This window comes from Dinoponera quadriceps, unplaced genomic scaffold (genome assembly GCF_001313825.1).
Source record: "Dinoponera quadriceps isolate SergipeBrazil2010 unplaced genomic scaffold, ASM131382v1 scaffold2723, whole genome shotgun sequence".
NCBI lineage: Eukaryota > Metazoa > Arthropoda > Insecta > Hymenoptera > Formicidae > Dinoponera > Dinoponera quadriceps.
Window position 1 is genome coordinate 670,511 of NW_014556868.1, and position 70,063 is coordinate 740,573.

General features: G+C 40.1%; 8 protein-coding genes across 30 annotated transcripts in view; 6 read left to right on the plus strand and 2 right to left on the minus strand.

Moving 5' to 3' along the window:
• The first annotated feature begins 2,005 nt into the window (after positions 1-2,005).
• LOC106748349 (hemolymph lipopolysaccharide-binding protein-like) lies at positions 2,006-4,141 on the plus strand. Of its 2 annotated transcripts, none has more exons than XM_014626777.1 (3): positions 2,006-2,141; positions 2,583-2,882; positions 3,222-4,141. In XM_014626777.1, the coding sequence occupies exons 1-3, from the start codon at positions 2,051-2,053 to the stop codon at positions 3,518-3,520; spliced, it is 690 nt and encodes a 229-aa protein (XP_014482263.1). In that variant the 5' UTR covers positions 2,006-2,050; the 3' UTR covers positions 3,521-4,141. The 2 variants fall into 2 exon arrangements, with proteins under 2 accessions (XP_014482263.1, XP_014482264.1); XM_014626778.1 differs by having other exon boundaries at positions 2,616-2,882.
• Positions 4,142-4,448: 307 nt separating this feature from the next.
• On the plus strand, positions 4,449-8,910 carry LOC106748350 (protein NPC2 homolog). 3 transcript variants are annotated; one of them, XR_001374746.1, is made up of 5 exons: positions 4,449-5,147; positions 7,012-7,125; positions 7,239-7,420; positions 8,084-8,310; positions 8,609-8,910. XR_001374746.1 is itself a non-coding variant. In XM_014626779.1 (4 exons), exons 1-4 carry the CDS (start codon positions 5,072-5,074, stop codon positions 8,165-8,167), a joined length of 456 nt encoding a protein of 151 aa, XP_014482265.1. In that variant the 5' UTR covers positions 4,449-5,071; the 3' UTR covers positions 8,168-8,377. The 3 variants fall into 3 exon arrangements, 1 of the variants encoding a protein (XP_014482265.1); XR_001374747.1 differs by having other exon boundaries at positions 8,084-8,247; XM_014626779.1 differs by lacking the exon at positions 8,609-8,910 and having other exon boundaries at positions 8,084-8,377.
• A 2,967-nt stretch (positions 8,911-11,877) lies between these two features.
• Positions 11,878-15,903, plus strand: LOC106748352 (protein NPC2 homolog). The gene is made up of 4 exons (XM_014626780.1): positions 11,878-12,074; positions 15,095-15,208; positions 15,446-15,624; positions 15,704-15,903. The coding sequence occupies exons 1-4, from the start codon at positions 11,990-11,992 to the stop codon at positions 15,800-15,802; spliced, it is 477 nt and encodes a 158-aa protein (XP_014482266.1). The 5' UTR covers positions 11,878-11,989; the 3' UTR covers positions 15,803-15,903.
• A 1,608-nt stretch (positions 15,904-17,511) lies between these two features.
• LOC106748308 (protein NPC2 homolog) lies at positions 17,512-18,384 on the plus strand. The gene is made up of 4 exons (XM_014626697.1): positions 17,512-17,560; positions 17,665-17,787; positions 18,033-18,211; positions 18,286-18,384. The coding sequence occupies exons 1-4, from the start codon at positions 17,512-17,514 to the stop codon at positions 18,382-18,384; spliced, it is 450 nt and encodes a 149-aa protein (XP_014482183.1).
• A 713-nt stretch (positions 18,385-19,097) lies between these two features.
• Positions 19,098-23,231, plus strand: LOC106748340 (protein NPC2 homolog). The gene is made up of 4 exons (XM_014626761.1): positions 19,098-19,291; positions 22,310-22,423; positions 22,692-22,873; positions 22,971-23,231. Exons 1-4 carry the CDS (start codon positions 19,204-19,206, stop codon positions 23,055-23,057), a joined length of 471 nt encoding a protein of 156 aa, XP_014482247.1. The 5' UTR covers positions 19,098-19,203; the 3' UTR covers positions 23,058-23,231.
• A 132-nt stretch (positions 23,232-23,363) lies between these two features.
• Positions 23,364-29,583, minus strand: LOC106748339 (serine/threonine/tyrosine-interacting protein-like). Of its 2 annotated transcripts, none has more exons than XM_014626759.1 (5): positions 29,264-29,583; positions 26,300-26,404; positions 26,051-26,202; positions 25,226-25,414; positions 23,364-25,150 (listed from the first exon to the last, which is right to left on the minus strand). In XM_014626759.1, exons 1-5 carry the CDS (start codon positions 29,306-29,308, stop codon positions 24,961-24,963), a joined length of 681 nt encoding a protein of 226 aa, XP_014482245.1. In that variant the 5' UTR covers positions 29,309-29,583; the 3' UTR covers positions 23,364-24,960. The 2 variants fall into 2 exon arrangements, with proteins under 2 accessions (XP_014482245.1, XP_014482246.1); XM_014626760.1 differs by having other exon boundaries at positions 24,961-25,150; positions 29,270-29,583.
• A 586-nt stretch (positions 29,584-30,169) lies between these two features.
• Positions 30,170-59,818, plus strand: LOC106748323 (kinesin light chain). Of its 9 annotated transcripts, none has more exons than XM_014626723.1 (8): positions 30,170-30,729; positions 42,851-43,217; positions 44,359-44,524; positions 44,899-45,614; positions 46,798-47,001; positions 47,125-47,136; positions 47,397-47,516; positions 47,880-53,368. In XM_014626723.1, exons 2-8 carry the CDS (start codon positions 42,876-42,878, stop codon positions 48,027-48,029), a joined length of 1,710 nt encoding a protein of 569 aa, XP_014482209.1. In that variant the 5' UTR covers positions 30,170-30,729; positions 42,851-42,875; the 3' UTR covers positions 48,030-53,368. The 9 variants fall into 9 exon arrangements, with proteins under 9 accessions (XP_014482209.1, XP_014482210.1, XP_014482212.1 ...); XM_014626724.1 differs by lacking the exon at positions 30,170-30,729 and adding an exon at positions 35,299-35,542; XM_014626726.1 differs by lacking the exon at positions 30,170-30,729 and adding an exon at positions 35,299-35,525.
• A 3,614-nt stretch (positions 59,819-63,432) lies between these two features.
• Positions 63,433-70,063, minus strand: part of LOC106748325 (protein sprint) — a 165,551-nt gene continuing 158,920 nt past the window's right edge. For 9 of the 11 annotated variants that reach the window (XM_014626729.1, XM_014626731.1, XM_014626739.1 and 6 more), the window contains 5 exons: positions 66,404-66,861; positions 65,945-66,076; positions 65,301-65,543; positions 64,929-65,121; positions 63,433-64,716 (listed from right to left, as the gene is read on the minus strand). In XM_014626729.1, the coding sequence (XP_014482215.1) occupies positions 64,598-64,716; positions 64,929-65,121; positions 65,301-65,543; positions 65,945-66,076; positions 66,404-66,861 (1,145 nt within the window). In that variant the 3' untranslated portion in view covers positions 63,433-64,597. The remainder of the gene's footprint in view (positions 64,717-64,928; positions 65,122-65,300; positions 65,544-65,944; positions 66,077-66,403; positions 66,862-70,063) is intronic. The other 2 variants (XM_014626730.1, XM_014626740.1) reach the window with 1 other exon arrangement.

Consider the following 70,063-nt stretch of genomic DNA (forward strand, 5'->3'; position numbering starts at 1 on the left):
ATACAGAATCGAGCGATATGCTGATTAGCTCGACAGACTCTGACACCCTTAATACTAATTCCACGATCTCGAAGTCGAATCACGACTCCTCCGATTGTGCTACAAATTCTATGAGTTGGGATCGCTTCAAGAATTCGGTGACAAACTCGTCGACGTTAAACAACAAGCGTATCACTGGCGTACAATTTGCAATTGAATATTCCTCTCGACTGTTCTCTCCTGTATCGGACGTCCGTGATTGGAGGGAGGAGTACACTTTCTTATCAGGATCCGATTTGAATTCTGACTCGAATCCTCGCGATTCACTTGAAGAGACTGAGAAGACTGGATTGCCGGATGAACAATCCGTCCAGAGGACACGAAAACAACGGGTCGTTCATTATTTGAGGAAAAAGTTTCAGCGTGGGCAACTGATCGAATGTTTATCTTGCAAGGAAACCATGTAGACGAGAAGGTGGTATTAATGAGGAATTAATTCATCCGTATGAGTCAATGAGCAAACAGCAGGAAGCGGTAGACCGGATTTTGTCGAAAGAAAAATAACTGAATTTTGCAGATCTCCCGACAATAAACATCAACTGATTTCTGAAGGCCGGCGTAACGAAGCGAGCAGCGATCGACATGTGACACAGGATTGCATGCTGAAAAAAAACACGCCTCTTACTATCACATTATATGTTACGGATACAATGAAAGTTTTCAGACACTCTGTATAACAATGTAATAATAAAAATGCAACATAAATAAATAAATAAGTATGATAAATAAGTATGATATTTAGATTGTAATAAAAAAGTACAGTAAAGGACAATCTGAACGTTACCGAAAAATCTTAGCTCCTACGTAAGAAAAGCCAACTCTGTGAATTTTAGTCGCTTCTTGTTTAAAAGTTATTGTAACCCGGAAATTTTTATATTAAGATTATCATTTCTTAATATTTCTAAAGTCTATTTGATTAAAGGGCTCCACATTTCTAACCCATTCTTTGTGCGTGTATTCTGCGTCCTCTCGTGATTTCGATCCTGAAATGGTCCATCCATGCTCCTCCTTTACGGAAATAATTAAGTATCGGCCAAATAATTACTGAAATACCGTCAGTATTCAATCACTGTAAATTTCCTTGTAATTCTGAATATGAAATTTCTGTAAAGGCACGATGCGTCACTAATCGTACATGATAATGACACGCGTTACAGGGAGTCCCGTTTGTCGTGATAAAACTTGAATTCCTCATTGGGGTTCTCCAAATTGATAAGTAACATTGTACTTCCTGCGTTAATTATCGTTGTACTTTCCGTATTAAGTAATACGATAAGAAATTCATGCTGGTTAAGGGAAATTTATCGTTGGAATAATTTGAAGATATTTTATTTTACACAACGTGCGCCTCCCTTCTCCGAGTTTGCCTTTTAAAAACAGCTTCGCCTTTTAAAAACAGATTATTGGCAAATTTGGTTTCGTCAATGAACTTTTCTGTTCGGCAAGAATTTTGCGAGATGATTACACGTGTCATGATTTTCTCATTTTTAACGCGAATTACTCCGATCGCATTTTTTTTCTTTACTTTCCGTATTACGTAATGTCGTAACAATAAACGTTTACGTTTGAAGAAAACGCCATTTCCTTGACAATTTAACGCTCGTGACGGGGAATGAAATAAACCCGATAGATTTACGATATTTCTAATCACGATGTTTCTCTCGTGTAGATCTCTTAGGTGAAACGAGACACGCGAATACACATATGTCGATTTATTAGTTATAGAATATACGAAGCGTTTCCGAGATTTTCAAGGGAGAGGAATAACATTATCGTCTACTTTGCGTCATTTACGTTTTTTTCATTTTACACATACATGTATACGCGTTCTTATTAAATGTAGCGATTAAACGTAGTGATAGAACATCCTGTCGAGAAGATAAATCGTACTTCCTCGCTCACGTCTGCCGTATGTGATGATACAACTTATTTTATCGTAATATATATAAAGCGTACCGCTCATTCGTGGTATTCACTCTTGGGAATTCGTAGTTAGCACAACGTAATAATTATGTTGCGATATCTGCGATATCTGTTGGTGCTTTTGTGCGTAACATCATATTGCGTGGCAGATCAGTCTGACACTACGAACAGTTTGCAAGGTAAATTAACGAATATTATTGCGTCTCGAAGCTCATTTTCGAGAACATATTTATCGCATTTGGATATTAGCGTTATTAGCTGAAAACGTTTAGAAAGTAAGAGTGCAATTTAAGCATTTTATAATTGCACTAACAATTATATAATCGACAATTAAATATAATTCTAGATTAAATATATCTTTAACACATTCGCTGTTTCGTCTGTCGTTTTCACGTTGAAATTCTATTCAAAATCGCCGTATATAAGATGTTTTATACGAACGGTTTGCTTGAGGCTAGCTTAGGTGTGGTTAAGTTAGATTTTGACAGAGAGCAGTAGTGATAGGGACAGTCAAGTTGATTGATATGTATCGGAAACGCGCGCATGGATGTGCCTTCCGCTAATTATAACCAATATACAACGTACTTTCTTCACAATTCCGACTTTTCACTTCCTGCCAGACCTTGACGCCGTTGTAAGCCAATCTTTTGCAGCCGTAGGCAAGTCATTATGCGACAGTGATCCGAATATGGGCGCGTTACAGCAACTGCTGTGCTCGTCCCAGAACGGTCAGCGTATGGATTTCGGGCAGCAAATCATTTACATCAACAGGCCGCCGCAGTGGAGAACGCACAAAGCTGTCAATCTCCTGGACAAAGTAGGAAGCGATTACCTCGTCACACCCGGCATAGGCGCTCATAAACTTCACATTCGCAAGCTACCGTGGAACCGCGCCCGTAGAACTTGCATCCAAGAAGGGGGTGAGTTTTCTTCACAACAGAGATCAACGAACCGTCGGATATCGCATTCACACTACGGAATCTTTACGGTATCTTCACGGTATTCCGGTCGCTCATTTTGCCGATCAGATTCACCTTATTAACTAAAGTACAAAAGTAACAAGTCGGCCGGATATTCAGTGAGAAATTCGGATGCGTGATGGTTGAACTTAAATTAGACAAATCTCGCTCGGCTTCTCGGAGAGTAATTACCGGTCGAACGGAATGGTTTTATTCACAAATAAATCAATAAGTCAATAATAAAAGTATAAAGACCGACGATTTTTCACAACGGGTTAATGAGACGGATGGTCGTCACAGGTCACCTGGCTATTATCAATTCTAACTCGGAGGAGAAGCTGCTGCTGCGCGTTATGGAGGAGAACAAGATGACCCAGGCGTGGCTCGGTGTGCACGATCTGTACGAAGAGGGCGACTGGAACACGATCTTGGACGAACCCATGGAGTCGTCGGGTTACGCGAAATGGACCACGAAAATCGCTAATTTACCCGATAACGCTGGAGGGAAGCAGCACTGCGGACTCCTTCTGAAGGACGGCGGCATGGACGATTTAGATTGCGCCGCGGGGCAACCCTTCTTCTGTGAGATCAATTTCTGAATCTCAGCGGAAATTCGCGATCGCGCGTCCGATCGCAATATAATGCCGTAATGACGCCGTAACGACACGCGATTCGCCGAAGATTACGATTTATAACGACGATTACACGGACTGTGCAATTAAGGTCGGATTAACAGCGCCGATAACGCAAAGCATATATGCGGATTGCGTGATTATGATCAGAGGTAGTGCGGGTGTTACGGGATGGCCTAAGATTTTTTCAAGATCGAATCGAAAACTGTTAAAAAGAACCGAATTCGTTTTCACTTGTAATGCCAAGTGTGTCGGAATATCTTGTTTGTCTTGCGAAGAAAGAATTTTTCGCGTATTTCGGTGAATATTAATGATCGAACAGTTGATAATAATTATTATATTATCGTCTATTATAAATTTATATTTATATATCTTCTGTTATAATAATACAATGTCATATTCCGTAATACCCGGCATCGCCATTTACCTTTTTATATAATGAATTATGTATTATATTGTAATGAAAATGTACACCATATCCCACACGGCAGAAATGTCCGGAATACATCATAGGGATATCTCTGTTGTGTGCGATATCTCTGCTGTGTGGTGAGTGACACTAGTAGAATACATTAAAGTTATATCTTAGTTTTACTGGTTACGTGAGGAAAGGCGACTAAGAATCTGTGAAGCAGATTGATTGTTAAGTAAAAGTTGCGAAACTTACCCCATGAAAATAGCGAGACTAACTGAATTTGATCGCCGTCGTAACGAATATGCAGTAATAACGATGGTTTCGCTATAACAAAATTATTTTTCTCCATGCAAACTGAAACTAAAATTTGTCTCTTATTAACTGCCGTTTTAAGTTTCTTGATATTCATTATTTTTGTTTTCAGTGCATAATAACGAACGTAGTAATTGTTCAGCTAGAGGGAGAAAAATTCTTTGACGGCACAGCAAATTGTTTGTTATCATAATCATAACAGAAATATTTGTTACGTGGAAAAAAATAATTTTGCCGTTGCAGCAAAACGTCGTTGCGACAGCAATGAAATTCCGTTGGCATAATTAGTGATTAACACTCTTAACCAATTTTTTCCTGTCCAAACGAATCTTTTTAAATAACAAACAATTGGTTGCCCCAGCAACAAATTTTCCTCCATGAACGATCGGTGGCCATCGACTTTAGTCGACGATCTTTAGTCGACCGAAGGAAATTATTTCAATTCACGTCCGAAGTGCGCGCCCGTGATTACTCATCTTCGCGGAGATTGTTTTCCAATCGAAGTGAAATAAAGAGGAACTTGAGACTCGATAACGGGATAAATATTGTTATTTCTGCAGGACACGTACAATTCGAGCATTATATCGGCGAGACCGTTCGATCGTGTTTCGTGGTAAAAGAATGGATGCGTAAGACGAGGTTGCGCCGAGGAGTCAGTCATTCATGAAACTACGCGAAGATATTATCATTAACATAATGAGAGTCACGTCTGCATTAGATAAGCGCGACGCTTATAAGTTCGGCATAGCACGCAACGGTATTAATAATTGCGCGATAGTCGAGGTGACAACATGAACCGAATCGCTGTTGCTGTCGCGCTATTGTGCGCCCTGTCGTCCACCTTTGCCTTCAGTTTCGAAGACTGCGGTGAGTACACGTACAGCGACAAGAGAAATGTCCATTTTCTATTTTGGCTATCACTCGAAGTTGGCGACGTTGAATTATTAAAGGAAGGTATGCATTTCAAGCGATTTTCAAGTACGGAGGAATTGTTTACTTCTTATCACTCAATTTCACTTGTTTTAAATCCGAAAATAATCAAGATGATTTTGGCATTTGGCGAACATTTTGCAAGCATATTTTAAAAATAGAAAAGCAACGGTTTAATCTACCGTTATTTATTTACGTTGATTTTATCCGGATACTAAGATTATTTTGATTGTGACTTTCGGAGTCAGCAAATGAAATTAAATGTAAAAAGGTGTACATAATAATCTGTGCGTACTCCCAAAATCGCTTGAAATGCATACCCTACTTCAGTTACTAAATTAAAACTGAAAATCAGACGTTAAATCGCAATTTAACAAAGAGAAAATAGATGACCGTTATATTTTTTGACTCGATCTCGAGAGAATTGTACTCTATAAATTAAAAAAAAATTGTATTTACAAATTTTTAACTTAAATTAAAGATTTTAATCACAATTTTGACAGATATTTATATTTATAAATTTTTAACTGAATTTTGATCCTCCATTCGAATTTTACTTCGAAATGGCGTTGCCCTTGAAATTAAGAAATGTAATTTTGTCGAAAAATGTTTTCTCTTTTTGCTTGTCGATCGAAACTTTAATTCTAATTTTAATTTTAATTTCAGTTAAAATTTTAGTTAAACTTTAATTTAAATTCTAAGCTTTGATGTTTAATTTCAAACTGGACCATGGAAGTATACAAGTTGCGTTAATAAAATGAGAGATTCTTCGCAGACGAATTTTTCGGTTGAAGAATGTGCAGGCAATCTGTGTCCGCTGAAAATACATTTTCTGACGATTGGGAATTCTCGTGTCTCGATTATGATAGCTTATTATTAATTATCTGTTGCTATTGGAGCTTTCAGTGTTAATTGCACGTTGCAGAAGCGGCGTTCGTATCAAGGACACTTAATTAAAGATTACGTGTTTTAATGGCGTTGCGAATTATTAACAGCGTTACACAGGAACACTGTACTCGCAGCCCTTTAATTACGCGCATGCTTAGAGATGTTTGTCTTCGGAATTGCACGTAATTAATTCGCAGTCTGTGTCGCGTGTAACTCTGCATCATCGCGATATGTAATTAGGTCTCATTAAGAACCCGAGCGTCTTCGTGATTAACTCGCACTATTAATTGAACGTTCGCGATTTCCGTTGGGTTCGAGAATTAGACTGTCCCAACGCTTGAGTTCGCATACTATTATTATTACTGCCTCCCTCTGCCGCCGGGAAATCATTCCTTTGGTTGCATAATTTATCTCGCAAAAACGGACGAGACAACCAGATAAATCAAAAAGAGAGAAAAAAAGAAGAAGAAGAGCACCCAGAAGGAAAGTGAGAAAAATACAAAAGGACATTTATCGTTATTAAGGCTCCTTCTGATTCCCGTAGTCCTGTTTATTGACATCAGAAGGGAGAAAATACTTGCCTAAAGTTAAAACAAAAAGATATGTTCATAAAATGACACTCGATCCTTGACACTTGATTGAACACATTCGCAAAATATTATGAAGACTTTCCTTTTGCACTGTCAGCAATTAACAAACAACCGTAAAATTAACATGACGTGTATGCAACTAACTAACTTAACTATTTTTCGCTAAAGCTTATAACATTTTTGAGAAGAGAATAAATTCTTCTCTTGAATATTGTTTGTTCCAGATTAATCATTATTAAAGAAAAAAAATACCGAGTAATTATTTTTCTTCGCGGTGCAATAATATTCTTCCCTATGTACTGATTAACTTTATTCCGTTGCAGGCTCGGAGGTAGGCAAGTTCGGCGATATATCTATCTCGAGTTGCACCACGACGGACGAAAAATGCATTTTCACACGCGGCAACGATATACAAGTGTCCCTTAAATTCACGCCAAGTTAGTAGTTCACGCTCCAGCGTCGCTCTATCGCTTAATTCGAATTATCTAATTCAATTAGCCGTTGGCGCCCGATAAAAAGCTATTTATGATTGCCATTTCCTTTTTGTAAGGTAAAGACACCTCGACGGTAGAAGCGCGCGCTTTCGGTGTGATGCTCGACGTGCCGGTACCGTTTCCTCTGGAAAAGCCCGATGTGTGCAAGGATGGCGGTCCCGGAGTCAAGTGTCCTCTGACTAAGGACCAAGAATATGAGTACACAACCACGTTCGCTGTAGACAAGGCCGTGCCTGCGGTAATATTTCGTTTGCGATTTTGCCTTGATTAAGACAGCTCAAAAATGTCTTCGGATAAAATTCCGCTCGAAAAGTACAGTCACATCCGAGTCTTTTAAATTTGCGAGTGATTTTGTACTCGTAGAGAGTGCACGGTGAAAAATGTAGTCTCACAAACGGTCCACCTAAACTTATTTAAGTTACTTTAACAATGTGAATATGTGAAAAAATAAAGTGTTGACAAAGATAAATTTGTTAACATATTTGTTTACTTATTCTGTATATTCACCTCATGTTAAAATAACATAGATTTAAGTGGACTGTTTGCAGAAACAAAATTCTTTATTATGCATATTCTTTTATCGTCGAGTAAGTATTTCCATTTGAAATTGAAGAACAAATTATATATTCTATCTTCTGAAACAAATTCCTTCTAGTTGAATGAAACCCTCACTTGTCGATCGATTAAAAATTTACTCTACATTCGGGTCAACGATCTAGTCTTGCAATTCTAAGTAGCAGTATTTTCACTGCTATTTCGAATTTGCGCACGTTTTGAATGGAATTTCACTTCAAGAAATCGAGAGAATATTCTTGAAATTATTCAGCGTACAATTCCTGCGAATTCTGTGTTCTCACTTCGTCACTCTCTTTTTAATGCTTATTTTTACTTTGCTTTTTAGTTGAGCATCGACGTTTTGTTGCAATTTATAAACGACAACGATGAGAAGCTGATGTGCGTGAAATTCCCGGTGAAGATCACGTAAAGGACTTGCGGCACTTCCGTGGCTCGCATTATGAAGAATAATCATAGCAATTTGGTGGCGAGAGATGAATACATGCACAGGTGCAACTATGAAATGTAGATGACGGATTTCATTATCCACATTTCTCCGCAACGCATATCGAAGTATTAACTCAATGCAAATTCTATTGAACAAAATTGTGGAATAAATAAACAGACAGAGATAGTTCCACTGATACGCACGGAGTTGTGTATATTTTTATATTTTGCATCTTTAGTTCTATGTATGTTGTGAGAGAGATCTCTAGATTTATGTACATACTTCAATATATTGGTGACCATCATTATTACTGCGTCTCATAGAGTTTCTTATAAAACACAATTAATTATATTTGATAAATCGATTGTGAAAAATAGTCTAATAGAGAATTAATGAAACGAGGTAAAATACAGGGTGTTTCAGGATCCATGGGGCAAACTTCAGAGGATAGTAGTTTCTCACGAAGAGAACTAATTTTTGTCAAGGAATCCATATATCCTTCGACGTGTCCTTGTTTGGACCGCCTGTGAGATAGGCAACCAGTCGATTATTATCTGTTTTAATGGACACGACTCCGATAAATTACTTTTACCTTGACATATGTTGTCGGAAACATCCTCTCCTGATTAACCTCCGAGAGGTTTTAGTCGGCGGTCTTTGTTTATTAAAATGTGATTAACTAAAAGATTTTTCAGACAAAGTTCAAATAAAGTTGGCAATTTAAATCATTTGTCTTCTCACGCGCCCTTTTCACTTTTATCGTTTATTTTATAATAAACTGTTTAATAAACAATAAACGACGGTTATAATATTTAGAAAGATGTTTAGAAAACCTTAATTAGCAGACAACCGAACACACAAATGTGGTAATTCACAATTGTGGTAATTAGAAAAATTAAGAACGGGTTGGCTTAAAAACTGTTTTTTTTTTTCATTTTTTAACGTATTTCTCCGACTTACTTAACTTTTATTATTTTGACACAATGTAGGACAAACCTACTGTAATTTAGCACACTGGCATTATCCTAAAAGTGGGAGATTAACGTTTAATAGACGGTATGCTTCGAGCAAGCGACAGTAACGACGACATAGAATTTGTGAAAACATCGTCGATAATGTATCTAACAATTTCGTCCGCATATTTTTGCGCCGTGATGTGCTCTTATTACGTATCATGCGTCGCTTATTTTTACAAGGACTGTGGTGAGTACGCCGTGTCATTCTCGTCAGTAATAAACACGCGATCCTCTTGTAAGTGGATTGTAATTTATTAGGGCTGTCTTCGTAAACACGCTTTTGCTCCGAAAAAGAAATTTCTCCATGATAAAAGAGGAAGAAACGAAGATATCTTTGTGCTGATACGCGATTTTTTTGTACAACAGGCGTCAATTATGTTTCAATATTTATTTCACTTATTAAGGCACGTTATTATGAAACGGTCCGAAATGGATTTCGATCAGAATAATTTCGTTTTCTCTAAAAGACGCGATAGAAATTCAGAGAATAACTGAACAATTCGAATAGGAATCTATTCCTAATAATTCCACCATACGTGCCTCCATAATATGTGCTTAGGTTAGGGAAAGTTAATCTGAAGTTTTTAAGTTAATTTATTAATATCGTTTTTTTTTCAAAGTAACTCGTTAATGTGGCTCATTAGTCATTTGGAAAAATAACTTGTTATCCTTATCGTTATTCAAGAAGCAACGTCGTGATTTCCATTGCAATTTTTCATCAAGATTCAAAGATTCTTCTTCTTTACGTTTCACTACCGCTCATTCCATGCTCACGTGTATTTTATGTGTACAAAACATTGACGAAGCTTATTTTCGGTATAGTTACTCAAGTAGCGTGATCATGTTATCGTTACTATTATTATTAATGGTAAAAAACTTTTATCAAGTTATTAACAAAAAAAGGCTTAACCGTAACTACGTTGTAACTTGTTACTTTTCGCAACCTTGACATAATTATTATTATATAATATATTACCAACTAGCCTCGGTGTCTTCTATCATTTTCTTATAATTGTAAGAAATATTTTGTTATCTTTACAACAAGTCGAAAAAGGAGAAAAAAATGCAATCTTTGTTATCTTTATAATAAGTCGGGAAAGGAGAAAAAAATGCAAACCTTTTGCTTATTCTTCTTGTTCTCAACATTGGCGTGGCAATGCAAAAATGTTCGTACTTTTCCTATATTTTCAAGCTTCAGGAAGAAAACGGTAGGAACCGGTTTCTTCCAATATTTTCCCGGTTTTATTCGAGCCTACGGAACATTAAAAAGCCTGTGTGTATTTATTAATTTTTATTTGATATTAGACATCAATATGTAATATTAAATTAATATTTATTTATCCTTCATTTTAGGCTCAACATTAGCCGTATATGCATTTGGTTCAGTTTCGGGCTGTGAAATGAACTTAAAATACTGCCACCTTTCATCATTTTGGCCTCATGGCAATAAACTTCAAGTTACCATCAGATTTATGCCAAGTATTCAAAAGAATTAATAATTAATAATTATTTTAAATTTAATATCCACGATTTATTCTGATATGTTTCCTCTACAGCTACTGACATCCCACAAGTTAATGCTCGTGCGTATTACATAAAGTCCAATGAAACTGTACCGATAAGTCAACCTGACGTCTGCAAAAATCTTGCTAGCGGAATAGTGTGTCCTTTGAAGAAGGATCGGCAGTACACTTACACTTCTATGTTTCGCGTAACTAGAATCTCGGTGAGTGTCGTAATTTGTAATCATTGATTTTTTGAGATGAATCCTGACAAAACTGACTGAGTGATTCTCGTTGTCTTCAGAATGATTGCTTAGAGATGAAGTGGGAACTTGTGGACGCGCAAGGAGAGAAAATAGTATGTTTAATATTTCCTTTTAAAACTGGGATTACAATGGATCATTTATATATACACTGTATTCCGCCGAAAGTTTGTACAAACAGAGTCCGTATAAATTAGTAAGAAGAACTGATTCAACTTTCTTTGTAATTCTAATGCTTGCCAATTAAAAGACCCAATTGTTCTCAAATTTTCGTTTTCTCGATCATTCAAAATCTGATAAAAAATTGAACATTGAAAACTTTACATTTTTCTTGCGTGTCGCGTGCATGCATACGTATGTGTGTGCTTATATGTGCGAATGCGACTGTACGCGCCAATTTGCACGTTATTTCGAAATTGTTCTATTGATACGTTAAAGTTGAACATTAGAAACCTTTACCGTAATTTAAAGCGCGTCGAGGCCAAAATAATAATAATAATAAACAGGTGCCATTTATTTATCTATAGGACGCAATAAAATCTTCCAGTTCCGACGATAGCCGCGAGTCTGCTGATTAAAATAACGTTTTCATTTTTCCATTTCAGTCCACTGGTCTGATATCCAATTAATTGCACGCGAATCGGAGGTCCGATAGCTTCATTTTACAAAGAAAAAATATAAAAGGACGGGAAGAAATTTTGGAAAATATTTATCCACTTTTCCAGAAAATATTCTTAAAAACAGCTTTAAAACGGCGCGATGCGAAACCCCTTAATAGAAAACCCCCTTAAGATTGAAGCGAAATGACAGATGATTGGTCACCCCTCCTATGCTTCTTTTTCCGTCCCGCTTTTCCGTTCTGCCTTTCTGTTCTACGTGGAACGGCACCCTAAGAGGAAAGTTATCGCATTAGATTCTTTAGTATATGACGCGGCACGGGGAAGAGGACAAAGGCGACACTGCGGCGCGTCCCGAAGCGGCAGCATTAGTAGCCATACGCAAGCCGTGCAAGTATCTTCGATAATGATGAATCGAGCAGTTACATCTGTACTCTTTTGTGCCGTGTTGTGCTCTTGTTACGCGTCGAGTGTCGCGTACAGGGATTGCGGTAAGTATATCGTGCCATTCTCGTCAATGATGAGTCGTGCTTGGGCTCCTCTCGCAAGTGGGTCAGATTTATTAGGGTTGCCTTCGAAAACGCGCTTTGGTTTCAAAAGGGAAAAGAAAAGAAAGAAACGGAGGAACGTCTATTTCATTGATCCGCATCTTTCGTATATTAGGTGTCATATGCTTTAATATTTACACCGGAAAAGTTACTTTTTATGAGTCATTTAATAAAATATTGTTTCTTAGAGAAGAGAAATCTTGTTTTCACCGTTGTTCGTCAGTCATTTTACTCATTTTTTTACTCATTATTTTGAAAAATAGCTCGTCATTCTTGTCATTATTTAAGAAGTGGAAGTATTTTTCCAATTACCCTTATTACTTTCCATCAAGTTTTGAATGTATCTTTTATGATTTGCTGTCACTCATTTCATGTGTACATGTTCTATGTGTAAAAAATAACGACGAAATATTTCTAATGGTAGCGGCATTGTTACATGTTATTTTTCAACCCTGACTTAATCGTTGTTTTTGCTATTTATTGCCATTAAAAGATCGGTTATCTTACTTTTACGGGTTTTCACATTGTGTTGCATCTAACGTAGATTTGAAGTATTATTATATTGTTCAATATATTTAATTAATTTATTAATTGCTTAATATATTTAATTAAATATCATATTGTTATATTATATATACACAATGTTTATTTGTGTCGATGTTTATCTATGGTTGCGTGCCGATATTCACGGCAAAATCTATAGTATGTGTGACATGAACTATAGATTTTCAGTATTGCCAGTGAACATCGGAACTCAGCCTATGTTTATGTTCTTCATGTTTTCTTTTAAAACTACTGTCATAATATTATTACATGTGAGATTAGTCATAGCACTGAACCCAGATAACCAAGTGTGATGAGCATTTTCAGCAAATTAATGCACAGCACGTGTTGTTACACATTTGCTGTAGGAAAGACCGGATCTGGTTGTCACTTTTTACATATTGATTAAAAGGAAAAGTCGTGTGCAATATCTCATAATATTGTATACATTATAATGTAGCCACATCCTTTAGATAAAAGAAAAAAAATATTAATCTTATATATATTTATGCACAAAGGAGTTACTTAATTGTAAACAATTTGTTGCGCAAATGTGACATCTGATCCCATATCCTGGGTCAATTGTCACGTATTTTTTATGTAGATAAAGCAAGAATATAATTAGTTATAAGAATAAAGATAGTTTAAACGTGGCCTTTTAATATTTAATTTTACAAGGCTGACTTAAAAAAATTATATATGTATTTATATATCACATCATTAATAAAAAAGACATAAATTATTTCTTTTATAGAAACTTAAGTGCGTAATTAAACTAATTAAATTTACTTTAACAACATTCGGCGATCGGTATATGTACGCCTCCACGCACATGCATAAGGAATGTCACAGCGTGATAGCCAGTCTTACCAGATTTGAGCCAATTCATCCCGAACGTTCATTTACAATAAAAGAGATTATATTTATAAATAATGTTGCGGTGACGATGAATTAAATATTGGAGAAATGAGCAGAAAGTGTAATATTTCTCACAAATCAAGAGACTAGTAATCTTGAAACTAATAGAACATTGGCAATAGAGACGAGAAAATATTTACTCACGTATCTAAATTAGAAGATAAAAATACTTATAAATACCATATATGTAGTGTTTTAGCTATAAGCCGTTTCATACATTCGACTAACACGATATAAGCAAGTTACACTATAAAGGAGAATATTTTCCTTTATTTATTACGTGAGATATAAACTTTGTGACTTCCGACCCGTGTGACTTCTAGACCCGGTCTCCCCTACATTTACTAACATCGACACAGAATGTGTCATGTGTTAAATGCAGCAAAATAAATCCTCATACAAGCGATTGGATGTCGAAATTTCAAGAGACTGTTTGCTCTTCAGTGCAAAGCATCATGACAACAACTGGTGATTCGCAGATCCGTTCGGAGCATATCGTGACGACAACGTGACGGCAAAAATGCAAATGTAACGATGCCCATCCATTGTCGTATATATGCCCTCAAGTAGTGCAACAAATTTGCTGTCAATAAAGTATCAACAGTATGACATAGTTATATAACATAGTGGTTTCAACAAGACGGAGCATCAGCTCATCCTATTAGGATATTACAGATTTTGTCGAATCAAAAATATTCATGCCGATAGATCGGACGTAAAAGATCTGTAGTATAATTAGTTTCATTCACCCGACCTTACGCCCTTAGATTACTTTTTATGAGGTTACGTCAAAGACATTGTGTACTCTGAATCTCCAGCAACTCGTGGTAATATGATCGCTCGAATCACTAGCAACGCTTGGAAACATTTGAGGTACCAAGAAGAGCAGTGAATTGGCACACAGAATTCATCTGTATCGGCGAGTCTAAGGTCAAAATTTCGAACGTTTATTGTAAAAAAACCGAAATACAAGACATATATTTGAATTTTATCTTACTAATTTTATCTTACTATTGCAACTGCTTATCCGATATCCTGAAGATACCTTCCGTCTAAACTGGAAAGATTATTCGAAAGAGCCTGTCGGAATGAACAGATCTAATTTCTGCGATTAATCAGATCTCGATGCTCTGGACAATGGCGAGAGTGATTCTCCGCCGAAAAATACAATCAAGTTTCTTGAGCCTCGCAGTTGTGTGATTAAATTCGTCTTTCGTTCAATGCTATATAATGAGACATTATTTAATAGATCGTGCGTATTAAGTTATGCAGTATTAATTAATCTCTTTAAGATATCAAAATACCGCCACACAACTGGGGATATTAAAAATTAATAACAATGTTACTATATTGATATTATCGGTAATAGGTAATAACGCGTTTGATTAATTATGAGATTGGAATATACTGCGAACAGGTAGCCCGGTTTGCGTTAATTATTTATTTGACGTTCGTTATTAATATATAACATTAAATTAATACTCATTTATTTGATATTCCAGGCTCGACATTGAGTAATGTCACCGAAGTGTCAATTCCGGGCTGCCACGAGATGGACGCAAGGTGCACTCTTATACCTGGCGTTAACATGATGCTGTCCATCAAATTTATACCTAGTAAATATTCGCAAGAATTGGAATACACATTTTTTATTTATTAAATATCAATTTGATACGGTTCAATTAATTGGATTAATCAATTAAATCATATTAAATTTCATTTCGTTCGTAAATTTTATTACGCAAAAATCAATTCGGATTTGATTCAATATTTAACTTGCTTCATTAAATAATCTTAATAGTCTGCTCTGTTTCGAACATAATTTCCACGATTTTCATATATTTCTTCCACAGATGTTGACATCTCACAGGTGAATGTCTTTGCACATGGCGTGGTGTATCACGTCTCTTCACCCCTACCGCTGGACGAACACGACGTGTGCAAAGATCCTTACAGCGGAATACAGTGTCCTTTGGAGAGGGGCCAGGAGTATAATTATATGTACATGCTTTCTCTACACAAGAAAACCCCGGTGAGTATTGTAATTAATAACCATTGATTCTTCGAAGTGTATCTTGACTAAACTGACTAATGTTTCTCTTTATTTTCAGAACTATCGCCTGGACCTTAAATGGGAGTTTCAGGACGCGGAAGGGGAGAAAATAGTGTGTGTAATAATTCCTGTCCAAGTTAGAGTAGTCAAAGATTAACATTTATATTGATTCAATTGTAAAAGTTTGTGCAAGGAAGTGATTTAACCTTTTTGTAATTCCAATTTTTTTAAATAAAAACCAATGATTTTTTTTTTTAATTTTCTTCAATAATTTGAAACGAAGTAACCAAATTGATTTAAATTTCTTTTATATATAACGTGTGTGTGTGCATGCGTGCGTATTGTATGTCAACGGTAATTACCTATTTTAACGAACACAGTTTCGATGATTTATCTTGACCTTGATATATATATTTTATTTGTAACATCCACCTGACTAACCTCCAAAAGGTTTTAGTCGATGGTCCTTATTTATTAAAAAAATGATTAACAAAATAATTTTTTAGATAAAGTTCAAATAAAGTTGACAATTTAAGTAATTCTTCTTCTTCTATTTAAAAGCTTTTCATAATAAGATTTTCATTAAACGGTAAATGATGGTTATAACCTTGAAAAAGATTATTTAGCATAACAATTGTAGAAATGAGAAAAATTAAGAGAAAGGCAGGCTGACCTAGAAATAATTCTTTTCACATTTGTATCATATTTCTGAGATTTCGGTTTTAGCATTTTAACATAATGTACTGCAAACTTACTAAAATTTAACATACTAGCCTTAACTTTCGGTTTTAGCATTTTGGCATAATATATCACGAACCTGTCACGGTTCAACAAACAAATTTGTATATTCTAAAAGTGGGGGACTAACCTTTAATAAGCGGCGCATTTCGAGATGCGGTGACATTAGTAACCGTACGGAAATCGTGCAAACAACGTCCATGATGAATGTAACAATTTCATTCGCACTCTTTTGCGTCGTGCTGTGCTCCTGTTACGCGTGTTGCATCGCGTACCGAAATTGCAGTGAGTTACTCAATAATAAGCTACGTTTGCGATTCTCTCGGAAGTGTATCGGATTTATTAGAATTGTTTGCAAAAGCGCGCTTTTGTTCCCGAGAAGAAAATTTGTTCCTAGTAGACTAGGAAGAGACAAAGGAACGTCTGTTTGGTTGATCCGCGTCTTTCGTACACCAAATGTCATATACTTTATTACTCATTTTAGGATTGGGAATATTACTTTTTATTAATGATTTATTAAAGTCGTTTTCTAAGAGTAACTCGTTACCGTTACTGGTTAATCTTTTTGAAAAGTAATTTGTTATCCTTATTGTTATTCAAGAAACAAAGAAACGTTACGATTGCTGCTATAACTTTTCACCAAGTTTTGAAGATTTTTTTATAATTCGCTACCGCTGATTCCATGTATTATTTTATGTGTATAAATTAACGACAAAAATATTCTCGTCGTTTTTTTCAAAATATCGTTTTGTTATCGTTATTCAAAAAGTTCAATAGCGTTATCATTATTGTTATTAATTGAAATAGTCGTTACGAAGTTGTTATTAAAGAAAAATAACTTTAAAATGGTAACGGCTATTCTAACATTTTATTTTCCAACCTGACATATTTATTATTAGAGGACGGCTGTTTTTGTATTGTTTCCTCTTTTACATCTAGTCGATCGTCTTATTTTGTTTTGTGACCTCACACGTTTTATGTTGCGTTGTGTCTGTTTTATTATATATTAGTTAGATCAACGTGAGTTAGGAGTTAAAAGTGGCAGTACTGAATTCTCGGAAACGGCGGATTGTTAAGCAGAAGACATAAAAATGTTCGTTCCCTGGTGTCAGATATATTTAGAAAACAATGGTAACTACGTGGAAAAATAAAGTAGATATGTACAAGTATTGTATCGGTAATAAAAGTTTTTCCTCTTACTTTGTTTTTCTTTTTAACGTCCGACGAGTCTTCACTTTTAAAATGCGCATTATATTAAATAAATATTTTTTTCTGTTCCAGATTTGCACAATTACACATTAGGCAGAGCTACTAATATCTCGGTTTCGGATTGTAACATAACAGACTCAAGGTGTATCCTTATGCCTGGCAGAAATGCGTTATTGTCCGTCGAATTTATGCCCTGTAAATATTCACAAGATTGGAATATTTCCTTTTCATTTGTTATAAGTTAATTTGATATTGTTAATTACAAAATTTGGATTACTCGGTTAAATCATACGTATTTCATTTGTTCATAAATTTCTTTACGTAGAATTTAATCTGAATTTAACTTAACATTTAATTTGTCTTATTAAATAATTTTAATTATCATTTGCTCCTTCCTAAACGTAATTTCAATGATTGATTTTGACGTGTTTCCTTCACAGACGTTGATGTCGAACAAGTTTATGTGCGTATGTATAGCGTGGTGTCCACTGTTACTGTACCTTTATCGCTGAAGACACCCGATGTATGCAAGGATCCCAACAGCGGAATACAGTGTCCTTTGACGAAAGATCATAAATACAAATATAATAACACAATTGTCATACATGAGGGATTTCCGGTGAGCGTTGTAATTTCCAAACATTGATTTCTCGAAATATCTCGACGATACCGACTAATAATTTTTCTCTTCAGTATTTTTTCTTAGACATTATGTTGGAGTTTGTGAACGGAGGAGGAGAGGCAATAGTGTGTATACTAATTCCTGTCCAAATTGGAACCTTATCAAAGTAGTAGATTTACATTCAGATTAATCCAATGTAAAAGTTTGTGAGAGAACCTGATCTAACTTATTTTGTAATTCTAATGTTTGTTAATTAAAAACTCTTGTTTTCGCAAATTTCCTTTTTCTCGATCATTCAAAATGTAACAACGCAAGATTGATTGAAATTTCTCTACATGTAACGCGTGCTTTCTAAGAGATTGTTTTTGCATGTTTATCCACAACATTTGCAAAACACACGTTTAAGCATAACTTTCCGACAAGAATCGTCCTTATCCAAGTCCCGATATTATAAAGACCGGGTTTTACAAAGAACAATTTTCGAAAAACCGAAATAGATCATACTTACGGGCATTTACATTTACATATAACCGAAGAAGATCCGCATTGGACCGTATTTTTTTCTACACAATTATAATAAAACATTCATATCGCTTGAACAACGGCGGTTTTGGCTCTGACGCAGATTACGTACATTTATTTAATATGTTATAACATATATTGCTCCATAATCACCTCGCTTTTGACTTGCCAACTAGAAAGGAATATTTAACATTCTTTATCTTAATGTTAACATATTTAGCATTCGTGCGATGTGACCGAAAGATTACAGCGAATTGCAGATTCCTACGTGGCGGCCGGCTCGGTCGATATAGCGACAAGACGAGGAGGGAGTTAGCTTTTTAGATTCGCGCCGGTATAGTGGGATGTGCGAGGACAAGAGGGAAGGCGAAGCGGCGCGACGTCGCGCTTCGAGCTTATATGTGTTTACGGCTTCGAGACGAGATATCAGTAGCGGTGCGGAAGCCTTGCAAGCATCGTCGATAACGATGAGTCGAGCGGTTATATTTGCGCTCTTCTGCGCTGTGCTGTGCTCTTGTTACGGGTCATGCGTCGCCTACGTATACGAAGATTGCGGTGAGTACGCTGTATCATTCTCGCCAATAAGGTAAGCCAGAGCGCAGCGATCCTCTCGTAAGTGGATCAGACTTGTTAGAGTCGTCCTTGAAAGCGCGTTTTCGCCCCAAAAAGGGAATTTCTTCTCGCGCTAGAAGACGAAGAAATAGAGGAACGAAGGAACAGAGGAAGGTCGGTTGATTCGCATCTTTTTTACCACGGGAGTCATTTGCGCTTTAATACTTATTTCAATGTTGGGAAATACTTCCTTCTTGCCGATCAGTTTTTCGAAGTAACTCGTCATTCGGCTCGTCGTCGGTTATTTCAGGGAAAATAATTCGTTATTCTTGTCGCTCTTACTCAAGGAGCGGTGAGTCGTCACGATTTCATTTATCCATTTATTTGTTTTCATCAATTGTTGAATATTTCTTTTTTACGTTTTCCTACCCCACATATTTCGTGCATTCTGTGTGCGCCAAGTAACGACGAAATTACCGATTATTTAGCCTAAAAACTTAATTGCGTTATTATTATCGTTACTAATAGGAAAAATCTATTACCGAGTTGTTATGAAAAAAAATAAAATTCTAATTGCCACAGCATTGTGTGTGTCGGTGTAACTGTGTATGTTTTATTTTCCAAAACCTTGACTTATTATTATTATTAAAGCGTAGTTTAGCACATCGAGATAGATACCATCAAATGTAGGTCGAAATAAAATAATTTATTTTCTAGATAAAATTTCGTCCGAACGGCCTTAAGCATAAAATCCGACTAGAAATATCGATCATAGTCATGATTCTCCCATTTTTTTTTTCGCGATAATCGTCTTAGTTATTATTAATTTTGTCATTAATATTTAGATATTAATATTTATAGTAGTATTATTATAAATATATATATTATTATCTTTTAGTATTAATATTAATATTTTAGATAATAATATTTATTATCTTCATGTTTTTTTTGCATTCGAAATATCCTCCTTATCACGTATTCGACGTGTTCGGAAAAGTAGAGGTTTTCGTTTCGAAGAAAAAAATGGCCCATTTTCTTGATCAGCGTCGTCTCAGGCCGGTATTCATAGTATTCCGATATTTAAGATAATCTGAAGTTCATCTTTGGATGCTGTAACTAATGAAGTGATCTGTGTAGCATCTGAAAAACTTGAGATGAACTTTAATACAAGATCTGACTGTAAACACCTCTCCTCTGTTTGTTTTTGCCATCATGATTTAAATTTAATCGACTACGATTAACGGTTTCGACCAATCGCATTGATCGGTCAGCTAATTGGCTACTTGACGATTGGTCAATACTGTTGAGTCAATCGTCGATTAGATTTAAACCTTTAGATGATAGGAACAGGCATTAGTCATGATTTTAGAGAAGATCGATCACGGATCTTCTCCTCTAGCATGAACTCATGCAAGTTCTTCAACTTGAAAGCACTTAGAAATGTTCATTTCTCGTGAACTCACACTCGGAAGAAAAGAGTCACGATCATTCCTTGGAAATTGACTTCTCCTTAATCGTTTAAGTATCGGTGTCCTCTCTTTATCCGATATCCCGAAGATACGTTTCATTCGGAACGTGAAGATAGCTCAGAAAGAGACGATACGATCAGATCGAATTTCAGTGAGTGATCAGATTTCGACGCTAGACGAAGGCGGGAAAGACTTGTACGTCTTCTTCGTGGTCAACGGGAACGCGTTTAGCTCATTGCGAAGTTTCTCCCGCGCATCCGGGATGCTTGTTGGCGGCAAACGTGGCCGTCCGATTCCTCGTTCCCCGTTTTTCCCACGTGAACGCCACGTGTTACGTTATTTTGGTCTCGGAATCGGGAAGTCGTATTCAACGTCCGCAACGTGCATCCAGAACACCTTTGTTACACACTTCAGCCCAAATTTCCCAAACATTTATCTCTCAGGCTTATTCTTCAAGATTTATCCTCCGATATTTTAGTCTCAATCTCGGATCCGCGTTTAGATAAATACCGGAAATATGTAATCTGATAAACTTTGTAACTTTGAAGCATGATATATTGTAAATATCCAGCCTGGCTAACGACAATGTGCGACCAATACATTTTTTTTCAACGTACGCATCATTTCGAGACGAATACGTAGCAGAATTGTTTTCCTACGATGCGCTCGAACAGTATTTCAATTGCTTAGCTCCTGTGTGAAGCTAACGTTTCCGATCGCGCAAACATATTTGTTACACTAAATAATTTCACGATTAAATATTTAATAAACTCTTTCGAAAAAAATATCAACCGCATGTTTAAGTTTACTATTTGCACATATATGGCTTTTTTTGATTATAATATTATTATAATGATATATATACATACATGTATATAATATATACATAATTTTAGAAATTGAGTAGCACTTTCGTTTGACTTTCGAAGTAAATTGTTAATTTTAAACTGTCGTATTGTCACTGAAAATGAGCAGAAAATCGCGATTCACCAAGCTGTGTTGTGTCTCGTGACGATATGGACTATCTCTCGAAATCGGAGATGGTGGGATACTAGCGCGTGTTTCCTCGTGTTATCATATATGTTTAGGTGAGAAAAGTATCAAAATACGTCGTGGCCACAATTCGTGACTGACGAACTTATTTGCGGATTAAGTTATCGATTGCGATAACAATGCATAACAAGTCGTAACGAAGGGTGTGCGACGTTCATTATCGGACATTGGCAGCTTCGCATATCCATGTAAAAAAATCTCACTGAAGTCTCATCTTGTCGTTTGAAAAACTTTCCCGCCGGAAATTACGATCGGGTGTCACGAGACTCGCAATCGCCGAAGTTTAGACTCGTTTGTCCATTGCTATTTAACGAGATGTTATTTAATCGACCATACGCTTTAATGTAGTATTAACTTTATATAATTTATAATATTAATGAAAATAATATTGATAAAATTATATATTTTCATTAATTATTCATTAATTATTTATTGGGTATTCGATATTGATATGTAATATGTAATATTAGATTAATATTCATTTCTTTTTTTATTTCAGGCTCGACGCTAGGCAAGTTCTCGGACGTTTCAGTTACGGGATGTCAAACAACGGACGAAAACTGCGCCTTAAAACGTGGCACTAACGCGACGATATCAATAAAATTTAAACCGAGTAAGTGACTCGAGAGGTCGGAATACTTCCTATTTATTTATTACAAATAAATCCGATATAATCGTTTATTATAAAATTCAGATGAATCAATGAAATCGTATTGTAAACTTTATTATTGATCGTATTTCCTGCATCAAATTTCATTTGATGAAAGTAAATTCACATTTAACTTTAAACTTCCGCTTTATTAAATAATTTCAATTATCATTTGTTCCGTTTTGTGATAATCATAGTTTCTATGATTTACTTCGTTATGTTTCCCCCATAGATGCGCACATCTCACAAGTTCTAATACGTGTGTATGGCGTGATGCTCGATATTCCCATACCTTTCCCGTTGGATAAACCGGATATGTGCAAGGATCCCGACTGCGGAGTGAAATGTCCTCTGGAAAAAGATCAGGAGTACACGTACACGACTACGATGTATGTGCAGAGGAAGTTCCCCTCGGTGAGCGTTGTCTCTTATTATCGTTGATTTTTCAAAATGAATCTCGACGATATTAATTAATGGACTTACTGATTAGTGAATTCTTTATCTTTCGCAGGTAAATGTGTACATTAAGTGGGAATTTGTGGACGACAAAGAAAATAAAATAGTGTGTGTAATATTTCCTGCCAGAATTACAACATAGAGAAAACATATCAAATATATTTAGATTGATTTGATGTAAAAGATTGCGAAAAGAACTGAATCAATGTTTTTTATAATTTATAACTTTCTTGATCCTTAAAAAAAATCTTCGAGTTTTCTCTCAAGTTGTCTTTTCGACAAATCAAAATGTAATAATAAAATTGATTTAAGATATCTACATTGCGGTATAACATAGTGTGTTTGTGTGTGTGACTGTGCACGGTATTGCTATATGCGCGGTACTTCGAAATCGTCGCATTGAAACGCGTCAAGGTGAAAATGGGTTGCGACGGGATGAAAAGAGAGGTTTGGAAAATATCGCTTATATTCTTTTCTTACAAGAGTGCAACGTCTCGTAACAACAGCCGTAAACAACTTAGAATCTTAATAAATAAATAAATAGAAAATACAGCATCTAGAAATGTAATCCGCCCTTGAACGGTTAAGAATTAGTTTCAAGGCTCCTGTTTCGCCGTCGAATAATACACGCTCGAAATTCTTGCTAAATACTTTAAAAAGACGTGTCCGTAAAATGACATTTGCGGTCGATTATAAGACGCCTGTTTCCTCGGCGTAACCATTTTGATTAAGGGTGCACAGAAATCATCGTAAAAATTTCTCACAATTCCGAAGACTCCCAACATTGGTATTTTACCATAAATATCATAAAAGGATACATGTGATCGATTGAGCGCACTTGTGAAATATTCCGTGAACTTTCCTTTTACTTTAATAATTTTAATAAATAGCCGTGAAATTGACATGACAAAATCATGCGAAAAGTTAAACTAAGAAGGAAGGTTTTCAGAATATCTTACAAATATGCTTAATCGACTACAAGTGTGATTTTGTATCATTTTAATTCAGTGTATTTCGCAAGAATTTTAGGCATGCTTTCCTTCGTTTCTGACAACGTTATCAAATAAGACGACCGCAGCAAATGAGCAGGAGCCTTAAGCACAGATTTGTAAAATATTCTAAAACTCCCTTTACTACAGTTATCAATAAATAGCCGTGAAATGAAGAAAATCATGTAATTAAGAGGCCATGTGACACGTGACAGAAATATATATAGCTAAAACAGGCTACTTGAGACAAATTAATTAATTCTGCGGCTATTTATAGATTCATTAATTATCAGTATAGAAGAAAAGTTCCCCGAAGATTTTACAAATCTACTTAATTGGCAATGTCTTTTTTGGTGGATATATTTTTTGCTTCAATTTACTTTGCAAGAATTTTCTATCTTCTCGCTTTTGAAGTCACCAACCGAGATAATCATGGTGCAGACTCAGAAGAGCCATAAGTCAGAGCTGTCCATAATGTGCGCTTGTTAGCGACTACTTCGCGCTCCAGATTTTATTAATTTTTTTCTACTGAAAGAAAAGAACGAACTCTCCTTATGATTCACCGAATTGAGATCCGAGTCTTATTAATATAATTTAATTCGAATCGGACAATTGGATGAGTATAAAAATGAAATGAGAAAAAATATATACAAATGAAACATATGTACATTTGCGATTTTTCCAAAATCTCTCGATAAGAATTCAACTTGAGATTATCACGCCCGAAAAGCGAAGTTCAACTGATCGCTCTCTCTTGGTTCGGACAGCTCCGACGTGAGTAAAGTACTAATGACAATAACTTATCTAGCCGCGTATGTAGTCAGTCTAATCGGTTGAATCGTACGAATTTGCGCCGTCTCCTCCGTGCTTACGTTAGCTTTCGTTAATAATCGTCGTCGAACGTTATGTACTAAAATCTCATTGAATACGTCCGGTGTTCGACATGTATCGGTGTTGGTTCGATGCTACTTCGTTCCCCTTCGTTGAAGACGACACCGATACACGTAATCTCGGTAACTTTGGCGTCCACCCTCCCCGTCGATTGTCCCGTCATTATCAACTGTCCGTCATCGACTCGTCGATCTGATGGATCGTTCTCTTGCTGCGCTCTCTGACGTGGCTCTGTTGGCCGTTCCTCAACGTTTTCTGCGCCTGATATATCGGCTCGTACTCCCTCAGCTGCGTCATGAAGCCCTCGTTGGGGTTTATGCAGAATCTCCTTTGCTGCACTATCGCGTACGCCTGTCTGAAGAGCATCATTGCCGGTTACACACACCGATTCATCATGAAATGCACGTCGCTTCATATCGAAAGAACTTACGTCTGTGAGAGCCCGTACGTTTCCATCATGTATGCCAAGACTAGTGCAGCGGATCTCGAGATGCCGGCATTACCGTGCACGAGGACTTGACCGCCAGAATTCAGTCCTTCGTCGATGAACGTCTTGACAGTTTGGAAGTGCTGTATGATATTTTCCGTCGCGATGTCCGCGATATTCAGCACTAGATATCTGTCGAGAGAATACGCAGGATGAGTTATGAGAATAACACATGTAGCGTGAATATTATTATACAGGGTGTCCTGAAGTTTGTCGGTTTAATTTTGGGACATCCTGTATATTAACACTTTAAATAACTTCTACAGTTTTGATATTGCGGAGAAAAGTGTCGGAGGAAAAATTTACTCTTCAGCGGAGTACATCAAATAATCCAAATTAATTTGTTATGTAACGAAGTATAAAAAGTTTCCGGTCGCTTCTCTCTCTGAAGAAATGAAACTGAAATGTTCACGAAATGCTGGAAATAAATCCATGAAGGACGCAACACCAACTTGGAAGCTAAATTAAACATTTTTCTACATCACAAGAGTTCTCTACATCACAAGAATCTAAAATATCAAAGCGTAAAAAATTCATTCCGAGCATTTAACTGAGTGTAACATATTTCTTTTGAGGCACTTTTCTGTAATATCAGATTTATAAGTTATTTACTAAATATTAAGACATAGCGACCTTGCTTTGCGTAGTGGATGAAAGTTAAGAGTAAGGTGTAATTGTAACTCTAAGGGGGAGTAATGCAGGAAGTGTTACAACGAATCTACTTATTACTAGCGTTATTATCACCGTCACTATTCCTTGATCGCATACTTGAACTTATCGGGAAAGTTGGGCCTGATAAAGTTTGCCTCTATGTCTTGCCTGACGCAGACTATGTGCGTTATTCCATGCTCAAGCAGGCTGTCCAGTTTGGAACGACTAGCAGCGCTGTACGGGCCAAGGAATAAGCCAGGTACTACTTCCTGCGTGATGGATATAATTATATTACAGTTAATGATGTATCGTTTGCTTTCTTGTATAGAAATAATTGACTGAAATATATTGTTATTTAGTAATTACCTGCATTTGTCTTCTCATTGTGTATGTCCATTCTTTAGGCCCTTGTATTGAGGATGTAGGTAATTCTGGATAATCCTGATCAGTTCCTAATTCTCTGGTGCTTTCCTGCAATATTGACATCAAATTTTTGTCATTTGCTGAATTTATTTAACCAACCTTAATTTATTATAATTAAATAAATAAGTATTATAAATAAATAAATAAATAAATAAATAAATAAATATATATATATATATATTTATTTATTTATTATATGTATATATATATATGTAAAATTAACAATATAATATCTAATATATAATATATAATATATAATATGATATAATATCTAATATATAATATGTAAATATATATAATTTAAATATAAAATCTAAAATTAATATAATCTCATTATCGTAATAAAAACTTACTATGATAAATTAAAATAAAAAATTTACATATTCTAAAATTTATGTATTTTTGGGGGAATTTTTGTATTTTCTAGAAGGAAAGTTTCACGAGTGAAATGGGACTACGATGAGATTTTTACTGTGAGAAACTCAGAACCCAATGAAAAAAAATACTATCTCGGATGAATTGTGATGTTTCTAACTTTAACACGTTCGCTGCCAACTACGAGTATACTCGTAGTTAATATATAAGTCTCACAAGTCAACGAATATACTCATATGTCGATTACCGACCTCCTACGTGAAACACAAGTTAATCCGTAGTATAAGCACGTTAATTTGGACCCTTGGCTTTTAAATAAAGCGGAGAGCACGTCTAGGGGCTTGGTAGAAGGAAAATTTTTTAGCAAAAGTATAGCATATTATAAGAGATATTGTTGCGTAAACTGTATATTTATTACTATAAATAAAATTATTTTTTGAAGTTTTTTCAACATTTTAATATACACATATTTATATAGGATAGGATATATATAATGCACAAGTAAAAAAAGGAACAAGTTAAATTTTAAATAAAACACTAACTGTATTATAAACCTATAAGTGGAAAAAGTCAATCTTTTTGTAGATAAAATTACGAATGGTACACTTTAAAACAATTTTCCATGCACAGCGGTGGTTTTCCCTGACACACAGGACAATAATAACGTGTTTCGCGTCGTTGTTTGTTTCGTGTACATACTCTGCACGGTTTTGTCGAGTGATTCTTTTTTTTTCTGTAGGTGATAACATTTCCAAATAATGTAGATCGCGAATCCTGTTGATATTCCGCGATGTCGTAGGCTCATCCATTCCAACAAAAACTGAGACAAATTATCTCTAAATTTTAGCGCAGTCATTGCATTTCCAGTAACTATATTATAAAATTTCGGCGCATTTTGGATGTATATATAAAAAATGTATATTGCCAATTTCTTTGGCCATCTAATTGTCTTTCGTAAGGCGGAATAGTAAGAAAGCATTTGATCAGAAAGATCGATGCCTGACATACCCAAATTATAAGTCCCTAACGATATTTGGTTTTAACTGAATTTTACCATTCCGATTTTTCGCCTCAACCATTTCAAATTTGTGCATATCTGAAATGGAAAGAACCTCTCCCTTATCCTTCCATTTGCTAACTAAAACAGGACCTCTTCTTTGCCAAACGAATTCCCCCTTTTTTAATCTCTTCTGTACAACATCCGGTGGATTGTTTTTCCTATTATTTCGCAGCGTTCCACACACGTAAGTTTTTCTGTCAGTAAGAGATTCAGTCAGAGCTACAGAATTATAAAAATTGTCCACATGCAATACAAAACCCCGGTTTAAATATTCTTCCATCAAGTGAAATACAATATCAGATGCATAACTCATTTTTGCTGAAGAGGATTCAGATTTGCCTGTATTAATTTTTATTTTTATCACCAATCCATTCGATTCGCATAGTTCATAGAATTTCACGCCATATTTATGTTTCTTGTTTCTTATGTATTGCCGAAACGATCGTCTGCCTCGCCACAACACCGATGACTCATCAATACACAATTTTCTGTTTTGGTGTGTAGCTATTTCGCATTACACTATTGAAATGATCTAGGATTGGTCTTAGTTTGTGCAATTTATCTTCAGCCGCATGGGAATTATCCGTGAAATGCAAATAACGCAATAAAATTTGAAATCGATTTCGACTTATTTTTAGAGTGCCAAAATGGGAAATTGTAAAGATGATTTGTAATCCAATAATGCTCAATAGATGGTAAATTGCAAGAACCCATATGAAATAGAAGTCCAAGGAATAATTTCATTTCAGGTATGTCTGTCGCTTTCCAGTTTGAAATTCTTTGACTGTTTTTGATCTGTCCTCGCCTTTGCTCAATATTTTGTAAAGCATATAAATTGGTTTGTTCAACTAAGAGTGAGGAAATCTTGAGAAAAAAAAAAGTTCAACCGACTTTTCGATACCGAAATTTGCGGTGTCAATTTTAAAACCCGTAGTTTCAACAAAGTCAAATTGTGGGGACTCTTGTTCTGAATTTTCCCAAATGATAAATGATAAATGTCGATGTATTTGGCTGGATGCAAGCTTCATCTCCGCAATTTTCTTCACCATCTGAGTCATCGCCAGAATCATCTGTAGGATTATAATCATCTTCGGAATCGGAATCAAATAATTCATTCCATTCATCATCGCTCATATTAGTGTAAGCTTCTAACTCTTCATCAGTAATCTTTCTTTTACTGGCCATAGCGTAACTGAAAATTTATATTTAGACTCTGACCCTGTACTGAAGTTGCATTGAGAATAAGATGTTGTGATACGAGATTACTTGTGGTTGGTGTATGAAACAAAATTCTGTCTAAGCCAGCTACGAGATAACTCGTACTGACCTTGCAGAAATGAAAGTGCTTGGTACGCGCGTTAACAAATTATGCCCGGGGAGCGTGGCAGCGAACGTGTTAAATCATCCTTGGTGCAACATAACATAACCTTAAACCCGTGACGTTAAAAACTCGATGTTAACATATTACATACGCATACTTCGTTGTTGTGAGAGCTCTCATTATCCACCGACAGCATCACCAATGGTAATGTTCCGGTCGTCGGGAGCCGGGAACTCACGGGGAAGCACAAGGACACAGGAGCGTTTTTTCCCCGCACCCTCACACCCGCTGTTCCCTCTTCAATCAGGATATTCGTCCCCGTCTTGCCCACGATTTCCCCGTTCGACTCCACGCCTCCTTTGTCTCCAGATTGATTCGGCTTTTAATTCCTTTCCGATATTCGAGGTAAATTTTGCGATGACAATGTTATCGTATCCTCGCGAGTGTCAATCGCGCTGCACGCTGGATCGATCGTCGCGCGCTCTTTTGATGACAGCGGTAGTTTCATTTCATGGACGCAAACCACACACACAATATATATATAAGTCGGTATTCACAGGCTGCGGTCCGATTCACGTTTACAGTGCTGTAAGCATCGTTCTATCTTTATTGTTTATTACATGCTGAAGAAAGATAGAATAACACTTTACAGTGTGCTAGAGTGAATCGGATCGCGTCTATAATCAGATCTTACATTTAAAACCGTCACAAGTTTACCTTCAGATGCCGCAGCTCATTTCATTGGCTACGAAACATCTGAAGATGAACTTGAGATGGTCTTAAATACAAGATCCCATTATGAATATTGTCCTATGTGTAGTCGGTATTCACAGTCAGATCTTACATTTAAGATCGTCTCAAGTTCATCTTCAGATGTCCCACGGCTGATTTCATTGGCTACGAAGTATCTGAAGACGGTCTTCACACAAGATGCGGCCTATGAACACCGGCCTGTGGAAGCGGTGCTCAACCGCTTCACGTATTTCCTCAGTCTATGGCCGACGGCGCTGCGGCGCCCGGGCAACGTGGTCGGCCCTCTACACGAGTGCGCGAGCGGCGCCCCAGTAGCTACATTCGACGATCCGCGGTGGGTCATTTCTCGCGCGCGTTACAGCGTTATTCTCGCGTCCTCCGATCCCTCCGTCGGCTCGTGTCTGTCCAGCTCCGCACGGTGCGTTTCTCCTCGCTCGATCGTCGTCATCGTGCGCCACGCTTCTCGCGATCGGCCGCGTGAGGATATGTGATCGCGAGCCCACTCTGCCGAGCGCCGCCATTTTTGTCATTGTATTCGCGAGAACGATCTCGGGGAAGGACTCCGATGCTCGTCGGTGACGCATCGCGTCGGTCCCGTCGTCGCACCGTCGCGTGAGTCCTCGCGATACCGCTCGTCCCCCGAGTGTCACCGGACGAAACCCGCTCTCTCTCCCACGCGTTCCCGGCGTCCGCGGAGTACCGGTTTCCTCTCCGGCGAGAGGAACTCGCCCGGCTACGTACAGCGACTCGCAGGGGCTTTTGCTCGTGGACACGGCGCAGACAGCATCCCCGTGGCCGCTCCTTCGCCGCTGGGATGCAACATTGAGCGTCGCCGTGGCAGCTTTGCATCGACTGTTCGCAAGAGTGAGTAGAGCCTCTCTCTCTCTCTTTCTTGCGCGACTTTCGGATCGCCGCGTTTCTCATGATTCGCCTTTGTCACGGCGATCCGAAACACGTTTGCGGAAACGCACGCGATCTCCAAGGCGGATTCCGTCGTAGCGATCCTCGTGGAAGCGCGGCGACGGGGAAGTCGTGCGATTCCCGTTAGGCTCACTTTCGTACGCCATTGGTCCGCGAAAATGAGCCTTACGTTGGCCGTCGGGTAGTTTCCACCGGGAGACTTCGTCTCGACGTGATCGTGTTTCCAATCCAAATCCGGAGACGCACGTGTATCGCATCGCCACACCTGCCTCGTGTGAGCAGGTGTAACCGGAAGTGCGATCGGCTCAACGCGGAAGCATAACCTACACTCGGCCACCGTGACGCAACGGGTCTCTCTCGTCGGCATTGTTTTCGGCTGCCTTTAAATGTCATCCTTCTCCTTCCCTCCTGTCTCCCCTCTTGCGACTGACATAACAGCCCGATAACGTCGATAAGTGATCGCCGATCGCTGTCGCATCAATCATATGGTTGAAAACGCGCGAAGTGAATACCCGTAATTCCCGTAATTCGCCGTAACAACAGTGTACGCGTACACGTCGTGCGTTTGATTTCAAAGTGGTAGTTTTCGAAGGAAGGAAGGAAGGAAGGAAGAGGGGGAGGAACGAAGCGAACGATTAGATTTAGAAAGTAACGAACGCGCACGAATCATTTCGCTGATCGACGACGATGACGACGACGCGGCGAATGTTAATTAGCGCATCGGCGAGGCGACATGCGGTCTTGTACAAATATAGAGAGGTTCATTGTGCGCGCAGTTTCGCGTGCCATTTCAAGTAGAATCGACAGGATCGATTGCACCTGTGCGGACTGTCATTAACCTCGACGATCACGCATCCGGAATGATAATAACTGTCACTTCGTCGTAACGGCATTATACTCTCATTAAGATAAACCTGTTCCTCTCACTTTTACAGAGATACGCTTTCCAATAAACATGTAATATGCTAATTATTGTCGGGAAACACATAAGATATATATAGGATTATTTTTCTTCTAATTATTTATTTTGTATAATATCAGTCCTAGCTGTGTTATAATTATTATATCATGTTATCATTGTGATAATATATTATACCGTTATATACCATTCATTATTACAATGTAATGATTATATTATTTTAACGATTTAATTATTGCACACTGAGAGAAAAGTTGAGAAGATAAAAATATTCATTTGATGGATGCTATACGCAGAAAAATATTACTTATACTGCGAAGGAAAGCAATTATTCTTTTTATTTTGCTTCTTTTACATAACGATTATCTCGAATGAAGAATATTTTCTTGATAATAGTATAATAAAGTTAAAATATACTCATCATAAATATTAGAAAAGCTCATTATCATTTACTCAAAAGAAAAAATTGTTCTTTTTTCAAGAATAAACTTTATAAACTTTATCGGAGAAAAGTTAAATTCAGTTAATTGGAATAAATAAATGTAAGCTTTAAATTTTCAGTGTTTTAATTTAATATTTTTCATTGAAGTACTATATTTACTAGGATTGAAAATGTATTTTAAGTAAATTTGATGTGCTTATGATGAACTTATGATATATTTGTAAATATATAAACTTATGAAATATTTGAATCAAGAATAGGGTTTGAAGAACAAATAATTGCGTTTTTAACTACGGTTTTAAGAAAATAATATCTCTATATTTTTTTTTCATTTGAAACGATTTTTCCTCGGTATAAAAACATATGTATATCTGCACAGAGAAAAAAATTAGTTCAATCGGTGACTATGAATGAACTAAACTCGTTTTGATCGGAGAAAACAGAATTTCTGATTCTCATGAATCATATTCATTTATACAAATCAGAAATTATTCAATCAAAATGTTAATTCAATCTTTTTTCTTCATGTATGTAAGTAAATATTTGTATAATATCCGTCAAATACTTTTTACTTTTTATAGATATTTTTTTCTCTCGGTGTATATCCATTGTTTTTCTGTATCATTAATTGTTAACGTAGTTCGTTGTTAATATTAATTGCTAACATTGACGCGGTTAATTCTTGACGTTCTGGCTGTGCGCTGAATTTTTTTCGAACGTAACGCTCGCTCACACGACCGGATATCTTCCTTTTTTTTTTTCCTTTTATGCGCTCGCCGCGATAGCGAACGCCTTCCCCGAGTCCGAGTCCGATCCGAGTACGATAAACGGCGACGGTAAATAACGGTTTGGATGGCGAAGAGAGGAAAAGTCTTATTAAGTTTCACTCCGCGGGCTCCGACGAGAAAGGTATATATCCCAGAATCGCGGCGGAGAGAATTTCCACGACGGTCACGCTAGGCTGCTCACCGAAATATCATTAAGCTCCATAACGAACGAAAAAACCGCATTCGCACCTGGTGGAACCGCCGACACACACGTCGACCGATCGCGCCGGTTAATTATCCGCTAACGAAGTTTCACTCCGCGAGTCTCCGCGAGAGGCAAGGAATCGGGCGAGCGGGTAATTGCGGCGCTGTTGCGCCGAACTTTCAATTTACGCTTTGCCTTGGCGATTTCAGCGCGATCGAAGGATATACTTGTAATGATCGGTACGCAGGCCCGTTGCGTTTAATATCCTGCGTATCGATTTCGCGATTCCTCGCAGGCGGCTTCAAATCTGCAGCGCAACTCGACGAGGAAATAATTCAGCGCGTAGCTCATCTAAAAATCAAGGTTTCGTCCGAAGACCTCTTGTCGAGGTTCGAAAAGCCATGAGGTCGTTTGGAAAGGAAGGATCTTGCCGTGTTTTACTCGCGATTCGACACGGTCACCTTCATTCTCGCACTCTCCTCGGGAGATCCTCGAAAGTGACGGCGGCTTGCGCAGCACCGCACCGCGCGTGCAAATAGCGTGCGAGCAACACGGTAAAGGTCGATTCACACGTGCGCATGTCTTATTGCGTGCGTGTGTGCAAGGAGGCGGGATCGTTAGTGCTGGCCAGTGGACGCGATTTTTACGCCACCTGATCTGACGCTTCCCGAGTCGAAATTTTGATGCTATTTCGACGTCGAGGATTGCTCGTGCCTATTTAAACCCGGTTCGTTTTTTCGTTAACCTGTGATTTAGGCTTAATCTGATGATTACGTAAAAATTATGTTTCCCTATTTATAGTTAATTAGTACGGGTGAAATGAAATAGAAAAGAAGTATTATTTGCATCCTTTTCTAATGTACTAATGTTGTGCTATTTCAGTTGAAAATGAGTTCATTCAAAGTATCGCATATGTAACCTTCGGACCCTTCTTAATGAAATTACAATATTATTGGGAAGGAACAGGAGATAAACAAAAAAAATAGTAAAGTTCTGTGCTATAAAAAATGGTAAAAACTATGAATAATATGGTTCGAACATCACCTTTCCCTGGGTTAATACATTCGGGTGTTTGTAGAAAGGATTATCGTAGTAGAAATGTATCACGGCTTTTTTTCCTCCTCTTAAAATAGCACTTAGCATTCCAATATAGCGCGGAGTTCAGTGATTGATCGTGGTGGTCTTTCATTCATGGATACGCTGCCTTCGAAGATTGTCTTGCATCTCGGCTGAAATATGCACCATCGTGCATAAATCGCATACGTACTCTTAAACAGAATATCGTCCATTAAAACCAGCTTAATTTAATAAAAAAAATTCTTCTTGTAATCTTTACACTACTTTAATTTGTCAATTGAGTGCCTAGGTTTTTATATTTATATGATCTTTTTTGTTCGCGTTGATTATCTTATATGAATATACATAACCAGCTCCCTTTCTTTGAAACATACTGTATATATTTTCAAAATATAAGATAAATTGGAAATTGCCGAGATGAGAAACGCAGGGGACGGGTAGGGGGAAATTCGTAAAAAATATCTCTGTCTCGGAGAAGATGCGTGTTAACCCTCGAATAATAAGATTGGTCGAATCCGACCGGATCCATGTTCTAATATCTTCGCGAACACAAGCGTTCTATTTCAAGTATTTTGCGTATGTGCGACATATTTTATTTACTTTTCAATATTTTCTAACTTATTGTAAGGTAAAAAGTGCTTAGTCGAGAAAATTAATTGAAAAAAATATTACAAACTGCTTCTACGGGTCGGATTCGACCTATATGAACCTTATTATTCGAAAGTTTATTTTCTAGAATTAAGATATTATATCATAGTCAAAATAGGAGCAAGTTATATCGTTAGAATCGAATCTATATTTTTACTATCTTAGCTTCTACTGTGTTTTAGAATTAAACGGTTTAATATAGAGTCAAAATGTCGACTGGGTTTTGTTGGCGATTGTGAGTCGACCTTTACTTGGTAATGGTGTGTGCGAAGTACGTTACCGGTCCCAATGTTCCGTCGTCATGCCGTGAGTCATCGAATGCCAGTCGACCTCCTGCTAGACGCGGCAGCGATCGCAAAAACAGACCGCGTGTTGCACTTTTCACGGTGGTGCCGCGATCTTAACGCGTTGCAACGGAGTCGCTCGCTCTTCATTGAGCCTCGCGAAGGGCGTCGCGAAGAGGCATCTTCGGAGTTCTTGACTCCTTCAGTTCGGGGTGTACTGCGCCGCAAGTGTTGTGGAAGCGTTGGTCAAGCGCAAAGTCTGTTCTTGAATTCCGCGCGAGGGAGAAAATTCTTGAAATTTCTTCGAGTGACAGTCGAGTTATTCGAAGTCGAGTGACCTTCCACTCATTTAGAGCGGATTCCTCCACTCTGATTTATTGAGTGAATGTTTTCACCTGTAAGTGAAGGATGAATGTGAGTTGCCGTCACAAGAATACATTTATTCTGAATTGAAACATATTCACTCGAGAAAGATTCATAATTCACACTAAATTTCAGTGAAATATTTATTTTCCCAGTTCCGAGTGACAGTATTTTTACTGCCGCTTCGAGTAAATTTTTATTTGTTTTGATATTTTACGTTTGAAATTTCTTCGAGTGAAATTCCACTCGAAAAGTAAAGTGACCAATCATTCAAAGTCGAGTGAAAAATCATATGCTATTCAGCTCGATATTATATTTAAGATTATGTTAAGTTTATATTAAGATGTTATGTAGCCAATGAAAAAACAACCCTTACAGTACTCTAAAATAAATCGTTTTTATTTTAATTTTTGAATTTTTAATTTGATTTCTTAATGTATTATAAATTTTTCATTTCTTAAATATAAGGCTGAATCATAAGTATTGTCCATAGATTTTTCACTATTCATCAATAGAATTCTTTCCCTTGTAGAATTAATAATTTTATTTGAAATTAAAGAGTGTATCCGATGCGCTCCATCGTCACAGGAATAAACTCACTCTACGACTTGAGTTCAGCATTAGAAAGTTACTTTAAAAAAAAAAATGAGGAAAATAAATCCTTTACGGATTACTCCCATTAAATAAAGCACTCTATAGGTGGAAGAATCCACTCTACGATTCGAGTTCAGGATTGGGAGAGTGATTTTTTGATAGAATAATTCTTTATCGTCACTTGTTTTGTCACCCATTGAAAAAAAAAAGTGACTCGTTATCGTCGCTCGTTAGTCACTTTGAAAAATAACTCGTCAACTTTATCATTACTCAAGAAGCAACGAGTCGTTACTCGCGGGTGAAGAATCCCCTTACGATTTAAGTTAAACATTCACTCTCACGGATTCCGAGTCCTTCACTGTCGCTTCGAGGTGAATTTCCGCTCCTTTCGGGCAAGACTTCGCTCCAATTTCACATTTCCAGAGAAAGAGCCCACCTCTTCTCTCCCATTGCGAGAACCGAAGCGAAGCGTGCAAACGCTTCCCCTCACCTATTGTCTTTCACAGGACAACTCGCGTAATCTCTGCCGGGATAATCCCTATGGGGGGAATTATGAGAGGCCCCCCTCCACACTGCGGCACTTCCGGGGGCGCATCGTATGCATCCCTCTCGTGTGCAGCCCCGTCTTATGCACCCCTTGCGCGAGGAGTTATGACGTCAGGGCGCAGGCGTCGCGCATTTTCAACCCCCCTCCCCGCCACCGACGCAGCCCACCGTTCCTCCACACCCCCTACTTGCCGCGGCGGTGGGTGGTCGAGGTCGCGCCACGGGGGTGGAAAGCTGGCTGAAGGCGAGCTGCCTTTCAGTGAGAAATTAAACGTGACCCGGCGCGGTGCCGCTGCCGTGAACGATCGTGATTACACATATACTCACATATAGCGTTTGTAACCCCGACACATACGTACACACATACGTATACATTCTCATGCACACGACACGCGCGCGCATTTGTATACGATCTATATTTTTGTACCAACCATGCGATGATGACTAGGTGATTCCTCTTCTATCTCGGAGTGCGTACTCGCGAAGGAGACATCACTGTGTGTGTGTATGCGTGCGTACACACGGTTCATGCATGCATACGGTGTAAAGTCGGTCTAGGTAGAGCCCGGCGGAGTCCATCGTTACCGATGGGTAGAACGGATATGTCAAAGACGCTCAACGCCTATAGAATGTGAGTAGACACCGGAGACCATCCCTTGAACTCTCCCCGTGAATTCTTCGTCCAAAGGTCGTACTCACGTATACGTACGCATTTTCGCGTGCGCGCGGGTGACGTGTCGGCCCGCCGATATGCCGTGACTCTCCGGGCTTGAAACGCCGAGCGATATGTCCTCGACTTAAGCGCGTCCGTTTGTCAATCGAACGTTCCTAAGGCCCGTATCAAATTACGGATTGAGGATCATTATCAGACCAGTCGGTTAATCTAAATCTTGCTCTTGACTGATTTAATTTGTCCGCTTGTAATCCTCAGTTCGTAATCTGATACGGGCTTAGGGAGCAACGAGTGCCCGTTTGATATCGCCGTTCACGAGGAAACGATTTTGCCTTAGCGGCGAATTAATACGCGCCGGCCATGACTCGTGCGCGAATCGATCTTAAAGTCAGACCGGCTGCGACCGGGAGGACGCGATTAGGTCCCTCGGGGTCTCGGTCGCTTCGTATTGCGACGCACGTCGACGGGTTGCATTTGCGACTGGTGCAGCGGACTATGCAGCGCTTTCAGCGCCGTTTATAGAGTTCGGGAAGGTCGCGATCATGGCGATCGACGGGCGAGTTCGACGGAGAAGAAACGGTCGGACTGAAACGAAAGACCTGACATATTCGGGTTCGACAGAATTGGCACTGTAGGTGGTGTAGCTTTTAGTGAGCGCGACCGGTGACGCTCCAGGTAAGGGAGATCGGGATAAGATCGTAAAAAGGGCAGGTTCGCCGAGTGTTTCTTTCATATATTCGTGAGCGAGACAATGGACAAGGAATCATGAGATATTTTTTTTTTTGAATATGCGAGAAGGCACCTATCTTGGGTGCTTTTGCATGTTCGAAAAGGAAGATACCTGTAAATTCTCTATCCTACAGAACATAGGTATTTTGCTATTCTCCGAAAGGAAAATACGTATCCTAAAATATCTTCTCTGAGGTTTCGATCGTGTAGCTTTTTCTTACGGCGGAAATGCGAAGGATGGAAATTTCAATTGCTTTCAAATTGGAAAGGTTTTCACAAATTTTATGCTAAAGGAAAAGATCGATGACCAACTTCTAGGGGATCATGAATCTTATCCAGCGTGAACTCGTAAAAAGTGGAAATGTTTCATTTGAAAACATTTCGAATTTTTTACTTTTCACGCTTCCGCCATTAACCACAGGGTTACATGAATGATACCTAGAACATTTGTGTTCTCCTATTTTCCAAAGCATTTACTCTAAAGTATTTATTCTGTAATAATTCGTTTATTATCCAGAGGAAAAGTATCTTAAAGTATCTATATCGGAACAGAGGTACTTTCCTCCAGCAGGAAGATACGTGTCCTAAAGTATCTACCCTAGAACAAAGGTACTTTTCCATGCTGCAAAAAGAAAATACGTATCTTAAAGTAGCTTAGTACACTTACAACACATGTACTTTTCCCACGTTCCGAAAGAAAATTATCCATATCCCGAAGTACTTACCCAAAACATATAAATATTTTTCCAATCTTCCACAAGAAGGAAAAACCGATTTTCTTATGTTCTTAAAGAAAAGAATTGATCCTAAGGGGTACCCGTCTCAAAACATAAATACCTTTCCTATGTTCCAAATGAAAAAAATATCCATTTTAGAGACACTTTTCCTACGTTTTGAAAGGAAAGTATCGATCCTGGAACGCAGTTCCTCTCCTATGTTCTAAAAAGGAGCATATCACGATTTCTTTTCATTATGTCTTATAATAAATACATCAGTGCTTTACGAACCTGTCTCGGTCTTCTCTACGCGAGAACAAATCCCGGTCGAGGTAGTTTCATTCGCCAATTAACGTAATGAGGCCCAATAATGGGAGAAACCGCATTTTTGTTGACTTGTAGAAAACAAAATCCACCCGTTGATAAAATAGATGTATGAAATAGGCGAGAATGCTTTCTCCATTTTCGGCCGGTTGTCACGTCGTGCGCATGATGCTCGATGAATTCGAACACTCGATGAATAATGGCATTATCAATCTCTGCTTCTCAAGCGGGTATTCCGCGAGATAAACAACGGCAATCTCGTTGCTGGGTGTCAGCTGCAAGCATTGGTGCATAGCGCAATTTCCCTGTCGTTCCTCTCCGTTGAACTCGCGAACATTGATCGGTCCGCGCGGCGTCGCGACGCTGGTCACCGGCCACTTCGGCAGCGCGGTTTGCACGGATCTACGCGGGATTTTCGCGGATCTGTTCTGAGGTTTCGCTTCTCCGGGATCCGCGTCGGGATCGGGTCGCACGTCTACGCAAACACGCGACGTCGCTGCGCGACTTCCGGTGTAACCTCGGTTTCCCTCTTCCTTGTACGGGAACGAGAACTTCGATCGTCGTCGCGAGGATTGGGAACGACGAGATTAGCGAGAAAGGGATTTGAGGGTTGAGCGATCGGGGAAAGAGGAAATTCAAGGCCGACGGGGGTGGAGGAAAAAATCAAGAAGCGATTGCGCACGATGAGATGAAAAGATAGATGAGATGGATAAGATGGATGGGTTATATCGGGTTCATTGAGGGAAATCTTGTCTTATGGAATATGTTTCATTTGTCGGAATGTTTCTGTTTGAAGAACATTCGGTTCATGCTCGACACTTGCTCAGTGTTCATGAGGAAGAGACCTTCGAATCAACCTGATATTGAAGTCTACGATAAGTTCTTCGATATTATCATATGTGCATCATCGCATAGTATCGTAATATATAGTATCGTTATTATATTATTATACAGTATCTCTCTCATATGTTTGTACTTTTATCCAGGAGCTGCTCGTTGCTTGCTATTATTACATTGTTCCCTATTATTATTCTCTATATCACCACAATCCATCACATTATCTGTTATATTTGTTATTAAAACACACAAGGGTCGTTGAGAAGAAGTTTATCCTCCAATTATACGGTCCCTCTCGTCCTACCGTGATTATAAAAGGCGTCACGTCGGCGTTAACGTAATATTAATACACCATAAAGTCAAGATAAGGGTGGCGAAGGGAGTTCCCCGAACGAGAGTGAGTTAACGCAGTAACGACCGTCTGGAAGCAGACGATTCCCTTCGCCCATGGGGACTTCCCGACTTCCAGAGTACGATTCCCTTGCGACGTAGCCCCAGCGAAATTCGCGGCTAGTCTTCAGGGTCGCGCTAAGGCTTCGCGTCGTCTCGAGCTTCTTCGTTCCTTCCTCGAGACTATATTTCTTGATTCATCGGCTGCTACTCATCAGGTCGATCGATCCGAGGATAGGAACCAAAGCGGATCCCGTCGTTTTATCGCTCTGGGCGAGAGGTCGAAGGTCAATCCTCGCCTGTCCGTCTCGGGAAACGTGGAACTCGTCGAATGGCGGAAGCGTCGGCGATTGAAGGATCTCTCTCGCGTGTTGCCACGAGGTCGGCAGGTTCACTCACTCGCTCGCACAATCAGTCTGGTACCGAGCAGCCGTGCGTTGCTCGAGGTCAAGGTTTACGACTGCCCGAAAACTTGACCTCGTCCCGACGACGACCAGGATACCAACGAGAGCTCGTCTGGCGCGCTCGCTCGCTCGATACCTGGCAGGCGTTCGCGATCCTCCGACCTCCCCTTTCTCGAGGAGCGTCTCCTCCTATGCGAACACGATCCCCTGAAACGATCGATTGTACCAAGGCGGATTGCTTTCTGCCGTTCGTCTCTTTGTTCTCTTTAAGATTGTAACGCCGATGATGGCTTTCTCAGGCCTCAACAACGAGCATTAATATCGGTGTAATTTGAGGCCGGGTATAACGAGCGAATTGTAGGACGTGCAAAGAAAGCTCCGAGCGCATCGACCGCTAATCTCGGGGACACAAAAGCGGGAAACCGGATATCGCGGTCGGAGCCACTTCCTTTTTTCAATCGTGGACCGCGTATAGTCTCGCGATAAATTCCCTCTCTCTCTCTCTCTCTCTCTCGCGGCCCCTATCGATTGCGCACGTCAGCGAAGGACGCGGATCGTCCTTCTTCAACATCGAATTTCCGGCCGCGTCGCGCTGCACCTGTACAGGACGATTCACGAGAGTCAGATTAGGACCGGATTCCTCGCTCCCGAATTCGAGATTTTATCATTACCGATGCGGCGACTGTGATCGTAGTTGCATCGTAACCAAGCGATCGTAAACAATCGAGCTCGACAACACCTTGTGTCCCTTTCGCTAACCTTCGCGTGGCACTAGGTGTCTAGGAGTGAAAAGGATCACGGGTTCGACAATCGCGTGATTATATTAAGACTTTAGTTTTAACTCTTCGCGGTCTGAATTGTGTTATCGACTTTTCTTCCCGACCGCGACCTGTCTCAGAGATTCATTCGCCTCGCGAAATATCGCGCGCGTTTCGACATTTCAGTACTTTATTTACACAACAACACATTCACAGCGATACATTTGTATCAAGCGTATCGTTAATTGTAACGAATAAAATGCACGTCCATCAGTATGCTTAGGACTGCATTAACAAAACGCCTATATTGATTTCGTTACGCGCAACTATTCTCTCTACTGTAATTCCGGTATTTTCGTAACGATTGATTTATTATTTATTTATTTATTCTCCCGAAGGATTGATCTTCCGTTAATCAAGCGGAATAATAATAACAATAATGATATAATAATAGATAATTGGTTGATAGAATCGAGTGGAATGAGAGGCGGCGGGTAGACCCGACGTAGAGCAGCGAAAGGTTAATAACGCGTAATATTCGTCCGATAAGGGAGATGAACAATGAACGGAGCCGATCAATCGTGCCTCTTTGAATCGCCTTGTACGCGTTGTCCGCGTCGCGTCGGAGCGGCGAGAGCGCGCCGCTGCGCGCCGGCGCCGAAGTATTGAGCCGGCGAATACCCCATCTGGGCACGTAGACAGCTCCGACGCGGCCCTGAAGACATGGGGTAAGTCCTCCTCGCTCCCGTTCTCTTCGTCTTTCGTTCGCCCGTAGCTCTGTCTTTCGTTCACCTCGTCGTGGCCCGGTCGAGAGCCACTCGCGCGCTCGCGTTCATCTCGCGTTAGGCCTCCTCGAGGCCACTCGGCTCATCGTCAAGGCCGTCATCGTTCTTCGACGCCCGGTCCTCTCCGACTCGGCCGTAGGCGCCGGCCATGTCGTCGGAGTGACACGCTCTCGCTTGCCAGGCGTTCGAGCCCGCGAAACAGCACGTTCGCTTTCGGCGATACCTCTTTAGAACGTTCTCAGGTGCCACTCTTGGATATTCGATGTTCGAATGATACCGTGAATGACGATGAGGATGATGCTGAGGGTGAATCAATCTTGGGACGCGCTCTCGTCTCCCATCGGAAACTAAATCTCGCGATCCTCGCGACGCCTCCCTTTCTCGCGTTCTCCTTACGTGCATTATGTGGTTTATCCTGCATAGAATCTGTACGATATAGAGTAGCAATCCAATATTTCGACATTGTGTTACACGCATTGTGTTATATATAAGAAAATATAGATATATTAGAAGAATGTAGGATGAAGAGTGCGTATAGGAAAAAGGGATATCGCGAATATCGTCCCGGCTTCTTACTCATTATTTTTCTTACTTTATTTTCAGTAAAAAGATCGAGAACATAGGCAGAATGACGGCTATGACGCAGGAGGAGATAGTGGCAGGAGCCAGGACAGTGGCGCAGGGCCTGGAAGCCCTGCGGGTGGAGCACGGCGGACTCCTGCAGGGCCTGCAGTCCCAGGACGCGCCGGCGGCGCGCGACAAGGCCAGTTTGCTGTCGAAGATCATCGAGATGATCGATCTGGGCCTGGGTGAGGCGCAAGTGATGCAGGCGCTCGCCAGCCACCTACAGATGGTCGAGGCGGAAAAGCAGAAGCTGAGGACCCAAGTGAAGAGGCTGTGCCAGGAGAACGCCTGGCTGCGAGACGAGTTAGCCGGCACCCAGCAGAAGTTGCAGGCGAGCGAACAAGCGGTGAGTTCCCTCGGTGTGACGAGTGCCTCCTAGATCCTATTAACTCTGATCTGGCAGACCGGGGTCATTTCTGACCCCAGTCGATTTTTCATTTTTCATTTCTCGCCCAACCGTCGACACTAGTAGCGACGTTATTCTGACGAGAGTCGACAAGTATGCGAATGTACGCCCATCCTGCGGATGTTTCACCATTTATTAGATAGTTACTATTAATCAGATTTCGGTAACTTCTTTTTCGAAGTTGAGTTAGAAGTTAACGACCTATATAATTAATTTAGTTAAGTTAAAAGTAACATAAACAAAAACGAATTAAAAGTTGAGTTAAGATTAAATTAACTTATTAAAGTTAAAATTTAATTACGCAAAACTATATATGTATATAGTTTCATATAACTAACATCCAACTTAAATTACTTTACCCAACCTTGCTATTGGCAAATAGTTACGATAGTTATTAAAAGTTTCCGACCAGTCGCATTCATTTCTAGGTACACGTTTCTAAATGACTTTGATTAATCGAGAAAGCGGGACGGGTTTAAAATAGAAGCGATATCTTGTATCTTAGTTCTAGCGAGATGCGTTTTTGCGTTATAAGATCGGACAGAACTAACAGAGATAATTTCGAACAGTCGATCAGTCATAGTCGATAGTCGCATTCCTATCTCATTTTGTAATTTATGTGGAATTCACAAACACATATTAATAATAGCCGTCGACTTTTTGCGTACGGTTGAAATAAATAGACGCAGTAAGTTCGATATTAGCTCACTGCGCGAGACTGGAAACGATTTGCCGGAGACACTCGATATCGTCGTGAATTGCGTGGGTGAGATGAGGTAAGCAAGGCGGATTTTTCTCATATTGAAGACGTCGAGTGCAAGCGAAGCTTGACGGATCTTATTGATAACTGCAAGCTAACTGAAACCCGTGAGACTTCTACGGTGAAACTTATTATGAAAGACGACGAATCCGTGCTCTGGGTCTCCGAAATCCATGGTAGATCCATAAGACGTAGACGAAAATTAAGGGCAGTAATCCAGGATTAAACAGATTAAATACAGAACAATGCGTTGCATCGTAGTGTTCCTGTGTCAACTCAAAATCTTCGAAAATCATCTCACGTAACCCGTGCACTTTGCAGGTTGCTCAGTTGGAGGAGGAAAAGAGGCATTTAGACTTCATGGCCAGTATGCGACAATACGATCCGGATCCGTCGACAGAAGACGAGAATGCGAAGGATCGGCCGAAGGACGACCCCGTTGTGGACCTTTTCCCCGATGATGACGCGGATGATCGCAATAGTAAATGTATGCAACGTTCGTTTTGCAGAAACAACATACACGGCTGTGTTTCGTGGAAATTGCCGTTGTGTGTTGGTCATTTCGCTGATAAGAGTCCTTTCCCCCCTTTTTTCTGCTCTTTAACGGCTCTATGTGCGTTTTGATTCATGCGTTTAAATGTAATTTCTCGTTAACTGTGAGGCAATCTTTGCAAACCTCGTATAATGTTTTAGCTTCCTTGGGCGTTGTATTGTTTTTAAATACGTATAATTATTATCGTACATTTCTAACTATACTTGTGGCTCGCTTAATACTTCTTCACGGTCTTCTTTCCATCGTACAACTGAGAGAGTTCTACTCCAGAATTAAATCGATCTATCTCTCTGTCTACTAATTCGCAGCCATATCTCCGACTCCGCCGTCGCAGTTTGCGCAGCAAGTGAACGCCGGCTACGAGATACCAGCGCGGTTGCGCACTTTGCACAACCTGGTGATCCAGTACGCGAGTCAGGGCCGCTACGAGGTTGCGGTGCCACTGTGCAAGCAAGCGCTGGAAGACCTGGAGAAGACCTCCGGCCACGACCACCCGGATGTAGCCACCATGCTCAACATCCTCGCGCTCGTATATCGCGACCAGAACAAATACAAGGAGGCGGCGAACCTGCTGAACGACGCCCTGGCCATTCGCGAGAAGACCCTGGGTGAGAACCATCCTGCCGTGGCGGCTACCCTCAACAATCTGGCGGTGCTGTACGGGAAACGAGGCAAATACAAGGAAGCGGAGCCTCTGTGCAAGCGCGCGCTCGAGATACGCGAGAAGGTGCTCGGTCGCGATCACCCTGACGTGGCGAAACAGCTGAACAATCTGGCGCTGTTGTGCCAGAACCAGGGCAAGTACGAGGAGGTCGAGCGTTACTATCAGCGCGCGCTCGAGATCTACGAGGCCAAGCTGGGCCCGGACGATCCCAACGTCGCCAAGACGAAGAACAACCTCGCCTCATGTTTCCTCAAGCAAGGCAAATACAAGGACGCCGAGGTGCTGTACAAGCAGGTGCTCACGCGGGCGCATGAGAGGGAATTCGGTGCTATTGACGGCGACAACAAGCCGATCTGGCAGGTGAGAAACCCCCGTTCTTACCACGAAGCCTGTTCTCTCAGCTGAACTAATATCGCGCCGGAACTTCGTTCCTCTTTCTTCCAATACCAAGTTATCACATTTATTTCACTCTAAAGGACGAAATCTGCAACTTAGTTCAGCTAAGAAGAACAGACCTACCGTGTCATGGTGGACTTTTGCGGAATTGAAACGCGTGTCGTCAACCCCTCATCATACGGCCTATTTTACAATAGCCGTAAACGTAAGCTTGTAGAGCTGTAAGACACGATTGTAAGGACCCATTCCGGCGTAGAGGCCGTAAAATAAGGTCGTAAATGAAATGAATTATTTTTATTTTGCTTACGACCTTATTTTACGGCCTGCTACGGCCGGCACGGGTTCTTACGACCACGTCTTATAGACTTACCAGCTATACTCTCAGCCTTTGCCTACAACCTTGCTTTAAGACGTAAACCATAAGTAAATTGACCAACCACGCTCGATTATTCTTCTAATAAACGACTGTGATCAGTTAATTTACTTACTGCTTACGTCTTAAAGCCACGGTTGTTGACAAGGGCTTAGAGACGTTGTGGAATGGACTTACGAGGCGAGAGCGCTCAGTTCAACGTTTATTTCTGGCCGTATAAATGTGGCACGAAATTCGATCCTCCAAATTTCCGAGCTCACACTCACTAATCTGTAGGTTATATTTGCATGGTTTTCCAGGCCTTTATTGGTTTAACTTCTGCTAACAGACCTTGAAGTGTTAACGCATGACAAATCTAAGCGCGTCACTTGTAGTAGCGAGAGCGGACACGTGCAGTCGATCTGAATTATGCTGTTGCCAAATTTAAGCTTCACTCCGCCGGCAGCTTATTAAACTGATTAACCTTTCACAGTGCATTTTCTCGTCTCTGTAAGACTATGTTGACGCAAAACTAATAAATGTCCATTTCAACTCCTGTTTTTTCACCGTTGCCGTCTCGATTGATTACTTCGAAAGCGAGAAAATACATGCCCACAATTCTTGCGAGATACGTTAACGTGAAACAAAAATTGCCCATATGAAACGTCCCTTGTACCTTCCCCTTGTTCAATGATCAATAAATGGACGTAAAATTAATTCGACGAAGTCACGAGAAAAAGTCAGGCGGCTAAGTTGCGTGTTATTAATGCGTTGGTGTTTTTTTTTTTTCTTTAGGTTGCTGAGGAGAGGGAGGAGAACAAGCACAGAAACAAGGAGAACACACCGTACGGCGAATACGGTGGCTGGCACAAGGCAGCGAAGGTGGACTCGCCGACTGTCACCACCACTCTGAAGAACCTGGGCGCGCTGTACCGTAGGCAGGGCAAGTACGAAGCCGCCGAGACCCTGGAGGACTGCGCCATGAGATCGCGTAGAGAGGTATTTCCGCGGTTATCAGTCGCACGTTATCAAAACATTCACAGTCATCTCGATAGCTTCTTTCATATTTCTACTATCACTGACGCCACTGACTAACACGAATTTTGCATTTCTTCCACGCAGCACGTGCAGCAAGTGAGTAAAACACACACCCGACACAAGTTTTAGCGAATCATGCTTCGTTGTTCCCCTTTTGAAGCAACGTCCTCCATTCAACCGCCCTCTCGAGGCCTTCTGCGCACAGTCTCCAATTTTCAACACTGTCCCGTCGTCCCTTACCTTCCCCCACGTCTCGTAATCAACCTGAAATTCAGCGCACAGATCCTTCTTTCGAAAGCCATTACGACCCAGAACTTTCCGTGCGTTCGCTCGTCTCACGTTCCGTTTTCGCGCAGGCACTGGAACTGGTGAACAAGGCGCGAATGACGCAGCTGCTGGGTGACGAGAAGAGCTCCACGAGACGCGGCTCCCGCTCCAGTCTGGCGAACAGCGAACACGAGCAGAGCCACGACGAGGTGAGTGTCTTGATATCCTCATCGTCATCTACTCATTAGTATCTACTCGCACTTCTATTACTACTATTATTACTACTACTATTACTACTACTACCTATCGTGCATGCTCGACGTAGCACGTGAACGAACACTCACGAACGAACTTAGAAAGAGTGTGTATGAGTGTGAGAGAGAGAGAGGGAGAGAGAGAGAGAGAGAGCGAGAGCGAGAGCAAGCCTAAGTCTACTATCTCCTTTTCTTCTTTCTTTTTGTTCTTTTTTTCGTTGAACGTTCGTCCCGGCCCTCCCCCGAATTCTGACCGAATCCACGCCAACGTCACGCACGAACGCGCACGCACACGTGCAACTCGAACGAACCCGCCAGGCGAACAGCACGCTGCCGTTGGTGCAGAGGGCGCTGCTGCACAATGAGGGACAGCCGGCCGGCGGCCACCACGACAGTGCTAGTCCTAACAAACCCGGTTTCAAAAACAAGATCTTCCAAGCTTTCGGCATACACTCGTCCTCCACGTAGGCGGGGTGTGACTCCACCTCGCTCCGTCTCGCACCGTCTCGCGCATCTAGCTTTTATTTTGTCCGCCTTCGTAGAGTTCTCTTCGTCTCGACGATCTTCAACTACGACGTCGTCGCGTGTCGAGATGCCGTGTATTTCATCTTTCTTCAAAGTGACGGAAAGGTAGAAAAAAAGAGAGGGAGAGAAGAAAGAGAGAGAGAGAGAGAGAATGAGACAGTGAGTGAATTTTTGGTTATCGAGTACTTGTTTGATGAAGAACTGTTATGTAGAGTTTATAGAGCTTAATTTAGATATCGATTGTTTCTTTTATAAGAATTATTGCTAAGACTACCATTTCTTCGTCGCGGCCATCTTAAGTCGATAGATGTTAGAAGCGAGAAAATATATATTCAGAATTCTTGTGAAATATATCGGAATAAAAAGATTTGTCCGTAGCGCGTCATTCGCACACATCGATCGAGCAGATTTTAAGATGTTCTAAGAACTTTCCCTCTGCTCCGATAATCGATTAATAAAGCCACAAGATTAAATTGAGACACAATAAAGACAAAATCTCTGGAGATGGGAAAGTGAGTTAAATACCACGTTGGTTCGATTGCTATTTTACGGCTAATTATTGGTTTACGTTTATTTTACGGATGATCGGTCACTTATGGCCAACTGTTGTTGAAGTAATAGAAAAGTATTCGGAGAATCTTAATCGAGGCTGATCAATTGGTCGTAAGTGTCATTTTAATACCATAATATATCGTGTCGTATATATCTATAGCAAGCACGGAAAAATGCAGCGTATATCGCAGATTTTGCCGTCGCCGGTCTCAGTTGTCCGCATTTACGGTGTCTCGATGATGACTTTATCGTTCATTTTATAAACATCGATTTATTTCAACGTACTTTGCAAGAATTTTGAGCATGTGTTCTCCCACTTCTGACGACGTGATGTAAGACAGCCGCGGAGCGGAGAAGACCAGGAATCTTAAAATTAAACATTGCTAAATAGGAATCGTACACTGAAATTGAGCATTGTTATTAATTTTTTATTAGATATTAAACGAATAGTGTTAAATTGATATTCGATTGAATGCCATGGGCAGTTAAATCTTGGATATTAAAGAAATTAAAAGGGTGGATGGTTGTAAATAAGAAAGATTATTTTCTTATTTTCGCACAGATACACAGTATTAAATCTTTTGAAGGCTAAAGAGATCACTTTAAGAAGATTGTTTTTCGTTATACAAAATGAAGATCGCTCGCTTGGTGAGATTTACTTAGAATTTACTAAGTAATAGCGAAAAATTCAGAAACGACATGAAAAACGAAAAGAAAGTGTGAAACTTAATCTCGAATAATAAAGTATTAAATAAATTTGACATTAAATCTTTAAGGTGGAAAGATTCAAAGGCAAGGTGACAGATTATTAAGAAGATTGCGAAGGTTACAAAGATTATTCCTTATGAAATGTATAAATTGTTCTCTCTTTTTTTTTTAACTGTAGATTATAGATTTATTAAATTATAGGTGCAATTATAGATTATTCTTCATGGGAAGATCTTTCTTTCAGCGAGAAATATTTCTTGCTTACAAAAAGTACGAATGAGAACAAAGATGAAGAGATCATTTAGTCGAATTGACTGAGGGCGCATCCTCTCCCTCTCTTTTTCATTCTCTCCCTTTTCGGAAACGTTATTACTAGATATTGTAAATCTGACAACGCCACAATACGTATGTCGAGGAAGTATCTCTCGTGTCGCTTACGCGCGTAAACACGTATATCCGAGTATCAGTGTAAAATACCGTTTTTCCCTGCGAGATCTCTCAGCTCATCGATAATATATTAAACGCGGGCACTTCGCATTTTATTCAGGAAACTTGATCACTCGATACACACATTGTTACACTCTGTAAGATTCTACCTGTCGACTTTCAAGCGGCGGTTGAAAGAGATAATCGGCGCGAAATCGGTTTTTTGTCATATCACAGTGTGCGATGAAAGGCCCTCCTCCCTTTCATTCTTTGTTTTATTCCTCAATAATTTTCCGTGAGATCGACGCGATCTAAGAGATTCACGCTTGACCTTAATTGTATCATGATAGATAGTTTCTTTCTCGCCAGAGAAGACCGTCGATTCGTGGTAAAAGACGTTCCTGAGATTAATGCGGAAACGCTTGAAAAAAGACAAAGAAATAAAAATAAAAATAATCATGTGGAAGATACGAAGGGATACATCGAACATTCATCGCATCGTTATGAAAGACCGATATATTTCTGGTCGATGGTTTCTTTCAACAGCGATTTTGCTTATTGCCGTTAATATTCGCGACTTTCGAAACAGCGTAGCGAAAAGTGCAGCCTTATAGATCGCTTCCAGTTGCGAGCTGTGATATAATATTGTCTTAATTGTATCTTGATTCAAGATTTTCGCGGAGAGAAAAAGAGAGAGAGAGAGAGTGTGTATATGTGTGTTTCGTACTTTATTCACTCTTTTTTTGTTTCTTACTTTGTTTTAAGGAGACGACGGTAAGATGCAAGGTGCTTAGTTCTCCCTTATTTAATTCGTCAAGTGTGCTTTGGACGATCTGTAGAAAATTCGCGGGATGTTAAAGAAACGCTTGAACGCGTTCATGAATGTTCACGTTGCACATACTACGCATACATGTATATCCATACATATATCCGTAGAATATATATTATAATATTATATATAAGATATATTATATATCTATATAATAATATTATGATTCTGCTTTTGGAATGATACATACGTAAATCAGACGTGGCGATCATCCGATGACTCCCATCGCAATCGATATGTTAATGATTATGAATGGAACTATAGATAGAATCCTATTAGCGGTTTTCGTCGCGAATTTAGGTCGTCCAAAGTGGACTTTGCAAGTGCGACTCGCGCCGAAACTTCTTTTGTGTTTGTGTCACATGCAACATGCATTTAACACGAAAGCTACGAAGCTTCCTCGAGCAGATTTTATCTAAGATAGGATCGCGACGATTCTTCTTCTCAATTTTTTTCCCCTTCAATATGCATCTCAAGTCATCTTTGTTTCGCCCTTTCTCTCCTTCCTTTTCTTTTCGTTAAAAAAATTTCATAAGACCACGCGCATATATATGTATACATACACATACACACACGGTGCCCCGATCGGCGGAGATAGTATCATGCAAGTAGCGAGCTGCTTTGCTTAACTATATTAGCGCAGTATAGATTCGCAAAGACAACGTTCGATTCCATTTCCCTGAAGAATTTCGGCGAATTTCTCAGAGACAGAATTTAACGAGTTCTATCAATAATCGTAAAGATTTGTAACGAACGAAAGGAGGAAATATACATGTACAGAGTGTCCCAGACTTCGCGATTTGAATTTTATCGAGAGATTTTCCGAGCAATTTGGGGACAATTTTTCGCCAAAAATATTGAGAAAAGTTATTATTCAATTCATGGCAATTTGTTAATTTTCAATATATTTTTGTGGTCAAGTCTCGAAATCAAATCTCTTGAAGTTTATTTAAAATTGAACCCAAAAAAGTAATTTCGTTATTCGTTTGGGGTGTTCGAAGTTTGGTTTACGAAGCAGCTCTGATTTTTTTCCTCGTGTCACGTAAATTATTGACGCTTCGACGTTTCTGCTGAGGAAGAATGAACTCTGAATTACTCAGAGAACTTTTCGACAAAATTATAGTCGGAAGATCTGTCTGCGGCACCCTATATATGCATGTATATGTTCGTGTACGTGTGTATGTTGTAAAAAGAAGTATCGTTATCACATATACACACAATTTTCAACACACACAGTGATACTTTTCGCTTTTGATATAACGTGTGCCGCAAGAATTTCTCCTCTTCCTTGAATTTGCGCAGTGACATGTATTTTACGTATCCTGTGGCATATATTTACGGCAATCCGAAGCGGAGTTTGTTGTCTCTATTGAGTTTGCGGCATATGGTGCGCTTTTTTCGTGCTGGTTCTTCGCATGTGATGCGTCTCACTCTAGTAGCTAGAAAATTATTAAAAATACTGCTGTTTGTTGCTAGACTTTTCAATCATTTCTGGTAATGGATAATATTTTTGTAATTTTTTATAGTTATACACACATACATACATACATACATACACATATAAATATAAATAAATAAATATATATATATATATATATATGCGTATGTGCGTGTACACATGTATACACGGTTATTACTGTGTGCTAATGTAATACCATAATATACCGTGTCGTATATATCTATAGTAAGCACGGAAAAATGCAGCGTATGTCGCAGATTTTGTTGTCGCCGGTCTCAATTGTCCGCATTTACGGTGTCTCGATCATGATTTTATCGTTAGCAATAGATATACATATATATATTTATACAATTGTACAGAGAAAGAGAAGAGAGAGTATATGTACTTTTGAACGAACAAAAGGAAAATGAGAGGAAAGCGAGCGTAGGCCGTATCTGTCTCTCGCAAAGAAGATCTCAACGGTGCGTATATTGTAAAAAAAAAAAAAAGAAAGAAAGAGAGAAAACAAACGGAAATTAGCGTTTCTCTTGCTGAATTTAGCGCTGCGAGACACCTCGTGTACATGTATCTTAGCTTCGATCGAAAACGAAAGAGTAATAAGCGAGTTTTATATGTTATACAATTACCGACAACAATTTTCAACATTTTCTTAGGTAGGGATAACTTGTTGTATTACGAATTAACGATTATTTTATCCTCGAATAAATTAATAATAGAGAAACCTGAGAAAGAAAAGATGAAGGTAGTGCCTTTGAGACTTTATATAATAATAATGAATGAGAAATAAATTATTTTCAAACGGCAACTTCGCAGTCCATTCGATCTTTTGAATCCACCTGCGACGTTTCGACGTTGTCGAGTAGACACTCATCATCGTTTGTCGCGTACTTATCGTTCTGAGGCTATCTCGCTGCGATTTGAAGGGTGACCCGAATTAACTTCCGCTTGTTCTTCCTGCGAGAAAATGTCGAGGCCAAATCGGTGTCCCGTGCTTGAGATGAAATTTCTTGTTTCGCTCGAGAACGTACACGTGAGGTTCTTTTGTGACCGACAAGGATTTTAGTTTCCGGTGAGAAAGTAACGATTTGAGGCCGCGTTCGAGACGCTCACGATCGAGGGGAAATACGGTTGATCCGGAACACCCTGCGTATGTTCTCGCAATTAGAATTAATAAGTAGATTCTTATTGTGTAATAGTGTGCGATATGACATCGACAGAATTGCCGGAATTGCTTTGTATACGAAAATTTGTGTCGAATCATACACGTATACATATACATAATACATACATGCACACACGCATACATAGAGAAAAAGGTTTCTTTAGATTTAGTATTTCTATTCTTGACTAAAATTTGTTTCATAGAAACAACATACGGAATATTATTTGTTTGGGCGACAATTTCATTGTCTCATTCAAGAAAACTCCATTATTTAGCAGAAAGAACGCTATTATTGGAAATAATATCTTTCAACCAAATAAAATATTATTTGGTTACAATAAATATGTAAAATGAAACCAATCATTTCTTTATGAGAAAATTATCTTTCGTTTCAAACGAATTATTTACTTAAAGATACACCATTCGTTGAAGAGTCTAACGATCGTACTTATTAATTGCAACGTTAGTTTCTTTGGAGCATGCCAATGATGAGATTCGTTTGGAATGAAATCGATTAAATTTGAGGAAATCTTTTTTTCTGTGTACCCATGTACTCATGTACAGGTTGTTGCGTCAATGTATAGCTTAGTACGACGGGTTGTCTGTTCGCTTCGTTGGCAGGTGCGAGCGCGCTTGAATACGCACTCAGCGTACGAACTCAGCGGTATACACGTTTACTAAACGACTTGCACGCGTGTTTTTATTTGGCAAAATTAGTGCGAACCGTCTCAACAGTTGAGTATTCCGTGTCGGGCTCGAGTGCGCGCCTGTCAGCGAAGCGAGCAGGCAACCTGTTATACTGACTTGCATATTGACGCGACAGCTTACAGTTGTCACTGTACGGTCGTCATATATGCTTTACCATTGCCTAGACGGAAAGTTACACGATTTTACAGCTTGCACATAACGTATAATATTGAGAGTCGCATAAGTAACTCTAATTACGACAGTAGAGTTACAATGGCTCTAATTATAATAGTGTCGATCTTATGTGTACATATGTATGTGTGTATGTGTGAAAGACTAAAAATGGTGTGATAGTAAAAAGTTTCAGTCTAAGCAGGGAAATAGCATATATATGACGCCGACTGTACACCGTCACTGTACGTTCTCGCTGGATACTTGCGTTGTCGTTTTCGTTTCGCCTTTTGATTTTCCGAGTACATTCTAAGCGCGGGATCCATGGAATGATGACAACGACGACGACGACAACGACGACGACGACGACGACGACGATGACGAAGACGAAGACGACGATGATAACGCAACCGGAGAAAACGCATCTGGGACGACGAACAGTATAAAAGGACAGATATAAATAATAAAGGTTCGAGCGTGCAGGTGCGTACTTTTCCTTTTTTTTTTCTCGTAGAACTAAAGAACCACACTCGTCGCTTCTCGTTCTTCTTCCGCTCATACGTTGTTTTAGTGCACACAGAATGTGTAATGGATTGCAATTACTTTCTCGTTGTGAACTCTGTGAACTCTGTGTTTCATGCACTCTTTCGGTTTTCGTTGTTGCTGTTATTTTTGTCCTTCCATTGTTAGATATTGTGTATCGGATTTCGTTTTCGTCCGTGTGTGAAAGATATAAAATGGCTCATACCGATCAACGATCACACCTCGTTGCTCGTGCATTCGTTGATTAATCATTGCTCTCGCTGCGGGACATTTTCCAAATATAACAATATAATATGGTGTGGTAATGATATGTAGTAAAACTAGAGGCTAGAGCTTGAAAAAGAGACTCCGACTTATTTCGAGTGTCCAGATTATTTCTGGAGCTCGGCTGTTCTCCCGTACCGAAAACCAGGCGAGAGTAGAGATCTATTACGGCCAAAGCCCGAAACACGGCTCGAATTCGCGAAATACTCGGCCGATTCTAGATTTAGCTGACCGAATTGGCCGATGCCCGACAAATATAAAGACCCGTAATCATTTTGGGCTTCGGGTTAGTCGCTTCTGACCAATTCTAGAGCTGACTGGGAATTACTTATCGGTCACAAATTTGAAACGCTGTGATAGTAACACAGTTCGTGTTGTACAAAGGAATAAATAGTATATATCGCATTAAATAATGTATGGGAATAATGTCCGGAAAAAGAAACAAAGGTACATGTTTTAGATCGCAATACATACCGTGAAGCTTACCTTTTACACATGTTTATTGTATATTGCGTCGTATACAATATATACGAGCGAAAATTGCCACAGAAATAAATGATTCGAAATTGAAATAATTATATGCTTTACATAAAGGTTTATATATTAATTGTCTGTTATTGTTATCAACAGCTATTTATTTTATTTACATGACATTTTATATGATTCATTAACTTAGTAAAGATTTTTATAACATTAACTCACATTGAATTATTTTAATAGTTGAACAAATTTTATCCGACCGATGTCATAAATTAGCATTATGATCTTTAATTCTGAATAAACAATATATAGACAATAAATTAAGATACGTGCTTTGGGATAGATAAATAATCATCAAATATGTAGTTGAATAATATCAAGAGTGTAGTTCACGACATTTTTGGAAACCACGTGTTTGCAGTTGGTGTACGCTACTGGTCAGGATGCGAAATTGTTACTTTTCCTATTGATTTTTGATTGATCGACGATATAACCGACAAAATCGGCTAAAATGCAAAGAGTCAGCGAAGTGGCCTAATTTTCTTTGCTTTGTCCGTAACAGATCTACATCGTCAAGGAGCAAGTAATTCCAACAGCTTCGGATCCACGAAATTGTTAATATCGGGGGTCATATGTCATCTATACGGGACTTCTCTGTTAAAATTTTCATCCTAGAGTCGATTACAATGAATTCTTCTTTCGTCTTTTATCAAAACAAGCTTGTGTTTCACAATTCTTTCGTGAGTACTATAATATACTATATGCGATAATAGAAGATTTTAAATTCAATAATGATAAATTAACACAGGCAAATGAATAAATTGGCAATTATGAATGTCACGATGCAAAGTTGTAGTATATACCATATTATATATATCACGCAACAACATATATAATACACTAAATATATGTACATATACATATAATGTACTATATATATTATTAATATAAGACAATAACTGCATTTTGAGTCTAATAGACACAGAGACATATAGTTATTAGTAATAATGACTAGACAACCGGGAATAGAAATTTGGAACACGACTGGATTAGCTGGAAATTCGGATAAAAAATATTGAAATTAGATTCGTCGTTGTGCGGGATTGCATGCTGGAGCGATGATTAATCGTGCATCGTAGTTGTTTCTTTTTTGTGTGCCTGTCACGATAATGATGACGATGATGATGATCAGCAAAAGTAGCCAACTAGCTGTTTCATATTTAATGCGCACTTCTTTCAGCAGTTTTAGATCCTCTCCCGTGTTCTCGTGCGGGACGCAAATATCTCATGCGGCCGCAAATATCTCGTGTCTTCAATCGCGATAGAAGATTCCGGAGAACCTATATATATATATTTTTTTTTCGAATTTTAATATAAATTTGTCACAGTAAATAATAGAGATCTTTAAATAAACGATAAGTCTCTTAAACATATCCCGATAAATTCGCCTATAATAAAAACACATAAAAACAAATCTGCCCGAGGCGGATACATCCAAGCTCTCTTAAGTGAATCGATCCTTACACGATCTCTCGGATGACAAATCGATCATTTCGGGAGGAAATTGAAGACACGAGGTTCTCCGCGCTCTCACACGGACTGCCCGGTCTTGAAGAGCCGTTTTCGTTCTGTTGCAGGAGTGGAAGTACGCCTTTCGCGCGAAGTAAGGCGCACGTTCGTCGAGGAAAATCTTCACTCGACCGGCGGACTGTAATTTCGAACGGATGAGAAGACGAGCGAAAGGCAGAGAGAATGAGAGAGAGAGAGAGAGAGGGAGAGAGAGAGAAATCGAAAGAAGACTCCGCGGTGTGTTTCTCGTGACATTGACCGATGTCCATCGCTTGCGTCGTCCGGATCGTGTGTTTAATGTACACAGCACATTCCAGCCGCTTCTAATAAACGAAACTAACGCACTCTAAAAACGCGAGCCTTCACCGTTGCTAGTTTCTCATTACTCGGTCGCGTCATAGCTCTTCTCCTCTCACCGATCGCGATCGTTGCGAAATTGGTCCGCTCCGGAGAACACGAATTTCTACGCGAATTGTGTGTGCGTGCATGTATGTATGCGTGTGTATATGCGTGCGAATCCGAAAGACGAATTCAAGTAATGAAAAAAATTCGCGGGCATCTCTTCACGGATCATATCGCGCGCGGTGGCGGTGCGGTACGCTGCGTCTCGCTTTCACACCACCTCTCGCACGCTCATCGGCAAACCAGGATAAGCCGCATCGCATCTTAAACCCATCGATCCGCAAATACGCAGGGTGCGGTCTCTCTAATTTTAAGCGTACGCCGGAGGAACGACCGACGCTCTCCGCGCTCGCGTCCACACCGCTATACACTTTTACGTTGACAGCCCCAGCTGGCGTACAGCGCGCGAGCGTGGAACATCCGCTCGGCGTCCCGGGAGACGGCGTCTCATTATTTATTTCACGCTCGCGCACGAAGAATTTTATTTACTCATCGGCCGGCGTACAGAAGCCGAGCGAGGCCGATTGCTCGACTCGGCCGAATTATGAGTTCTAAGCACCAAGAAAGGAAAAAAAAAAGGAGAAGAACGAGAGGAACGTGTAACGTTATGTTCACCAGTGTGTACCATATGCTAGATTTGTATCGTTCTACCTTAAGGCTAGTAGATCGTCGTTTCTTTCCCTCCTTTTTAGCCCCGATTGAGTTCCAACCGAGAATCCCGGTCGAGACGAGGGCGATTACATTGTTCCCCGATATCTCCTCCGCGTGCATTTACGGCGCCTGAGAGCTTGAAGGCCTAAATTCTCGATTAAACATTTTACCTTGCGATTGCGGTGCACGTTGAACTCCCTTAGCTGGTGTCACGAGCCTCCCTGCAGCCTGTGGGATTCCCTCCCGGACGCCTCACGTGACGTTCCTCGAGTACTCCCGCGAAACGTTGTAATGATTGCAGTGTAATTAATAAGATAGAGAGACGGAGCGCGTTACACTTCAACGTAAGAATCTTCTGACGAATTTCTTTTCTCTCATAACCCCCCTCCTCCCCCGGTGAGCTCAGTGAGGCTTCGTGGCGCCCGCTGAGGAGGAGGATTGTTTTCAGCGCAGCTGTAAATTCGCGAATCCGTCGCGAAGATGTCAGAAACTGAACGTTGACGAGCTCGGAAAGCGCATCTTATTTACGCGACTGCACGATGCTCCTTTCCTTCTCTCCCTTTTTATTTTGTTATTTTATTATTGTTTCGAGGTTAATGTTTTTTGACTTTTTTTAAAGGTGGAATAATATATATGTCGAGAAATATATATTATATATACACGCAATATAAATTATATATAACGCGATCGATATATTTGCGACCTATATATAAATATATACGGTGCGTTATACTACCAAAAGCATTTAATTTATACCTAAATATATTTCGATCTATTGTTTTTTTTTTTTAGCAGCGCGATTACAAGACGAGTGGTTTATTCGTGGCGAATGTAGCAGTTATTTAGGCAACGTGTTATTGTTGAAATAAAAATGAGAAAGGAAGGGTATCATTTGGCGGTGATCTCAAGCCGTATGATATATTTATCTAATTTATTCGCAATGCGAAGAGTAAATAAACGAACAGGAAGAATTCACGTTTCAGAATGCGAGCGCGATTCACAGCTATGTTTAACTGACGCTCAAATATATCCGTAGTTTACGTTTCAACGGCATATCATCCTCTTTGCAGAGATAAGCGAGGCGGAAATTACTTTATTCACACTGAATATCACCGCATCTCTGCGTAATGTTCCTTATTCCCGCCCTGAAGCAGCAAGAGGGACCTTTGTTTCATCATGGAAGTGCAGTCTAGAACTGTGGAACATTACCGAGGCGCGAGGGAATTTATAACAGGGCGACGAAGTGCAAGAACAAAGAAGCGAATTGTGTATTGTGTAAGCTGGTTTCTCCTTTTCTTTTTCTTTTCCCTATGGATATCTGTTTATTTAGGGCATAGTGCCACGCATTCTTCTTCTTTACATCCTTCTTTCTTTACTTAATGTAAAAGTCTTTTTTTAAACATCACGAGAACACGAACGTGGTAAATCCATAGAAGAAAGAGAGGAAAAGGAGGAGATTGGAAGAAGAACGAGGAAATTCACGACGAGTTTCCGCACTCCAGACATTATGACATACATACATATATATATATATATATATATATATATACGTATATATATAATATATACATCATTAAATCGAAGATTTTTCTAAGACGGCGATGCTTTTGTATTTGGAAATGTGGAGAAGCGACAAGATGGACCGAGACATTGAAGAGGTATTATCGAGTGGGTATATAGGTACCGTTTTACCGTACTTGTATCATGCGATGTTGCATAAATAATAGCGAAGCAGCTTGTTCGAAGAGTACTGTAGCTCTCAGGTGCAAATATTGTTATTTAATGACGTACATAAACTTTGATTTATAATAAACATATTTCCACTTGTGTGCCTACCTCCTTTCATATTCCCTTTTACACCGCCTCGAAATCTGTCCTGAATATTAATTTTTCACAAATTTGGCCCACAAAGTTGATCGTACTGCTGAGAGATGAATGCCCTTTCAGCACGTTGAATTGTCATCATTGGAAATTTAAAGGTCTTCTGATCCGCGTTAAATTACACTACTTATAAGATATAATTCTATAGGTCTTAAAACGTTCTATTGGAAAAATATCATTGCATTAAAATATTTATATTAATTCTCAAATTGTTTAATTAACCCTACCAGTAGGTATGTCTTTATCTTTTGTTCATATTTCTCATTTCTTTAAGAAACATTTCTCGAAGAAATATTTTTTACAAAGAAGAGTCCAGATAATGCAATTAAATATATAATAATAAATTCAGATAATGCAATTTAACTACGCATGTCGATCAGGAGGAGATAATAATAAACACGCGAATCTGTATTTGAATAATAGAAAAGTGTTTATTGAGCATAAAGTTACATATTACAATGGTAATAAGAATGACAATGTTGATGACGATGGTCGATGAGGGTGACGAATAATGAGGGAGGATAATAACGATAAAACTAATGGTATAGTCCGTTTCTTCGAACGTATGATAAAACTTATATACCGCGATTGAGTCATACACTTAAACAACGTACTTTTACAGACCTCTCATTTGTATCAGCTTGACTAGCATTATTAGAAGCATTATCGACAATTGTTATAACAGTTAATAATCGTGGGTGTGTGTTAAGAATCGGATAAGGAGGATGTGTAAGCGTTGTTGTCTACGCAATATCTGAGACATAAGATCACGTTATATAAGATATATATTAAAACGCGATTCAATAAATTAGATTGAGATACGGGGGAAGAAGAGGAATAAGAAGAGGGGGGGGGGAGGAGAGGGAATGTTGGAAAAAGAAGTGGGTGAAGAGATGATGAGGAAATATACATTCATAGATCGCTAAATTGTTACATATACATATGACGAGTACGTACACATTCTAAGCAATAAAAATGCGAGGCTGATTTGCATGAGCACTCTCTCTCTCTCTCTCTCTCTCTCTCTCTCTCTCTCTCTCTTTCTTTCTCTCCCGTAGTCAGCAAAAAAATATCTCTAACGTCATTCATCGTTTTCGCGCGCGAGAAGCGTCGGGAAATCGTCGATCTACATTAATACCATCTAATAATTTCGTTATCACCGTTCACGCATTATTGCGGTATTCACGTTATTGGCGCGGGGGCCGATAACAATTAACGATAATAATAGTTATCGAATAAAAGTGATCACGGTAACGATAATTATTATTATCGTCGTCATACAATTTCACGGACGCATACGGCATAACAGGAGTTTATAACACACAGCCTTCGATCGATGTCCAAATCAGCCTGGCAAGTTTTTAATAGTCGGAAAGTGGAAAAGAAGAGGAGGGAAACAACGTGAACGTCACCACATGTTGTGTCGTCGCGCGCATAAGAGAAAATGTATACAGCTCGCGACTTAAGAAAAGAGAAACAGGAGAGAAACTAAGAGGACGATTATTCACGAAATTCACTTAAAGATTACGAATTGCTTATATCTATCTAGTAATTCTTCGATTCGCTCCTTCGTAGAAAGTACTTAAAATAGAATCTAAGCTAGTCTTCTTCTTCATCTTCGTCGTTCTCTACTCTAAAACATGTCCTCGCATCGAGAAGTACCTTAACCTTACGATTTTTTTCTCTCTTTTTTTTCCTTTTCCTTTTTCTTTCTCCCCTCCTTTGTTCGCTCGATTATAGAAAACTTATAGCGCGCTTCGATTCTTGTCTTTCGTATATAAAGTATAGTTACTCGCGAAGTTGCCTTCAAGTCCAGAGATCACTCGCGCATCGCGGGTCGTTACAGATGTGTCAATATATTAACATTATATCGATCAAAGAGAGCGAATTGCATTGCACGTCAATTGCACATGTGACAAAGTAACATTTCGATCTTGGCGAATCCGTTTGCTCCTTTATTTACACAGTTGTGACGAGAGAGACGAAAAAAGAAGACAAAATCGATCGTTTCAGATTAATCGCCAGACGTGTTCGTTTCTTTTTCACGTATTTATATTTGCACGAGTAAAAGACGAGTGAAATTGTTCGTTGACAACCTTAAAGCGACAGGCGGCCAAATTGCGTTTCAGCGGAGATTCAATTTCGACCTGAAATTTTCTTCTTCTTCGATGTTCTTCCGCCAATGTTCCCTCGACTCAAATCCCACTTCGCTCGTTCGGAACCGCTCCCGAAGTAAGTGGCGGCCGTCCCTTCCATTGTTTTTTTTTTCTTATTATTGCAAACGTCCACGAGACACCGAATACTGAGTAACATGTACGATTTTTCGCGACACACACACACACACACACACACACACACACACACACACACACACACACACACACACACACACACACACACACACACACACACACACACACACACACACACACACACACACACACACACACACACACACACACACACACACACACACACACACACACACACACACACACACACACACACACACACACACACACACACACACACACACACACACACACACACACACACACACACACACACACACACACACACACACACACACACACACACACACACACACACACACACACACACACACACACACACACACACACACACACACACACACACACACACACACACACACACACACACACACACACACACACACACACACACACACACACACACACACACACACACACACACACACACACACACACACACACACACACACACACACACACACACACACACACACACACACACACACACACACACACACACACACACACACACACACACACACACACACACACACACACACACACACACACACACACACACACACACACACACACACACACACACACACTGCGTATACTCGGTGCGAGCGCGAAACGAAACATGTGCGCTCTCTCCGCGAGATTATCGCTTCGCGCAAACACACACGCACTCACACACGCGCATTCATACACGCGCGCGCGAATCTGCTCGCGCACTTCAGTTTCTTTTTCCACTCTCTTCTTTCCTCGCATTGCACTCGGATAAACATTCAATCAGTGGTCCGTTCCGCTGTGCCGACCGTAGCGAAAACTGATACGTCGCGAAAGATCGACGGGAATTTCGGTCGTACAAGTAATACCATTCTCCTCCTTCCATCGTGAATATTATTTAATTAATTTTCAGCAGGTATCGCTAATTTTTCAGGGAAGTTCAATTAACAGTTCCCGACACTGTGGATGCACTTCTTTCAAATCAGTTGCAATTTTCACACCGGTTTCATAATATTTATGTACGATATTATATTATGTAACGTGCTAAGAAACAAGTTTAAATCATATAATTATGTAAGGAGAATTGAGGGAAATGTTTAGAATAAGTTTGAATTTAATTGTAAAATATATTTTATAATTTAATATTCATAATTATAAAAAAGAATATATATATGTACATATTTATATGATTATAAATGATCAAAGAACGGTACACAAATATAGCAGTATAATATAATTATTGAGATATATTTTATAATTATAAACATAATTATGATATATCTTAATAATTATTGTATTATACCGCCATATTTATATGTTAAATCTATAAGTAGTACCTGCTGAGAATTAAAATTGTACGTCGGCTTATTCTATGATCAAATAACGCACGGATATCGCAACGTCGATTGTGCAATGATACTGCTCGAGATTTGCTTTGTCCTAAACTGGAAAAGAGAGACTTAGCTTAATGTTTACGTTAAGATTAATTTAATTTGGGATGTCCACAACGGAATACGAATAGTCTTATCTTCGCACGTTTTTAAGTACCCAAAATACTTGCGCAAGTGTTTAAAGACGCATACAGATGTGCATACATACATACACACACACGCATACACACACGCATACGCACTCCTTCCTTCCCTCCTTCTTCTTTCTTTCTTTCTCTCTCTTATCTACTGTTAGTTTCTTCACTTACAAGTAAAAATTCGCAAATATTTCTTTTTTCTGGAAATGGCAGTGCCGGAAAGGGAGAATTTCCGCCGGGAAATTTCGAACACATTAAAATTCCTCACGCGGAATTGAATATAAACGAATCGCTCAACATCAAGTGGGCATAATTCGATGAATCTGCATTTTGAGAAAATTAAGAGAAACGTGAGTCGCTCGTATGACGATAGCGCAAAATAAGTGAAACTATTTTCCATTCAAAACACCGACTGACGAATTTGAAAACGTGATAAATATTTTTAGAGATGTTTATCCGTGAAAAAATCCGAGATATACTGAGAAATGTTACACATTTTTCGATCTCTTCGTCGGAGTGTTTCAGAAATACGTTCGAATTGGTATGAAAAATCCGGGAAAAATTTCGTTTCAAGTTAGAACGTTTGCAGAAAGTCTGAGAGATCGTATGAAAAGACGAGAGATTGGAGAAAAGAAAGTCAAAAGTATTTTCGACTTACGTCTTCACGGGCATTGAGCGAATCTAAATGCAATTTGCACGGGAAGCTTCGGAGGAAATGTTTTTACGCATGCTCGAAGGAGATGATACATACACCTGTGGGGAAACGGTGTGCGGAGAAAAACGGTTGCGCCTTGCGACAGGTGTGGCTTTACTATATCTCGAAGAAGGCGGTAGGTGCCGATTTATGACGAGGGTGTGTTGTCGATGAATTAAATGACGAGGATATTGTTGCGTTCTTAAGAACTGGTCTTGGGCCACGCTATCTTCGCGTCGATCCGTTTGTAGGCGAAAAGGCAATGGGAGAGTTCTTGCGGGCACTCGTGATCCCCGAGCAAGGTTTCTGTAACGGATGAATCTGTGAGAAATCGTACGAATCGTGATTTAGTGTTGACCGCTGAAATGTATGAAACGTAAAAGCTTATCTCGACGAAAGGCTCGGTCTAACCGAAGACTACCAAGGAAAAGACTGAACCAATGAAACTCTGGATAAACCTTTACCGGAGTTCGAATTATTTGCTTTCGAAACATATTGCAATCGCATCTCGCGAATACGAGCGAATTACTCACCTTCCCCTTGCACCAACTTGAAGAGCCCGTAGTCCTGAGGATTGGTGCACCTTATTTTATGCGCGAGGATGCGGCAGATTTCCCGGGTGTTCATGTTGGGCCGCACCGGCAGCGTTCTGGTATTCAGGGAGCCGTGCAACTCGTCGGGCACTAAGATCCGCAGCACTGACGAGCAGTCCGGCGCCCCGCAACCCTGAAAACCCCGATTGGGACTTGGTGAATTCGTCCGTGGAACACTGAGACACTTGAAAATGAGTCTCAGAGCCGCCAATCTCTCAGACACGCGGCTCTTCTGTCTACCGTCACTCGCGCATGCCGATTACGGGAGAATCTACGAAGAAGCAGGCGACTTTCCAACGGACGGTGACTTACGTTCAAGGTCGACATCGTGTTTTGGCTCGACTTGAAGGTCTTGAGGACGTGCACGGCGCTCGACCACGTCGTCAGGTAGTATCCGCCCTCGCCCGTCAACAGCGAGGGATGCAGGAGACCCCACATATATTCAGCTTCGACCTCCGCGTCCACCACCTTGCCGCGCACGAGTACCCAGACGACCATCGGCAAGAGATCATCGGCGCCCAACGTCACGTGGCGACCCGAGTTCGCCTGCTTCACCTGAAAGTGGACGACCGATGAGCACTGACACTGATTTTTCGTTACCGCTGGTCTCGTGGCCGCTCGTCAGCGTATCCACGTGACTCCACACTGGGAAGAAATATTTAACAAAATTTGAAAAAAACAAAAAGAACACAAACGTTTATTCGGTCGGTAACAATACGTAATTTACTTATATTTCCAAATTATTTTATTTAAACCGAACGAACGACTGCTTTTCGCGAGAAGCTCGCAGATTCGAAGACACGTGTGCATTTTCTCATTTGAGGATGATTTTTTCACAGGGTGAACATATATGTATGTGGATATGTTGTCGGCGGATAAATGTATATTTTAGTTTTCGGAGATTTCTTATTCGAACTGCGATATTACTTGCTGAACTCGAAGAAAAGGGGACTCACAGAGTTGAAGAGGGCCGAGATCGCAGCCAGTAGGTTCTCCAGCTTGTCCAACGGCGAGTCGGCCTTCTGCAGTCGTTCGATGCACCTGAGAATGCGCTCCAGATTGTCCTCCGAGGGCGGTATAATCTTAGGCTGTGAATAAAACATTACGATCGATAGAATCTTAAGAAAGGACAGAAGCAATGAGGAGGCGTATAAGAGTCGGCATCGGAGAAAATAAGGAAGAACTAATCGTAAGTAATAAATAATCTAAATAAGTAAGCACTTGCGAGAGTAGCTTGGAAATTTCCGAAGAAATACAATAATGCCTCTTAATTCGTATCGAATAAACAGAAAAGAAACGTCTGAGTAACGATTCATCGCGGGTTGTAGCATTTTAATAAAAAATGCTTAATATAAATTAAAAAAAAAAAACATCGGTCTAATATTGTTTCCCCAACTGCTCGAGCCGCCACTTACTCGAACGCCGAGCTCGTGCATGTTCTTGCCGTAGGCGTGCTGGATATTCTCAGCGAGGGTCTGCAGGGACCCGGTGGCGGCGTAGTGCTCGACGAACAGCTTGTAGACGTGCTCCCGCAACGGTGTCACCACCAGACCCATCATCACCTCCTCGAGGATCGCGTCGATGTTGAGGAACTCGTTCGGCCGCAGCTTCAGCCGCACCTTCTCCACCTCACGCTCGAACTCGGGCTCGCCGTTCACCAGGTAATTCTTCATGCCCGACATGAACTGCCGCATGTTGCGCGTCACCACGTGCGGACTTGCCTCCTTGCCTTCCTTCGTGCATTGGATGAAGTTGTCGATATTTTGCGAGAACGTCGTCGCCTTGTCGGCGGCCAGTCGCAGCGCGTAACTCCTGATGGTGGACCCGGTGCCGCCTGCGTCGCGGTTCCTCAGCGCTTGCAATCGCGGCGGCGCTGCGGAGGAGAAAATCTTATCGCGATACCTCATGGAAAAATACGTCAGTTGTATAAAAATCACTTCGAAAGAAGGAAACGATATTCGATCCAACAACAGTGATGAAAACTTATCAAGGGCAGCGGGGAGTCGATCGATCTCGCCGAGTTATTGTTTCTTGTGTTTGGAGAAACTATATAGATTCGGATGATTTTTATTTTAGCTAAATAAATTTGGTTACGTATGGGAATATGAGTTGTAAGTTATTGAATTTGAATTTTGCAATCAGTTGCTGTTATCTTTCAATAAGCTCTCCGAATATATATTCTCTTATGTACTTCATCAATCATATAAACATAGTGTGTGTGCGTGCGCGCGCGCGCGCGTGTGTGTGTATGAATAACTATATTTAGTAATTAATATACAGGCTTGTGTTCTATATATTTATATAATTATTATATTTTATATTTATAACATATTTCATAGATTAAAATAATAATCAATACAAGTTTATAATTATTTGCCACGTGCCATTCCCAAAGAAATACGTAATAATTTTCACAAGATTATTACAATATATTTTGCCAGAGAAGCGTTGTTGGTTTACATTCGCGCACTTCAATTTTGTACCTTCGACAAGGCTTCATAGCCCGAAAACAAAACAACGATACGTCGGTTTTTCTCTCGGTCGTCACATATATAAAATATTCGTTACTTAAATTGTTGTCCTCAAATAAAGATTAAGAACCGTTTGAGAATCGATTTGGAATGTAACATTTATCGACAGCTCGTCAGATTTCTCGTTCTACTACTTCCTTGCCCTTACACCGTGTGCATTTCCTGCAAATCCACCAAAACCACCTTCTGAATTGCCAGAAGAAGACGGTCCTCAGCGTGACTTTCTTCTTGCGCTTCACCGTCTGTGTGTGATCGATGCCTTCGTCGGCCATCGTGAGGAATCTGCGATTCGCGCGAAAAAGAGAGATTCGCGTTCTGGAAAATCTCCTCCCTTTGATCGTCCCTGTATCGTCCGTGTGTGCAGACAAATCCACTGGTGCGCCGGCGACTGGTTCCAGAGGAGAGACCTTTCCTCTTCCGCGATCCCTCCGCCAAATTTCTCCGGCGGATTAATCGAATCGCCAATTAATTCGGATGAATGCGCACTCCTGGCGAATTCGTGCGCGTATTTTTGAGCGGCGTGAGAGCCGCCGCTCGCACGAGATCGGCAATTACGCGTAATTACGCGCCGAACGGCAATTAATCGTTATCGACGGTTTAACGACTCCTTATCGCGCGAGAGCGGGCGGGAGGGGGGGGGGAGGGGGCGAGTTCGCCGACGGATGTGCTCGAGATCTACGCACGGGAGATACAGGGAGAAGGCACATCCGTTGCGCGCTTCTTTTTCGCCGGCACTTCTCGCGAACTTGCACTTCGATATCGCGTCGCGGGTCACTCGCGAGGTTGCTGTTGCGAAGCACGCGATGATACTGTCGCGAATAGCTGACCAGCTGACCGGTCGGTCGGCGGATGATGAGACACTCGAGAGTGCCACCACCGTTTTAAGGTGAAAAGCTGAGCAGGACTCGCTCGTTGAGGATTCATCGCGCTCACGTGGTTCGGCCGGTCGCGAAGTCACCGAAGGTGAAGCATCGAAAGCGGGTAGCTTTGCTAAATGTCCGCTTCGAATTTCCACCTCGAGGAACGTGTGGGGTTTTTTTGTGGCAGAAATGTGGAGAAACGCTTGTACTTTTTATCGGAGGAATGCGGCGAGCACGCAAGGGAAAAGGGGGTCTCTTGGGGAAGTAGGAGTGCGGGTAATTTCCCCTCGATGTGAAAGTAGACGAAACGCGCGCACTGAGGGAAAAACATAGTTGGGGTGACTATAATTTCATTATATTTTGTATGGTCGATCTTGGCTTCAATTGTAATATAATTATATTGAATTACACAGCTGATGTGAAAAAATTTACACGGGTTGGTCACTGTGCCAATGTCATAATTATAACCCGCAGAGTAACGTTTACTGTATTTACGGTTTTCTTGACTACGATTTTTTAACTATGCCATTACGCTTGCGAGCGTCGTTTTTCTCTCAGTGTACTCTCGCGACACACCTCGACGCTTTCGGGTTAATTCGGCCCCGTGAGCTTTCCTTCGCCCTCGAATTTCGCGTACTGGAGAAAGCATCTCTCGTCCTTGTTATTCGTGAGAGGAAGCTTCGCTCGTGAAGGGAACTGGGTGCCTCCCCAACGCAGATTAGAAATTAGAAAGCATTATTTTAAATTTCTTCGTGATCATCATAAGTTGGATTATAATTGGATGCTGCGTTATCGCCTGCTACGGACGCTTAACCCTGCGTAATTAGCGAGTAGCGAACGCGGCGAAGCGGGGCCGGGAAAAGCGGTCATTATCAGCGCTTCGTCATAATTTGTTCTTTCGCGCGGAGCGAGTGATCGCGTCATCGCGCGGGGAAGTAAGAAAATTCCGCGGCGCGCGCGAATACTTCCCGTCTGACGCATCGTCGCCGCCGCACGATTCCTTTCTTCCTCTCTCACACCCTTTCTTCCCCTCTAACGGCCGAGCGCGAATAGATCGTCGACGGTCTGACCTTCGATCGAGCTGCTTGATCGAACGCATTCTCCATTCGCCCCGAGCGACGGCGACTCTCGGTCTCTCTTACACCGACTCCACGTGTCCACGTCTGAAGTTGACGCAACCCGCTCATCCCGATTCAGTGCTTAAGACTCGAGCAGATATTTCGAGATATTTCGGGATATTTCAGTTAAGGTCGTGTCGGAATATAGTTATTGGGTCTCGCAGAGCCAGCGCGCGCCAATGGAGTTTAATTTACGATCGTATATCAACTTCGGGGATTTCAGTGTGCGAAACTACATTGAAGAAAACAACAACCCGAGTAGAAATTAAACCAGTTTCTAGCTACTAACTGGCCGGTAATTCCCTAACCAGCTAGTTCCCGGCTCAGTTTTACCGGCTAGAAACTTACAAATTCGGGAGAATTTTAGGATAACTGGATAGTAAAACTAGGCAGTCTCCGACGAAGAAATGGCCGAGAAAAACTATCCAGAATTTTCAGAGTCTTCGCCGGATAGAAACTGTCCAGTATCGTCTTGCTTTTTCTTTTGGAATAATTTATGGCATATAATCGATCGAGAAATAATAGTCAATACTTCTTGGATAATTCCTAAACACATTTACATTTCA

Coding starts and splice junctions, on each gene's coding strand:
- LOC106748349 (XM_014626777.1), top strand. CDS start 2,051: ATGTTGCGATATCTGCGATATCTGTTGGTGCTTTTGTGCGTAACATCA. Junction 2,142..2,582: donor CACTACGAACAGTTTGCAAG/GTAAATTAACGA, acceptor ACTTCCTGCCAG/ACCTTGACGCCGTTGTAAGC. Junction 2,883..3,221: donor AACTTGCATCCAAGAAGGGG/GTGAGTTTTCTT, acceptor TGGTCGTCACAG/GTCACCTGGCTATTATCAAT.
- LOC106748350 (XM_014626779.1), top strand. CDS start 5,072: ATGAACCGAATCGCTGTTGCTGTCGCGCTATTGTGCGCCCTGTCGTCC. Junction 7,126..7,238: donor GTCCCTTAAATTCACGCCAA/GTTAGTAGTTCA, acceptor CCTTTTTGTAAG/GTAAAGACACCTCGACGGTA. Junction 7,421..8,083: donor TAGACAAGGCCGTGCCTGCG/GTAATATTTCGT, acceptor TTTGCTTTTTAG/TTGAGCATCGACGTTTTGTT.
- LOC106748352 (XM_014626780.1), top strand. CDS start 11,990: ATGATGAATCGAGCAGTTACATCTGTACTCTTTTGTGCCGTGTTGTGC. Junction 12,075..15,094: donor TGTCGCGTACAGGGATTGCG/GTAAGTATATCG, acceptor TTGATATTCCAG/GCTCGACATTGAGTAATGTC. Junction 15,625..15,703: donor CTCTACACAAGAAAACCCCG/GTGAGTATTGTA, acceptor CTTTATTTTCAG/AACTATCGCCTGGACCTTAA.
- LOC106748308 (XM_014626697.1), top strand. CDS start 17,512: ATGGTAACTACGTGGAAAAATAAAGTAGATATGTACAAGTATTGTATC. Junction 17,788..18,032: donor GTCCGTCGAATTTATGCCCT/GTAAATATTCAC, acceptor TTTCCTTCACAG/ACGTTGATGTCGAACAAGTT. Junction 18,212..18,285: donor TCATACATGAGGGATTTCCG/GTGAGCGTTGTA, acceptor TTTTCTCTTCAG/TATTTTTTCTTAGACATTAT.
- LOC106748340 (XM_014626761.1), top strand. CDS start 19,204: ATGAGTCGAGCGGTTATATTTGCGCTCTTCTGCGCTGTGCTGTGCTCT. Junction 22,424..22,691: donor ATCAATAAAATTTAAACCGA/GTAAGTGACTCG, acceptor TTTCCCCCATAG/ATGCGCACATCTCACAAGTT. Junction 22,874..22,970: donor TGCAGAGGAAGTTCCCCTCG/GTGAGCGTTGTC, acceptor TATCTTTCGCAG/GTAAATGTGTACATTAAGTG.
- LOC106748339 (XM_014626759.1), bottom strand. CDS start 29,308: ATGCTGTCGGTGGATAATGAGAGCTCTCACAACAACGAAGTATGC. Junction 26,405..29,263: donor CTCACAACAACGAAGTATGC/GTATGTAATATG, acceptor TCAATATTGCAG/GAAAGCACCAGAGAATTAGG. Junction 25,151..25,225: donor ACGTACGGGCTCTCACAGAC/GTAAGTTCTTTC, acceptor GATGCTCTTCAG/ACAGGCGTACGCGATAGTGC.
- LOC106748323 (XM_014626720.1), top strand. CDS start 37,219: ATGGGTAGAACGGATATGTCAAAGACGCTCAACGCCTATAGAAT. Junction 37,263..42,850: donor ACGCTCAACGCCTATAGAAT/GTGAGTAGACAC, acceptor CTTTATTTTCAG/TAAAAAGATCGAGAACATAG. Junction 45,615..46,797: donor ACAACAAGCCGATCTGGCAG/GTGAGAAACCCC, acceptor TTTTTTCTTTAG/GTTGCTGAGGAGAGGGAGGA.